Source organism: Mustela erminea, chromosome 8 (assembly GCF_009829155.1).
Source record: "Mustela erminea isolate mMusErm1 chromosome 8, mMusErm1.Pri, whole genome shotgun sequence".
Taxonomy (NCBI): Eukaryota; Metazoa; Chordata; class Mammalia; order Carnivora; family Mustelidae; genus Mustela; species Mustela erminea.
Genome location: NC_045621.1, coordinates 84,010,415 through 84,068,988, shown reverse-complemented (window position 1 = coordinate 84,068,988; position 58,574 = coordinate 84,010,415). Strand labels below are relative to the sequence as shown.

General features: G+C 33.5%; 1 long non-coding RNA gene across 1 annotated transcript; it reads left to right on the top strand.

The window, feature by feature from the left end:
* Positions 1-10,091: 10,091 nt before the first annotated feature.
* On the top strand, positions 10,092-43,113 carry LOC116597146. The gene is made up of 3 exons (XR_004288467.1): positions 10,092-10,173; positions 22,979-23,147; positions 42,806-43,113. It is a non-coding gene; the product is annotated as an uncharacterized LOC116597146 (long non-coding RNA).
* Positions 43,114-58,574: the final 15,461 nt, after the last annotated feature.

Sequence of the window (58,574 nt, the reverse complement as noted above, 5' to 3'; positions counted from 1 at the left end):
TAGGTTGAGGTCAGATAATTAAAGAATTATACCCTGTCAAAAAGAATTGATATGAATCATGGAAAGATTTTAACTAGGATAGATGGAAATCAAATTTGCATTTTAGAACCATAATTTTGATGGCAGTGTAAAGGATTAACCAAAGTAGAAAGAGGAAGATATTTTAGGAATCTCTTAGAATCATCCAGAGAAGAGTTGTAAAAAGCCTACAGTAAAATGAAAAGAACTGAGTTTAGTATTGATTATCAAATATGACAGAGCCTTTCTCCTTTCCCATTTTATACTCTCTCTCCTTCACATGCATGTTAGTGTGTATATGTATGTGTGTCTGTGTGTTTTGTTTTTGTTTTTAACTTTTATCTCCCCAAGCTTTACAAGGTTTGCAAATTGGCTTCTGGTGGCTATAATAACCCTAGACCTTTCTTGGATCCATGAAGGAAAAGACAAATCATCCCTTGATAATGCACTGGCTATGACACACGGTGAGAGACATCTATTTGTGAGTCTATCCAAGAGTTACCACACCAAAATGGGAATCCAGAACAAATGATCAAACCTTTTGACATAGTTTGATTTCTGAAATCTTTTACGTTAAATTTTTAAGACGACTTATAAATCCATTCTGTAACAGCAGTTTGGCTCTAGTCAAGTACACCCAAACTGAATTTCTGTTATTTCTACCATATGCGTTCTTGAATAGTCACAAAGTAAGAAGTTATACTTAATTATAAAATTGATCATAAGAAAAGTATTTTTAGAAAAAAATATTTTACATAAACTGGAGGTCATTTTCTGTATCATTTTCAACAAAATTTTTCATGCAAAACACATGCTCTTTTCATATTACATACTGAATTCCTGAAAAGTCAATTTAATGCAAAACACAGAAGTTGTTGAAAAAATTTGATGTACTTATCCCATGTAATATTAATTTCCACTATTGCTCTGTTTTAAAAGGTGCTTTAAAAATAAAGAAACAGGGGGCACCTGGGTGGCCATTTGGGTAAGCATCTGCCTTCTGTTTAGGTCATGATCGCAGGAGCCTGGGATCAAGCCCCACCATGAGCCCCACATCAGGCTCCCTGCTTAGTGGGTAATCTGCTTTTCTCTCTGCTCCTCCCCTGCTCATGTTCTCTCTCTCTCTCACTAATAAATAAATAAAATCTTTAAAAAAATCATTTAAGGTATTATTATTTTTTACCACAACAGAATATGCTTGAACAAGCAGTATGAAAACAAATGAGTCAAAGTGCCAAATGACAGTAATAACAACATCCACTGCATTAAATCTATAATGTGACTAAGGAAGTTTTGTGTAAGAGAGTGTTTAGAAAGAATGAAGGTCTATATTCTCTTACTATAAAAGAATAGGTGAACTTTATTCTGTACAGCCAAAATCAGTTCATATTGATTGAAAATGAGCTTTACCTTGCTGAATACATGAATGTTTCACACAAGGAACATACTATTTTTTAGCCCACCTATATAAAGAGTTTCCCACTCATTGAAAGAAACAAGCAAAATAGGAATATATTTTTATATGATTCCATAAAGAATGAGTCCTGGCTTTAGCCTGTCATGTATCCATTTCTGTACAAGATGCATAAAAACAGTAAGGATGGATTCTATACTAACTACGGGGTGCTTACTTTCCTTCAACGATAATTGTCTTAATGCCTGTTTTAATCAGTATTAACTACTAGCAATAACATGCTTTTAATTATGTTTTAAACGAGTCCTTTATTGGGCTGTTTGGGGAAGCAAATTAGTCAAAGGAGCTGTTAATCAAAAACGTGTTACTGGCACAAAATAAATGTTCATTTAAGGAGCCATTTGAAATAAACCTGGCTCATTGCCTCTGACAACCTGCAAGGACACCAGGGCCTCCCGAGGATACTCCTTCAGTACTTGCTTGGATACGCCTTGCTGCTCAGAAGTTATAAGGAGAAACATTAAGCAGTTTAGGTCATTCATCAGCTAACTTTTACTACTGTTCTCAAGAAAATGAGCCTCCTAGGAACTTCACAGCAGATCTATTCGTTCATTAGCTAAGTAATATTGAGAGAGATGCTCCTGTCATTGTGAATAGAGAAATCTATTGCACTGAATTTTTGTGGTATCCTTTTGTCTATGAGCTGTCTTTGCAAATTCCAAGGTATTTGGGCTGAAAAACTAGCATAATTATCTCTGAACATTTTTCGTATATATTCATTTCCTTTTATTGAACAATCTCTGGCCGGAATGTACCACTAGGCAAGATTATATATTTTATGTTATCTACAGCCTTAAGACTGGGCTTTCTCACTATTATCCTCTACTAACAACATGCAAATTGAAATACAACTTCGGAAAAGATCTCAGAGCAATTGTTTTGATGGTTTAACCTGTCAATTTTAAAATAACTTAAAACTATGTAATGTTAACTAGACTTATGGTGGTGATAATTTTATCCCATCATTTTGTCATAGACCTGAAACTAATATAATGTGATATGACAATTATGCCTCAATAAAAAAACTGTGTGAAAAATATGCTGTTTTAATGTTTAATGTATATTCACATTTTGACTAGTCTACTCCCTGTTAGGTTTTTTAAAATTCAAGTATAATTGACATACAATATCCTTCTAGTTTCAGGTGTACATAATGATATATATCACAGTGATATTTATCTATTATATATAATCAATAATCAATAATGTACACCATAATGATGATCTCATAGGGATTCAATATTTTCATACACTATGAAGTGATCCCCATGACAAGTCTAGTTAACATCTGTCACCATACAAAATTATTACAATATTATTGACTGTATTTCCTGCCCTAAACATTATATCCCCATGTCTTATTTATCTTATAATTGGAAGTTTATACTTCTTAACCCTACTTTCTGGTAGCCAACTGTCTGCTTCCTATGAGTCTGTTTCTGGTTTTTTTGTTTGTTTGTTTGGCTGGTTGGTTTTTCAATTCCACATATAAATAAAATCATATGGTATTTGTCTTTCTCTTTTTACTTCACTTAGCATAGGTCCATCCATGTCAAGATTTTATTCTTTTATATGGCTTAGTAATATCCCATTGTGTGTGTGTGTGTGTGTGTGTGTGTGTGTGTGTGTGTGTGTGTCTCCCATTCTTTTTATCTGTGGATGGACACACTTAGGTTGCTTCCATATGTTGTAAATACTGCTGCAATGAACTTAGAGGTGCATATATCTTTTCAAATTGGTGTTCTTATTTTCTTTGGATAAAAACACAGAAGGGGAATTGCTAGATCATATGGAAATTCTATTTTTAATTTTTGGAGGAATCTCCATATCTTTTTCCATACTCCCAACAGTGTACAAGGGATCTTTGTCTTTGATATTTTGATATTTTGATATTTTGTCTTTGATAATAGCCAATCTGACAGGTATAAAGTGATATCTCTTGGGGTTTTGATTTGCCTTACTCTGATGGTTAATGATGTTGAGCATTTTTTTTTGTGTGCCTGTTGGTCACCTGGATGTCTTATTTGTTTGCTGTTTGTTTTTTTGATATTAAATTCAGTTAAGTTCTTTATATTTTTTGGATGTTAATCTCTTATCTGATGTACAATTTGCAAACATCTTTTTCCATTCAATATATTGCCTTTTCATTTTGTTGATGGTTTCCTGCATTGTGCAAAAGCTTTTTAGTGTGATGTAATCCCATTTGTTTATTTTAGCTTTTGTTTCCTTGCCTGAGAAAACTGTCAAAAAATGTTGTTAAGACTAATGTCCATGTGCTTACTGCATATGTTTTCTTTTAGGAGTCCTATGTTTCAGGTCTTATATTTACGTTTTTAATTGATTTTGAGTTTATTTTTGTATGTGGTATAACGTGTTTGTATGTGGTTTAGTTTCAGGCCTTTGAATATAGCAGTCTAGTTTTCCCAACACCATTTATTAAAGAGACTGTCTTTTCCCCATTGGATATTCTTGCCTCCTCTGTTATGGACTAACTGACCATATATATGCGGGTTCGTTTCCAGGCTCTCTATTCAGTCCCATTGACCTATATATCTGTTTTCATGTCAGCACCATACTGTTTTGATTACTACAGCTCTGTAATACATTTTGAAATCAGGAAGCATGATACCTCCAGCTTTGTTCTTCTTTCTCAAGATTGCCTTGGCTATTTGAGGTCTTTTGTGCGTCCATACAAATTTTAGTATTCTTTGTTCCAGTATATAAAAAATGTCATTGATATTTTGATAGGGATTGTATTGAATCTATAGATTGCTTTGGGTAATATGAGTATTTTAGTAATATTAATTATTCCAAACCATGATCATGGATTATCTTTCCATTTATTTGTGCCATCTTCAATTTCATCATCTTCCAGCTTTCTGAGTACAGGTCTCTTACTTCCTTGGTTAAATTTATCTCTAGGTATTTTATTCTTTTCATGTAATTGTAAATGGGTTATTTTCTTAATTTTTTCCTGTTACTTCATCTTTAATATACAGAAACACAACTGATTTCTGCATGATAATTTTGCAATTTGCGACTCTACTGAATTCATTTATTAGTTCTAATAGTTTTTTTGGTGGAGACTTTAGGGCTTTCTAAATAGTTTCATATCATCTGCGAATAGTGGGTGTATTACCTCTTTCCTTCCTGTAAAGGAAATACAGAATACCTCTTTTCCTTTCCTTTCCTTTCTAGTATTTCATTTATAATTTGCCATTCTTTTCCATCCTTCATGTTTGAAGGTTAAGATAGTTAAAAATCGAATGTTCTTCAATGATTTTTTTTCTGTCATATCATAAGATATTTTTGGAAATTGCATTTTCAAAGTAGAGCCACTTTTTAAAAAGTCTATTTAGTGTGTGGCTACTAAGTTGATCTCTGTATGGCCAATCACTTCACTACTAGGTCTGGCAAGCAACAAACAAGGATCAATGTTTGCTGAATGTTTACTCAACACATACATATATAAAGCACTTTCTGTGTGTCAAAGATTGAATAAAGCTTTATAAAGTATACACAGAGGTGAAGATATGACAGTTCTCACTGAGCTGTATAGTCAGATACAGAGTTTAAACAGTTTCTTGCTTTCTTAACATAAAATCCAACATAGCATTAAGAAAGGTGAATAAGGGATGCCTAGATAGCTCAGTTGGTTAAGCATCTGCCTTCTGCTCTGGTCATGATCCCAGGGTCCTGGGACTGAGTCCCACATCAGGCTCCTTGCTCAGCGGGGAACCTGTTTTTCCCCCTACCTAAAGCACCCCCTGCTTCTGCTCTCTCTCTTTCTCAATCTGACAAATAAATAAATTTAAAAATTAAAAAAAAAAAAAAACTGAGTAAGACCATCTGAGGTTGTCACAACCTATAATATCTAATTACCACTTCCTGGATTTCCGAAAAGTATTGCCACATTCATAGATTTTCCACCATGGATTATTTTGTTGTTTAATTGTAATTTTGTGTTCTGGAGGTTTTGTTTTGTTTGTTGTTTTTCTCTCCTGATTTTTGGTCTTTGAGTATAAGGAGTCAAACAGGTGACTGTTCCCTTATACCTCCAGCTGTGGTCCATTTTATTGACTGGAAATGAAACCTTAGAAATCCTGTATGAGGAATCAAAGCTTGGTGGGTCTCCCAACCTGGGTCCCTATAAAAAAATGGAAAACATAAAAGCTAGTCTTATCCATTTCCTCATGAAGGAAGGTGGTAGAAACCTAAGGCAAAGAGACTTCCAGACTTTAAGATTAGTCTGATCAAAAGATGGAGCCTGAGATGCTTAAATCTCCAATGTGATTTCTCCAGTCAGATAGAAGGAAACAAACAAACAAACAAACAAAATCAAGAAAGTTACTCTGAAAAAATTAATAAAGGTAGTTAGGCCAAGACATCTTAGGGTCTTATTGGCCTGCTCCAGAAATAATAGGCATGACAGGGAGAAAGAATCACTAACACTATATTCAGAGTACAACATGGGTGTAAAGGATAAAGCTTTTCATATTGACAATCAGATACCAGAGGCTGCAATCTTGGTGAATGTGAACTGTGTGGGTGAGAGTCAGAGGTTGGTGGTGGGAAACTGCAAACCTGGGGGAGGTTTTGCTTCCTTGAGGTTAGAAGAAAAAGCTTTGAGATCTCCTGAATGGGTTTATTATTACTTTATACCCTGACTTTTCCCAGAAAAAATAATGACTCACATTAATTGAGCTTATGCTGTGTACCATTTGGTATAAATTGCTTTATACACATTACCTCATTTAATTTTCTTTCTAGGTAGCTTCTATTTTTGTCCTCAAATTTAAAATGATGGAACTGGTAATTTGAATGATTAAGTAATTTTTCAGCCACATCTCAGGGATAGGACTTTAACCTGAGTCTCAAACTAAGTCATAGCTTGAGAGAAGGGGGTATATATAGCTCAGTGGTAGAGCATTTGACTGCATAGCTTGAGAATAGTCAAGGAAAGCTGCCAGACTGATTTTAGATTATGATATGAATTAGAAATAAGATAATAATGTTAACCCTAGTGAGATATTGTGGTTGTTCTCATTGGAACACAGTGTATCTTTGAATAATACAGAAACTTCCACTGGATCACTTAACAGAATATCCTCAAAGTATTTGTGAGTTAGTTGAACAGACACACAAATGAATAAGTAATATAAACACCAACTAGGAGTCAAAATCTTTATTATGTAACATTCTGACTGCAATTAGTTATCATAAAAACCTTGATGGTACCAGTCTACTCCAGATTCTTATTATAAACCTCTTTTCTGCTGCCTTGGCCATACATTACTTTCTGATGCCTTACATCTATATACCATTTTTCCCATAAATCTCCAGTGATGCAAATTTTAACTATTCTTTGTTTGTTTTATTATTGGTATTATTGCTAAGGTGATTTATAAAAGATCACATAATTATTAAATATCAAAGACTAATTTTATGTCATTTTTAAAGTCAACTCTTTCCATTTAGATTTCATTTATTTAACACAGAGAGAGAACACAAAAGCAGGAGGAGTGGTAGGCAGAAGGAGAGGGAAAAGCAGGCTCTCTATTGAGCAGAGAGCCCAATGTGGGGCTGATGTGGGGTTTGGTCCCAAGACTCTGAGGATCCAGGACCCTGAACCAATGGCAAACGCTTAATCAACTGAGCCATCAAGCTGACCCAAAGCCTAATTTTACTTTAATGTTTCTTTTATTTATTTATTTATTTATTTATTTCTATTTCCAGCATGACAGTATTCATTATTTTTGCACCACACCCCGTGCTCCATGCAATCCGTGCCCTCTATAATACCCAAAGCCTAATTTTAAATGTAGACTTTCTTATTCAATTTTTTTAGGTTTTTGTTTTTGTTTTGTTTTGTTTTTGCACTAGTGAAGCCCTCTCTAATTATAGCTTTCAAATAATCTGAACATCCTAGAAAATAAATGAAGCAAAGTTTCTTTTTTTTCAATCTGCACTCTTATTAACTTGCCTAATGTGGCAATGTGAATTTGAGTGATTTAAAAGTCATTTCTGTATATAATGGACAAACAATATATAAAAGAATGATATAATTAATTTGTATCATAACAGTTACTTTTATAAAAATATCTTCCAATTTAAGTTTTATATCAATTTTTATCTTGCTCTCTATTGACTAGTCACTATCATAAGGAGGTACTCTTATCATAAGATTTTCCTAATAGTATAACTCATTTGAAATTTTTTTCCTAGAAGGCTATATTCAGAAATGAAAGGAGGGCAGAAACTCAAATCAGACAGGTGAGAAATATGAGGACATAATCATAAAAACCCTATTTAATTTTTCTCCTTGTTTTCATTGGTTCTAATTCTGACTTGACCATGCAGATTCCTGCTATTGTCCCTCTCTCACAGCTGTTAAAAGCAGTGGAGAGGTCTTTCCATTCCTTTTGCAGCAAACCATGTATGAGGACAGGTGGAATGGAAAGTTGAGTTATGTTGCTGGTACCTCGTAGCTGCTCAATTAATACTTGGTAATTGGCTCAATATGAAAGAGAGTTAAGAATGGGAGGTCTGGTATATTATGGGTGAATTGGGCAATACTTATTTTTATTGATCCCTACTAAATTCTATTACTATGCATCAAGTTGAAAAATGCATTTAATTATTAAATATTAGAAGTTTAATTTGTCATTAAGAATGACTCAATTTTGCCATGTATATAAACTCTTTAAAACACCTCTCAATTAAATATTTTACTAAAATTGAGAAGTACTGGTAGCTTCTTATTATGAATTATTTTTTTTTATTTTCATGAAAACTCACAAACACAGAAACTGAAATGTCATTTTGAATATTATCTTTTCTTTAATATATAAAAACTGATTACTTTTTGGAGGAATACTTACCTATATCAACAATAATGTTAGGGTTGCATTAGAAGTGGATCTTAGCATTGCGATGGAGAGTGGCCACTTCACTTTTCAAATTATCATTTTCCTCATTAAGTGTTGTATTAGTGTCTCTCCAATGATTGTCAGGTTGCATAAGCCACAGTAAGAGATTACTTCTGACTGTACTCCACAGCTAAAGGAATTTCCAGTTAATGATACAACCATGGTTTGCCAGTCAGACTTCTAGAACCGCAAAAATGAGATCTTTGCAACATAAAGTAATTACCGACCTTTCTGTTCATATCATCTGGCACATTTATTTCAATCAGCACTTAAGGTATCTTTCCTTTGGTTTTAAACTTCAATCAAACTCTCCCTTTCTTTATTTGAGGGTATAAACAGTTATCACTAGAGGAAGAAGATGAGAAAGCCACTGAGTACCCCCATCCTAAGAATGTCTCTAATTAGAACCACCCACTATCCATTTTCATAGCCAGGTTGAAACAAAGCCTTATTTGGGAGTTTTTAATATCAAAATAACTATAGTTTGTCATTGTTTTTAGCTTTTTAGTTTTTCAGTCAGCATTAGTTTTCAAAGTTAGATGTTTTGGCCCTTCCTCATTTTACTCAGAATGGAACCTGATGTTACAGAAATTTCTTTGTGAAAATCCTATATAGGAAAAAACTTTTAGGCTCAATACTTAATTTTTTAACCTTAAGGGTATTATTTGAATCATAGTTTTGAATTAGCATACATAGTTTTGATAGTAAACAATGAAATTTAACTCTCAGGTTTAGAGTAATTTAAGGAATTCTTAAGAGGGGGTAGATATTGCTTAGAAACAATGATAGATATTTGGGGATTGAAAAAAATCACGTTTTTAAATGTATAAAACACAGATATGCATACAGTGTGTAATATATAGCATATACATGGAAATGTCATATAAGGACATAAGGAATGCAATAATTAACACAAAGTGAGAAATACTGTGCTATTCTAATGCATTTGAAGTGCAAGGAAAAGTCAGCATAAGACAAATTTTATAGTAATGTATAGAACTATTCAATTTCCAGTTCCTGTATTTTATAAATGAAGATGGAACTTCCTTTATTTTAAACTTAAACTTCCTTTATTTTTTTTTTATTTATTTATTTCCAGCATAACAGTATTCATTATTTTTGCACCACACCCCGTGCTCCATGCAATCCGTGCCCTCTATAATACCCACCACCTGGTACCCCAACCTCCCACCCCCCGTCCCTTCAAAACCCTCAGATTGTTTTTCAGAGTCCATAGTCTCTCATGGTTCACCTCCCCTTCCAATTTCCCCCAACTCCCTTCTCCACTCTAAGTCCCCATGTCCTCCATGCTATTTGTTATGCTCCACAAATAAGTGAAACCATATGATAATTGACTCTCTCTGCTTGACTTATTTCACTCAGCATAATCTCTTCCAGTCCCGTCCATGTTGCTACAAAAGTTGGGTATTCATCCTTTCTGATGGAGGCATAATACTCTATCCCCAGGGGTACAGGTCTGTGAATCACCAGGTTTACACACTTCACAGCACTCACCAAAGTACATACCCTCCCCAATGTCCATAATCCCAGCCCCTTCTCCCAAACCCCCTCGCCCCAGCAACCCTCAGTTTGTTTTGTGAGATTAAAAGTCACTTATGGTTTGTCTCCCTCCCAATCCCAATATTTTAAACTACTCCTTGATGTTATGCTCCAAGAAGAGAAAGGAATCTGCCAGCTCTAAATTATCCATGAATATCTTCCTATTTCCTCCTATGGAACATGGAAATATAGGTGAGATATTTAGTCACTGTTAAATGTTTTGCTTCTATCTTAGATACCTTTCTTAAATTGAGATATAATTGACATATTGTGTAAGTTTAAAGTGTTAAATGTGTTAATTCGGTAATATTTATATTTTGCGATATGATTACCACCTTAGTGTTAGCCAACAGCTCTGTCATGTTACATAATTATTTCTTTTTTTTTTGTAGTGAGAACACTTAAGATCTAGTCTCTCACCAACTATAAAGCTTAAAATAGGTACTGTTGATTATAATCACTATGCTGTGCATTAGATCTCCATGATATATGTATCTACAAGTTGCAGGTTTGGACCCTTAAACATCTCCCCAGTCATCCCACCATCCAGCCTCTGGCAACCACCATTCTCTATTTTTAGAAGTTTAGCTTTTTTAGATTTGACATATTTAGTAATACCATACAGTATTTGTATTTCTCTGTTTCACTTGTCTCACTCAGCATAATGCTCTTACAGTTGACCCATGTTGTTACAAATGGCAGGATTTCCTTCTTTTTCATGGATGAATAATATGCCATCCCCATATATATGTGTGTGTGTGTGTGTCCCATATTCTTTATCTTTATCTTTATAAATTCACAGATACTTAATTTTTTTCCATATCTTGGCTATTGTGAATGATGCAATAAATATGGGAGTGCAGATATCTCTTTGATATCCTATTTTCATTTCTTTTGGCCATACTTAGAATTGGAATTGATGGATCACATTGTAGTTATATTTTCATTTAAGTTTTTTAATTTTTAAAAATTTGAGTATAACTGACACACTATGCTACATTAGTTTCAGGTATACAACATAGTGATTCAGCTTCTCTATACCTTATACTATGCTCACCACAAGTGTACCTACCATCTGTCACCATACAACACTATTACACTACCATTGACTATATTCCCTATACTGTGTCTTTTATTCCCACAACTTAGTCTTTCCATAATTGGAAGCCTGTATCTTCCATTCCCCTTCATCCATTTTGCCCATCCCTCCACCCCACCCCCTCTGAAAATCATCAGTTTGCTCTCTGTATTTCCAGGTCTGATTTTGCTTTTTATTTGTTTGTTTATTAATTTTTTTGACTTTTTGATTCCACCTATGAGTGAAATGATAATATCTAAAATATATTAAAAAATTACACAACTTAATGCCAAAAAAAAAAACCCAAACAAGTCAATAAAAAGTGACTCTTAATCTCACAAAACAAACTGAGGGTTGCTGGGGGGAGGGGGTTTGGGAGAAGGGGGTGGGATTATGGACACTGGGGAGGGTATGTGCTTTGGTGAGTGCTGTGAAGTGTGTAAACCTGGTGATTCACAGACCTGTACCCCTGAGGATAAAAACATATGTTTATAAAAAATAAAAAATTTAAAAAAAAATAGGCAGAGCACTTGAACAGATATTTTTCCAAAGAAGTCACACACATAGCCAACAGACACCAAAAAAGATGCTCAACATCACTAATCATCAGAGAAATACAAATCCAAACCACTATGTTATATCACCTCACACCTATCAGAATGGCTAGAATCAAAAAGACAAGAAATAATAAGTTCTGGTGAGGATGTGGAGGAATAGGCACCCTTGTGTACTTTTGGTTTACATAAACTCATGTAGCCACTGTGGAAAACAGTATAAAGACTCCTCAAAAAATTAAAAATAAAAATAAAGTGTGACCAAATATTTCTCCTATAGGGTATTTACAGAAAGAAGACAAAAACATTAATTTGAAAAGATAAATGCATACCTATTGCAACATTATGTATAATAGCCATGATATGGAAGTAACCTAAGTGTCTATCAATGGATAAATGGATAAGGAAGATGTGGCATGCACACACACACGTGTGTGTGTGATATGAAATATTATGTAGCCATAAAAAAGGATGAGATTATGCCCTTTGTGGAAACATGGGTGGGCCTGGAGGGTTATTATGCTAAGTGAAATAAATCAGCCTGTGGTAGTTCTATTTTTAATTTTTCTGAGGAATGACCATACTATTTTCCATAGTGGCTAACCCAATTTACATGCCCACCAATAGAACATGAGGGTGCCCTTTTCTCCACATTTTCACCAACATAGTATTCTTATCTCTTGTTTTCTTAATAATAGCCATTCTAACAGATGTGAAGTGATATTTCATTGGTTTGATTTGCAGTTTCCTGATGAATAGAGATGTTAAACATCTTTTCATGTACCTGCTATCCCTTTGGATGTCTTCTTTAGAAATCTAGAGAATCATAGAATCTAGAAATCATAACAAGAGAAATCATAGAAATCTATGTACTTGGTTCCTCTATCTTTTAATGATAACTTAGAGTTTACAGGAATTTTTCCATCACTACTTTTCTTTCTAGGTGGGTCACATATTGACCTTGAGTCAATACATAATGTAGTCAATACTACATAAATGCACATTTGGGTACTACTGTTCCTTAATCAAATGAGATCACTAGTTTAATATTTTTTTCAAGTGATGTGTTTACATCAGTGTAAATAATACCTTCCAATTTGTTGAAGGAATTAAGCAAGAGATCCTGATTTCCAGAGGACCTATCAACAGGACTAGGACAATCAGAGCCTCCTTACTCCCTCCTGTCCTTGAAATGCAGGTTCAACTCACTGTTTCCACACTAGAAGCCATTTCAAAGATGCAACCTTGAGACAGTAATGTGTTGTTGAGACTGCCTGCATTGTGTACATTGCTGAACCCTGTTAAGCCCTCTATATAGACTTTTAGGATTCTGGTTATTAGGTGCAAGATGTACTCATCTTGCAGCCACCCACGCAAGTCTCATATGCAAGTTCCCTTGTTTATTACACATACCATCTACCAATCTGGAGTGACTGCCCCTTCTTTGAATTTCTCCTCATACTCTTTGTACATGGGCCAGTTTCATATTTCACCTGGGGAGCTCCTCATCTTGCAAACCAATATAGTTTTTACTTAGACAACAGACCTATACTTATTTACAGAGAACAGCCAAGTATCAAAATATAAACATGGAAGTTAATCAGCAGTGGCATGTAGACCTGTTATTACTACTAATTCTATCTATTTATCTCACAATATTTAAGCTTCTATCACCTCTGAGAATAACCAGATCTCTGAGTAAAAAAACTGATTAAGGAAAAAAAAATCTACATATCACTTTGGAAAGATTACCAACAGTTATCCTAAGTCTAGGTATGAAGTAGTTTTGAATTCTAATCCAAAATAATAAAAAGCAAAATCAAAAATGTATTAACTTTTATATAAGAGAGAAGATACAAATAATAACACAAAATGTAATATAAAATCATATAATCTTTCACAATTTTTGTTGATGTTAAGGAATGAGTTATAGGAAAATACTTCAAACTTATCACATTGAAAACATTTACAATGTTTTCATAATAAAACAGTTTTAAGGAAATGCCACATTGGGTGGGGAATGATTCAGAATAAAAATAACATAATGCTTTTGTTCTATGTCCATGCTTAAGATATCTAAAAGTAGCATTGGTTGTGGATAAATTATCTTAACTCACAAAAATTTGAAAAGGACAGGTGAAAATTGCCACTAACACTGTACATGTAATGTATAATAACAATATTAATAGAATAATATTAAATATAGTAATTAAGACCAAAAATAATCAGAAGTTTTCATTAATTTGTTTCTACTTAATCTCAAAAAAAGGCAAAGAATAAAAATGAGAATTTTTTTAAGATTTATTAACATAGAAACTCAGTCTAGGATATACCATAGTTATAGATTAAGAAAGATCTCAGGGCACCTGGGTGGCTCAGCTGTTTAAGTGTCTGTCTTTGGCACAGGTCATGATCCCAGGGTCCTGGGATAGAGCCTCGGGTCTGGCTTCCTGCCCTTCTAGTGGGGTGTCTGCTTCTCCCTCTACTCCTCCCCATGTTAATGTCCTCTTTTTCTCTCTCTCAAATAAATAAATAATATCTTTAAAAAAAAGAGAATGGTTTCTAATCTCTTTTTTATCTTTTCTATATATAAGATAACACACACACTTATATGCTGTCATATGCTATATATATGTTAATTCTCTCTCTCACTCTCTCCATATATAGATATAGATAGATATAGATATAGATATAGATATAGATATAGATATATAACATGTATAAAGGCATACCTAATAGATACTATGAGCTTGGTTTCAGACCACTATAATAAAGCAAACATTACAATAAAATTAATTGAATGAATTTTTTATTCCCCAGTGCACATAAAACTTGTCAACACTGTACTATACTCTATTAAGTATGCAATAGCATTGTGCCTAAAAAACAATGAGCATACCTTATTAGAAAATACTTTATTGCTAAAAAATGCTAACCACCATCTGAGCTTTCAACAAGTCATAATCTTTGCTGGTGGAGGGTCTTAGCCCCAATGTTGAACACAGCTGACTATCTGGGTGGAGGTTGCTGAAGACGGGGGTGGCTTTGGCAATTTCTTTAAATAAGAAAATGAAGTCATCTATGTCAATTAACACTTCCTTTCATGAACAATATCTCTCTGTAGCATACATTCTGTTTGAGAGCTATTTACACACAGTAGAACTTCTTTCGAAATTGGAGTCACTGCTCTTAAATCCCGCTACTGCTTTACCAACTAAGTTTATATAATATTTTAAATCTTTTGCTGTCACTTCAATGATCTTCACATCTTCACCAGAAGGTTCCATCTCAAGAAACTACCTTCCTTGCTCATCCATAAGAAAAAACTTATTCACTCATTCAGGTTTTATCATCAGATTGCAGCCATGCAAATATAATAATGATGAAAAAGTACAAAGTATTACAAGAATTACCAAAATATGACAGAGATATGAACTGAGCAATTAGTGTTGGAAAATGGTGCTTATACTTGCTTGACATGAGCTTGCCACAAAACTTCAATTTGAAAAAAAAAAAAAGTGCAGTATCTGTGGAGTACAATAAAAGGAAGAGCAAAAAAATGATGTATGCCTATATATACTATACATATTCCATTTATATGTATACACAATATAGGATACAAAATTTGTATGCAATATATGTATTATATATACTGTATATTATAGACACACACACACACACACACACACACACGCATACACGGACTCCTAGAGTTGACATTACTAAATCAACACCAAAGTTACCCGTGAATACTTCCTTACATTCAAATTATTTTGGTGTTACACCAAAGTACTACTGTAATTAACATATTATTTTAAAAATAGGAACAATAAGTATAGCTGCACAATAAAAGAAAAATTAAGAAGAGACGATTAGGAGAAAGCAAACATTCAATTTCTTTTTTTTTTTAATTTAATTTTATTATTTTCGGCATTCCAAAATTCATTGTTTATGCACCACACCCAGTGCTTCATGTAATATGTGCCCTACATAATACCCACCACCAGGCTTACCCCACCCCTGACCCCCCAAACCCTCAATTTGTTTCTCAGAGTCCCTGTCTCTCATGTTTTGTCTCCCTCTCTGAATTCCCCCAACTCACTTCCCTCTCTATTTCCCAATGTCTTCCATGTTATTTATTATGCTCCACAAGTAAGTGAAACCATATAATTGACTCTCTCTGCTAAAATTCAATTTCTTAAAGACTAAAATGATCAAAGGTCAATGCATCTTTTAAAATATCAAATCTTATACATGAAACTCTGTTTAAAATCTAAAAATTAAAAATGTATAGTTCTTTCCTGAATTTTCTTTAAAAAATTCTAAAAAGTTGCATGTAAAATATTTTGTACATCTTATGTAACAAAACCTAAAAAGTATTCAAAACTGAGAGAAGGAAAGCCACTTAACAAAAGATCAAGAATTTATAAAACTAAGAACGTGAGGCTCAACTCACAACCTTGAGATCATGACCTGAGCCAAAATTAAGACTCAGACACTTAACCAACTGAGCCACCCGGGTGGCCCTATGTTATTATTTCAAAATTTTTATTCCTATGGAGACACATAATGAGCTGATTAATACTTCTTAGTCCCTGTTTATGGTCAATTATTTCCAGATAATTCAACTGTTAAAATGAAATTATGAGTAGGCTAAGTAGGAAACTGACTCACAATGCTATAGAACATAGCCATGTCATGTAAGAAGAAATGACAAGTTTACTCCAACTGAAGTAATATCGTATTGAATTATGTATTATTTAGTAAATTTTCTGTCTACAATACTGTTTTCACTTTGTGTTTTTTTTTTAAAGATTTTATTTATTTATTTGACAGAGAGAAATCACAAGTAGATGGAGGCAGGCAGAGAGAGAGAGAGGGAAGCAGGCCCCTGCTGAACAGAGAGCCCGATGCGGGACTCAATCCCAGGACCCTGAGATCATGACCTGAGCTGAAGGCAGCGGCTTAACCCACTGAGCCACCCAGGCGCCCCTTCACATATTCTAGGTCTTGTTATCATTTTATTGTCTTATGTAAATATCAGGATACTCAGTGATGCTTAACCAAATTACATAATTTTTTGATATAACTTTATCGTACTTTCCAAACTTAAATACTTTATAGAGTTCGTTCTGAGGAAAAACATACAAAAAAATCAATGGAAAACTGATTATTGTGGAGGTGTTACTTGTTTAATATACCTCACTTTGAATTGAACTGGAACTTTTTGTGTGACTAGCTTAACTTTTAAAGAAAAACAAGAGTATTAGGGACGGATGATGGGGTAGAAATTGGTTTCTGCAATATACTAAAATAAAAACCAAAGTTATTATTTTCATGCCTTTTTAATTTTTTTTCAAAAATTAAAAAAAATTGTATTTTCATTATGGTAATCTCCATTTTCATTTCTCTCTAGTTGTATTTCGATGCAGTTGAAAGCAACCCTAATATAAATATTTTGATCACATCATTCTTTCACATAATTATTTTGACCAGTTTCCTTATTTTAAGAATGAACGTCTGGCCTAAATAATCTCGTTACTTCCCTTAAGTCTGTATTGATGCAAGATAGCCTGGCACTGATGCAAGATAGTCTGTATTCTGTATTAAATATAAGATAGTCACCTGAAAATAGGCATTACTTTTCATCCCCACTACATATTGTTAAGGAGAATGGAAAATGTATCAAGTCCATTACACCAAGAAGGAATTGAACAGCTTAAACAAATCATTTGATGAATTTTTGAAAGACTTAGAACAGATAAGCATGTTAGTGTAGAATAAACCGGAGTTGAAAAAGCTGAAATCCACACAAGAGAAGGCTGCAGCCAAGATGAGAATCTGACAACTGTTAACAAAGAAATGTATGTTCAAGAGTGGTAGTGACTTTATCTTTTAAAATGGGAGACACTTGAACTTGTTTAATTATGGATGGGGAGGATCCAGCTGCAAGAGTATGCTTGAATAAACAGAATACAAATTGAAAAACCATTTACGGTCCATGTTAAGAAGTTTATGATGCCACTGATACATTCTGTTATACAAATTTCTCCACTTATGGTTAGACACTCAGAAATTGATGCAGAAAACGAAGATAGCAGGGATCATCCAGGTTTGAATTTTTGCTGAGTAAGTGTGATGAAAAGACAGAAGATGGAAGTTCCTTATTGGCAATGATGTTCTTAAAATGCTGGATGATTAGACTAAAGTGACAGAAAGATATGAAAAAAAGGGAGAAAAGAAAGGGTGTTGGATTTGGACAAAGCAAAAGAGTTAATAAACTGGAGGTTTTGAGTGTGTCATTGAAGCATATACTTGCACAGTAATTGAAAATGCAACTGAGAAGTCTCCATGACATAGTCAACCAAGTATGAAGGCAAATTAGTGAATTTCGGATTTGCAACAAGTTGGAAACTGTACCCTAGCATATCTTTGCTAAAAAACGTATTTGGTGTCCTCCAATAAATTAGCAAGGAATTTACGGAATTCAGTATCATAAGGATGTAGGAAAAAATTCTGAATTCACCCAGAAACATAAAAGAATTCCCAGCTTGACAATTTGGCCACAGGTCTAAAATGTAATCAATATAAAAGAGAATAGGAAGTCAGAGGTTTCTTTGTTGAATGTTTTCATAAAGAAAGAGAAAAGTTTTTTTTTTTTTTAAGTATGAGTAAGAATCTGGACATTCTTGGTTTTATAATGAGGAAGGCAAATTTCTTGTCTAAAATAATTACAAATACCAAGAAGCTGATTAAAATTGCAAGCAAAACAGAGTTTCCCAAGATGAATCAAATAAGAATAAGATGGAAATACAGCACATTTTAGATGTTTAATATATATGACTTGATTCTTCGCTGAATAATAGGTAAAACAATAATATAAATAAGGTATGCATTTTTTGAGGTCTATGAAGTTAAAGAATAACAAAACAACATATATGGTGTAAGATTTGATGGTGTAAAGTAGTATATATAATTGAAATGTGTCTGGTAAAGGAGAGTATGGGAGATAGATGAGATTGTAGTAAAAAAAATAAAATAGGTTTGATTTATGACTTAAAATATAGACATAGTTAGAAGAATTAAAAATTAGTACCATAAGTAACCAAACTTGAAGTAAGGAAGTAATCAAAGTAGGAAGTAATATATGTCATCTCACTTCCTCCTTTTCCATGTAGAAAATGTTTTAACATGATCCCCTAGGTTTTAGTGGTCAAAAAGTAATATATAGAATTATTTTTTGTAACTGACAGAGAAAGAACTAAAAACAATCACACAGGAAAGGAGACAAGGTGTGACAGTGAATCTTACTTTCAAATTACTATTTTTTTGTTTTTCAGGCATGTGTTCATAATCTATTTATTTATACTCAAATAAAAAAGACAGCATGCTCTTTTTTTCTGGTTCCTTGAAACATTTTCCACTCTATTTTAGTTTATTGCAACCTATTCCTCTCCCACAAATACCACCCTAAACTTAGAGGTGTAGAATGGAATGACTGAGTACTTCCTCAATGGTTTAAGTTGTACTAAAGCTCCACATTAAGGAATAATTGCTCATTTTGCTTGAGATACAATGCACGGGGTAAAACTGTGTTTCATAAATCCCTAAATAATGTCCTAACTGCTTTTGAGACTGGGTTCCATACAAGGTTCACTTGAAATATTATGATTAGCTCTGCTACTAACAGTTCCCCAATTCCATCCTTAGGGAGTTAGGAGACAGGATGTCTCCCAAGAAGGACCCTCTCTCATAACTGCATCAGTCAGTACTCTCCAGAGAAACAGAACCTGCATAGGATGCATGTGTATAGATAAATGTGTGTATGTGTGTGAAGAATGAGAGTGAGAGTGAGAGAGACAAACAGAGAAACAGAGATTGATTTACCTTAAGTAACTGGCTCATAGAATTGTGGAGGATGGCAAGTCCAAAATCTGCAGAGCAGGTGGTCAGGCTGAAGACCCATGCAACAGTTGATGTTGCTGCTTGAGTGGAAGGCAGCCTTGAGGCATAATTTTGTCTTTCCTGGGGGATTTGTTTTGTTTTGTTTTGTTTTTGTTTTTGATTTGTTTTGTTTCCTTAAGGTGTTCAACTAATTGGATAAGTCCCATCCACATTATGGGAGGTAATGTGCTTTCCTTGATGTCTATTGATTTAAATGCTAATCTCATCTAAAATATATTTTCACAGTGGCATCTAGTCTGGTGTTTGACCAGATATACCTGGGTATCATGGCTTAGCCAAGTGGACACATAAGTTAACCATGACAATGACAATTATTATATATGACTATTTAAATTTTCTAATTACCATTTAAGATATCTACCATAAAAAGCACAAACTAAAAGACTAATTATGACAAAAAGAGTACTGAATTTCAGCAATTATCACAGACAGCACTAAATTACACAAACATGCAACTGGAACAAATAAGTTTTGGATATCAAAAGAATATATATATTATATATGTATATATTTTTATATATAAGATATATATATCATATATAAAATATATATATGTGTGTGTGTGTGTGTGTGTGTGTGTGTATTTTCCTTATCCACAAAGATTATATTAACCTTACTTCTCAAGACTTCTGGATAACTCTGTAAAGTCTCTTTGAAAATGAGCAAAATGGGGTACCTGGCTGGCTCAGTAGGTTAAAGACTGCCTTCGCCTCAGGTCATGATCCCAGGGTCCTGGGATCGAGCCCGCATTGGGCTCTCTGCTTGACGGGAGATCTGCTTCCCCCTCTCTCTCTACTTGCCTCTCTGCTTACTTGTGATCTCTGTCTGTCATATAAATAAATAAAATCTTTTTTAAAAAAACATTAAAAAATTAAAAAAAAGAAAATGAGCAAAATGAACAAATGGAAATGTATCTCACTTTTTATTTCCTTCTGTAACTTTTATAAGGTTCGCAGGCTTGGTTTCTCAATCTCTGTTTCTTCTATCTTGTCTATAAAAATTAGCTAATAAAAATTTGGCCTTAGATCAGTTCTATCTTTTAACCTTATCTATTCCTATATAATGCCATTTTAAAGTGTATATACTTAAAACAAATGTAGTATAGTATAACTAACACACTTGCCTAACTTCCATTGTACAAATAAATTTTCACTGTAAAAATTTTACTTCTTAATGTGATATGAGCAAAACTACTCCAGCAATAAGTGACTATTATTTTTCATCCATTTGGTAGTAAATCTGACAAAAATTCCCACTGACCTGCCAGATTCGTTTTATGTGCTAACACTGAAGCAGAGTTTGCTTAGAGATTCTTATTTACTAACTCTCATTGCCAACTTCTGTTTACAGTTAAATAGATGCCATGTTCTGATTCTGGCTCAAGGGAATATAAGTTTTAGGGGAGTAAATGAAAAAAATATATGTGTATACAAGGTATGCACATTCTATGTCTGCATGTGTGGTGTGTGTGTATGAAATACATGTGTAACTATTCTTATAACTATTTATGTAGTCTCTCTAGCTTCTATAAGATGCATGTATTCTATTTGTGTGCACACATTTGTGGAAAAAAATCCACTGTTTCAAATAATCCAAGAAAATATTATATTAGTATATAAATCTCTGTATATACAGAGAAAAAATAGAATAGGCACTCCATCAGGTTTCTAATCTGCATATGATTTATAATATAGGACATAAACTTATTAAGTGAAACATTTATAAAAGGTGGAAGTCTGTAGAAAATACACAAGCTATCTTGCTGAAACCATTAATCTTTAAACCAAGGACTATAAAGCTTATGAAAGTTGCATGATTTGTTCATGATCATACATGGAGTCAGTGGCAGCATTGAAAGTAGTGGCCCACTTTCTTGAAGATTAGTTCAGATCCATATCCTTATTCTGCTGAAACTCAATTTTCAAATTATGCTTCATACTTGGGAGATTTCTTGTACAAAGAGATTTAGAATAACTCTAAAAGAACTTGGGGGGAAAAAGAAACTGTCTCCCTAAGAACAGATATAATTTTTGTTAGATTTTTAAGAATAAAGATTGATCTGATACATAAGATATAATTAATAAAAACCAGAGAAACCACATGAGACATATCAAATAGTAAATATCCAAGTGGAAATATTAAACCAAATCTTTGTTTGTGTTGTCTGTTCCATTGTTTTACAGAAACAGTAATGCCTGTTCTGATTCACAAAATGATATCACCCACTATCCTGAGTAATAGTTAACTCTTCCACAAGAAGATTTTTCTCTTTGGCAGAATTGCTAGCTTTTCTCTTTTCCATAATCACTAACATTTCTCTCAAACATGTGAGGAGGAAGGGTTTTTTAATCCAACTGAGTAAAAAAAAGGACATAACACCTATGATTATAAGACCAGGACAAACACTATTGGTGGAAGAATATATACCCAACCATGTTAGAATAGCTTTAAAATATAGTCTTTGAGGTACTATGAGACCATCTTAAATACAGTGCCAATTAAATCTTCGAATTAAGTATTGTAAACATTTATTCAACTACAATGCAGCTATGGAATGGAGTATAGTACTATATATTGTCTGTGTATATAAATAGAACATAAATGTACACATGTATATGTACCTCCTAATTGTTTCTCACTTTCTTTTCCTAATTCTTATTTGCTTGAAAATCTAGACTTCAGTTTTCAAGTACGTGAAGCAAAAGGGAAAGTCGGGAAAAATGTGTATTATTGGTAACAGTCAAAATCTCAGAAGTAGTTCACTCACCCATCCTTTGCATTATGTTTCTTGCTACCTCAAATCAGCTCTTAATGACTAGTTATGTTTAACTACACATCTTCTACTGCCTGCTGAAGCTTTAGTGAGTCATGAGTAATTAGTGCGTGTATTATCAAGCATGGATTGAATAGGAGACTAAAAGTTCTCAGCCATTTGTTAAGTTTAAGTTAGGGAAAAAATTATTCAAGCACTTTATAGAGGACATAACCATTCTGAATAACTCTAAAAGGTCATCATAAAAACAAACAACCCAATAAGTTTTTTTTTCCCCCCTGAACTATGAAAGAAGATATGTAATAGAAAATAATAAGAGATAACACATCTTGAGGGCCTAGAAGAAACAGCATTAGTCTAGAACTCCTAAAATTTCAGGAAGTGTTAAGAGAACCTGATTCCTTGGAGCAACCAACAATGGGATGTCAATGGACTTGGGACTGAACTGTGATTGTATCACCCCAAAGGTGGTCTTACTACTAACAATGTAATAAATGGACTAGAATTTTTATGTGACTATTTTGATAAATGTTTTATTTCTGGTTTTATGTGTGCATGTGTTTGTGTGTGAACTTAGTTTAGATAAATTTCACTAATAAGATCTGATTTGTAATCTTCATGGGTTAGTCTCATTTCCATGACTTTGCTACCTGGATTCTGAGGAGGATATATGAATATGAAAGCACTTACAAATTCTGGCTGACAGTTCAGCTAAAAGATCACTTCCACACCACTTCAAATTCAATAAGCCATGGATCCTCCTTTCAGCACTGGAAAATTCAGAGCTTGGCATATGGTAAGTGTTTAAAAACATAATTGTTTCAGAACATAAATAATTATTATTTTGCTAATGTTTTAAATTATCTTTCCTGTAAAATAATCCAAAACTGATTTCATTATTTAAAAACTATGTAACAACATCACAAAAATCTTTGGAAAATAAAATAATGAGAAAACCTTCATAATTTTGTTTAGAAAACAAAAGTAGTGCATTTTTATTATTTGAATGTCAGTATTTTTTCATATGACTCTTCCTACAGTGGGAGAGATAACACAGTAATACTTTCTATTTCCAGTTTCTCATTTTGTGTCTTCATTTTTAATACTATCATTTAAGTTTTGTATTATGCTCCACATGAATATTAACACTGTTTATTTTACCATTGCCAAGAATTTTGCTGTGGGTAGATACGTCCTTAGCTTTTAGTACCTTCTCTGGTTTTTCCCTTGGTTATATTTATAGAAATGGACTTATTAGATTACAATGTGTAAAAATTTACATGAATAATGACGAATAACAAAATTTTTTTAAAATGTTATGTATCATTCATCAGTGAAGCAAATGAAAATGAAAGTAAAACCCCAATTTCATAGCAACTTCACAAGGACTGAAAATTACTTAAATTTTCCTTACTAATGTAATTAGTATTAATTAAAAAAATGCACTTTGCTATTGCAGTTCTGTTTTTCCGGTTTACTATAGTAGAAAATAATTGTCATTATGAGTTATATTTGTCTATGGTAATTTATATGGGTAGGTGATATGTGTGTTTACCTGTGTGTATAACTATTATAATAGTTAATATTTATAGTTAAGATGTTTGCATGTATTACCTCACTTAATCTTTACAAAACCCTATGATGACAGCATTTTTTAAACTCATAGATAGAGACCCTTAGACTTAGGGATGTAAAGTCACATAGTTCGTACATGTTGCAGCTCAGGTAATTCAAAAATTATACAAGTATAGAGGATGGGATAGGAGTAAGGACACCTAAACTGAGTGAGACCAGTTGATTTCTCATGTAGTCCTAGATGTGTCCTGATGACTTTTACTATTTTCTTGCATTTGGCCTGTTTGTTAGTTTCATTGTTTTAAAATTCCTATATACTCTACAACCATTTCTTGAAACTGGCGTGTTATTTGATACTTTAAAGAAACCAACAGACAAATTTTCTTTACCCTCAGAACCAATACTGTAATAATCTATAGTACCTTCTAGGTGGCAGATACTTTAGGGTTAGTTAAAGGTCAATGTAGTTACTGATTTTCAGTTGAATAACTTCAGACCAAACAGGTCAAGTGATTGGCCCAAATCTCAGTAAGTGGCAGAGCTGTGACATTTTGTTACCCCGCATTTCCTTTAGTAGCTAGCTATTGATTCTTCTTTGTATGGAAATGTTTGCTTTGATGATGGCAAACGTAAAGTCAGAATACTTTCTCTATGATATGAATTGAATTTTATACACTTTTCTAAGAAACCTGCTAACTTCCCATTATTCTATGGCCTCACCTGTGAATTAAATCCTCATACAGAGGCAGAATGTGGGAATGTAACACATGCTGCCAAGGATACAATTAACCCCATTCCTATTTGTACTGTTTGTCACATGGTCACATTAAAAGACTTTATTGTTTTGCAGATAAAGATTGTTTGAGGCATCCGATGTTCATCTTGAATTATTCATGAAATATCATTATTTATTCATTAGTTCCTGAGCAATCTTGCTTAGCCCAAGTACCTATACTCTTTTGTTTCTTATATGATGTGTTAGGATATTAGCCTTATAGGAGATGTACTGTATTATAGGGGAGCATCTAAACATTTAACATGGCATGGACACTTAGAGACAGGACTCACTGGTAAGGAATATACAAAGGATGTAAGATATGGGATGCTAATCAGAAACAAAATCAAATCTTTTTCCACTAATGGGCAATTGTTCAAATGCTAGCATCTCACAATTAACAGTGCTTATTTAAAACCTAATATGAGATTCTCTGGAAGGGCTGCAGAAATGCAAAATATTAATTTTGGATAATGAGAGTATTCAAAAGCCTTAGCTTGGAACATATTAAAATGCTCTCAAATAATGTTTTACCAACCTGTTGACTTGAGAGTGACATAGGAACTTTTTGGGGAGAATATAAAGTAGGGTTTTAGGAAGGATGATATACCAAGAAACGTGCTATGTGAATGAGAAATTAAGCAGCAAGAAGGAAAAAGGTACAAACAGAAATATAGAAAAAATGAGGTGGAAGGAGGCTTACAAAAGTTTTTATGAGGTAGAAGATATCCCCATTTATGAGAATAGGAATGACATCGGATGACTCACACAAAACCAGGCAAATGTGAACACAGATGGAATAACCATATAGTATATCTTCCAAACCAGTCTCTTTTAAGAGTGAAAGGGAAAAAAAGGAAGGGAATGGAGGAGAGATACTCTGTTATTCTGAAATAACAGGCATAAACTAAAACTGTGTTGAGTACATCAAGACATGTCATTATACTAAGTATAGAGGACTTACATGAATCCTTACAATAAATACTCTTTTGTATTTATCATGTCACACTGGAATCTACTGAGTACTTTCAGGGTATCATACTTTAACAGAAATTAATGCTTAACAGACTGCATTTAAAGTGAAAAGTCTAGAAAAAAATATATGCAAAATGCCTGAAGAAACACAAAACATTTAGCCTGGGTAAATAAAGACGTGAAATAAATAATCTTGTTAGTAATTTTTCAATAGCTGAAGGCATTTATCAGATTATCTCTAGGATGAGATTTACTTGGGCTACCTGCATGGATATGACTGGAACCAATGTCTGGGTGATGAATGACATATTTCAGTAAACATAAAAAGAGCTTATGATGTCATGTCATGTTATAGGGAGTTTGAACTGACTCAGGTTGGAATCAGAGCTTGGCTGTTAATTATCTGGATGATCTTAGGGAAGTTACTATCTATGTCTCAGTTTTCTCATACTGGGGGAGTGATTGCTTTAAGTCTATGCATGTAGCCTTTCTCTCATATTCCCTACTTACTAACCATGTAGTGAAACTCTTTATATAAAAAAGAGACACAGGTAGAGCATTGGTTAACAAGATACCACTGGAGTATCTCTGTCTAATTATAGTTACCATCACACCTCCTTAGAGCTGGACACATTGCTTTTCCTTTAAGGTTTTAGCCCATATGTAGGTACATGGTCTTAGCTGATACAGGCTGGACATCTATTCAAAACTTGAGTAAGGGGTAGATGTTAAAATGAGTAAGAGGGAATAACATAAAACAAGGTAATCTTTTTTTTTTTTAAGATTTTATTTATTTATTTGACAGACACAGATCACAAGTAGGCAGAGAGGCAGGCAGAGAGAAAGAGGGGTAAGCAGGCTCCCTACCGAGCAGAGAGCGCAATGCAGGGCTCGATCCCAGGACCCTGAAATCATGACCTGAGCAGAAGGCAGAGGCTTTAACCCACTGAGCCACCCAGGTGCCCCGGTAATCTACTTTTTAGGAAATTGGATATAGCTTCAACTTGGAATCCTACAGTAAAAAATTCTCAGCCTTCCTTCATTGGACAAATGTTATCTTTAATGAGATTAGGTCAACATCTGGTAGTGTGCCTTTACCCTCTAGGCTCAAAGAGAGGGTCATTATTTCAATATATATTTTAAGGCAGAGTTTTACGAACTTTTTCAACTAATTTCCCTGATAGAGCAAGAAACTAATAGGGCTATGCGTATGTGTAAGCATGTGTGCACATGCAAAATTTGCAGAAGGATTATATGTAAGATTATCTGTGTTTGTGTGTGTTTATGCTTTATCAGGCTGAACTGGTCTATCAAAAGCATATTTCTCTGGAGTCTTAAAGTTTACTTTGAAATCCTTAAAAATACTGCATGTACTCTATATCTATCTTGTTTTCAAATAGATATAATTATATAAAGTAACGAGTATACAGGGGTACCAGGGTGGCTCAGTTGCCTAAGCATCTACCTTAGGCTCAGATCATGATCCCGGGGTCCTGGGATTGACCCCTGCATTGGGCTTCTTACTCAGTAGGGAGCCTGCTTCTCCCTCTCTGACTACTGCTCATGTGCTCTCTCTCTCTCTCTCTCACACACACAAATAAATAAATAAAATTAAAAAAAAATAATGAGTATACAAAAATTTGATGGTGCAGGAAAATGAGCAATTTTTCCCCCCAGGGAATCTCATCTAAGTTATAGTACTTACCATTTGCATAGTATCTGCTTAGTCAGTTGGGGCTGCTGTAACAGAACAGCACAGACAGAGTGGTGTATGAGTGACAGTTCACACAGTTCAGAAGACTGGAAAGTCCAAGATTATGGCACCATAATCTGGATGTAGTGTCCATTGAGAGTTCAAACCCTGGTTCATAAACAACTGACTTCTTACTGTGTTCCTTACATGGCAGAAGTAATGAGGGAGTTCTCTAAGCTCTCTTTTATAAGGGCTGAGCCCATTCTTGAAGACTTTACCCTCAGGAGATAATCACCTCCTAAACAGCCCATCTACAAAAAATTTTATATTCTAATCCTCTTGGCCAAGTAGTCTCAAAATTCTAGCCCTAAAAGTAAGTTTACCTTTCATTGCTGCCAATATATTCCAGCTAAATCTCTCAATTCTTAAAGAATAGTCTTTATGCTCCCTTATCATGCTCAGCACATCCTCAACCAAATTATGTTGGGATTTAATTCTACTTTTTGCCTGGCCACCATGAAAGCAGGCAAGAGCAGCTTCTGAGACAACTACCTTTCACCTGTGGAAGGGAGACTATTGCAGTTTCTTCTAGTACAGTGAAGCGCTAAGTCATACTAAGGAAGTGTGGACTATTTCTATAAGCCTTCAGGGTCTAGGAAAATTGCAAAGTCAACATCCTTAGGGACACAGAAACTTGTATCTCCACATATTTCAAGATATCAGATTTCCCTCACTCTTTATAAAACAGATCCCTTTTGCTGAGCTTTGTAGCCCTAACAATTAGGTCTTCAGTCTGCTGCTCATCTGTCTCAGCCTGTTCACTACAGGAGATAATGCTCTTTGTGACTCTTACATTAACTGCTGGTTAAAAACTCTCAATCTGTCATTATTCTCTTCAATACAATGTAGAGGTAACTAGCCAACTTCACTATCTTTGTAAGCATTGCTACTTCCATGCTTTTCACCTTTCTACTTTATACCTCTCATTGCATTCTTTTCATTGGGGCAATTTCCCCAAGTTACTGTTGATGAAAATTTCAACAATTGAGCCACCACAGTTTTCTAGGTAATATACATGCCTTACCTCTCAACCAAAATGTCATCTTGCCCTTCGAGCAGTGAATGAGTCATTCCCAAATCCCAATCTTGTAGCCTGTTTTCTCAGACTATCCCGGTAGCTGTGGCAGTTGTTAATCTAGGTCTTTCAAGAAGCAGACATCAAGATGAAATTATATATATATATATATACATATATATATATGAATTTCATTAGAGGAAATATCTGAGAAAAAACAAAGATGAAGTTAAAGATCTAGCACACCACAGTGCAATTCTTATCCTAAGTGAAGGAGAAAGGAAAGGAAGGTCAAATGGAATTATCAAATATGCCAGGAAGTTTAAGATTTAGCAAGACTTTCAGGAAGACTTTGAGCCAAAATGCACCACCAGAAAAAGTCTCCTATTTTCAAGATTGGTTCGGTTTTATCACTGGTCCTCATTGTGTTTAATTACTGGTCAGTAAGAACAGTGGCTGGTGTGAAGCTGGCCTTGTTGGAAATGAGGCAGTGGATTTAGAACATAGCACTTGAATAGACAATAATTCTCACTGGCAGTTGGTGGTCTGTAGGCAGTCTTACACTACCACACTATATAGGGTACCATAAATTCAAGTTTAGCAATTTATTTTTTTAATTGATCAGGTTAGATTTATTATAGAGGTATGAGAGTATTTCAACTCCAGATAACTTATAACATATCTAATTAATTTAGTAAATTAGAGAAATATATCAATTGTGCCAACATTTCTTAGTATAATATATACTATAAGAACAAAAAATGAATATACATGGAAAGTAATAATCTTATATGTAATTTTCATAGACAGTTAAGATTGTCTATATAGACTATATAGATTACTAGGCTAGTAGTTAGACTAGATTACTACTAAGAAAATTTCATTCCAATGACATTTACACAAAAATAGATCAAATAATCCTAAATTTTGTATGGTGCTTCAAAAACTTAGAGTAGAATAATCTAAAGAGAGAAGAAGAAAGCTGAGGGCATCACACTTTCTGATTTTTTTTTTTTTTAAGATTCTTTCAGTGGACCAAGCATGAAATAAGGCCCTAGTGGCAGTCAGAAATGATTTGTTATTCTATATTGTCCATATAATACTATATTTTAATAAAGAGCCTTAAACGACTTTAGCTAAAGGAGTGGGTATAAGGGGATTTCATGACCTGTGACAGAGCCAGGTGGGGCAATTATTTTAATTGAGCAGTTTGATGGCATCTCTCAGGTAACATCTTCAAGGTGGCTTTCTCTTCTACTTATTCCAGCATACATTCCCTGATTTTAAACTATATTATGAAGTTATGGTAATCCAAAGGATATGGTATTATATTAAAAAAAAAGACACATAGATCAATGGAACATAACAGAGAGCCAAGAAATAAACCTATACATATATGGTCAATTTATTTATGACAATGGGTCCAAGAATATTCAATAGGGAATAGAAAGTCTTTTCAGTAAATGATATGGGTTAAACGGGACAGCCACATGCAAAAGAATGAAACTAGACTACCTTCTTACCCCATACAAAAAATTTATTCAAAATGAATTAAAGACTTGAATGTAAGACCTAAAACCAAGAAGATATCATAGACGGTAAGCTCCTTGACACCAGTCTTGATGATAATTTTTTTGGATTTGACTCTAAGAGCAAAGCCAAGAAAAGCAAAAATAAGCAAGTGGGACTACATTAAACTAAAAAGCTTCTACACAGAAAAGTAAATCACTAACAAAATGAAAAGGCAAACTGCACAATGAGTGAAAATATTTGCAAATCATATATGTGATGATGAGTTAATATACTAAATATATAAAGAACTCGTCCAACTCAATAGCCAAATAAAAACACAAACAAACAAAAAATTCTGTTTAAAAAATAGGCGGAGAGTCTGAATAGACATTTTTCCAAAGAAGACATGCAGATGGCCAACATGATCTTAGGGTACTGTGATTGAGCCCCACATCAGTCTCCCTGCTCAGTGGGGAGCCTGCTTTTCATTTTCCTACTACTGTTCCCCCTACTTGTTCTCTCTCACTCTCTCTGTCAAATAAATAAATTAAATCCTTAAAAAAAAAAAAACAAGAAAAAATTTATTTTGTAAATTTTTATGATGACAGATGTTAACTAGACTTATTGTGGTTATCATTCTGTGATATATACAAATATCAAATCATGTTATAAACCTAAAACTAATATAATATTATATGCCAGTTAAAGCTTAAGAAAAAAAAAAGGGAAGAAAATTTAGCAATTTTTTATTAGGTCTACAATAAAAAATTCAACTTGTTCCCTTAGACACAAAACAATTAGAAATTATAATTTTAATGCATGTAAGATTTCCAAAGTAATTGAAAATATAAATAGGAAATAAATACTAAAAAAAAACTTTCATAATGAAAATTCTACTTTTATTGAAAGATAAGAAGACCTTAAATAAGTAGGAAAGAGAAACCGTGTTCACTAATAGGAATACTTCATATTATTATATTTCTCAAATTAATCTCAAAATTAAATGTATATGCAATCAAAATTACAACAGAAATTTATGAACATAGGAAAGCTAATTTTACACTTTATATAAAAATAGAGTTATGAATTAATGAATCTAATTTTAAGGAAAAATAAAAGTAAAGAGAATTGCTCTATTATGTTATCAAATATAAATCTATAATGGGAAGAGAATGTGAAATTAAGCTGTGATACATAAATGGTACAATGATTCAGAACCAAAAGCACACATATATAGAAACTAAAAATTAGAGATCTTCCACTTCTGAGTAAGAAATAGTAACAGGAAACGGATTTATCCTCTGTTCCTAACACAACTGTAACACTGAAAAATATGTAAGAAAACCATTTTCAGACATTAGGTAATGCAGGACAGTGATCCCCAAGAAGGGAAAATGAGAAAGGTTGAGCCCTTTGATTGCTCAAACTCAATGCCTTAAGAAAATATCACAGAGGCAGCAGGAAAAAGAAGATCCTGGTGGAGACTAGTAGTCTCTTTAACTTGAAATAAATAAATAAATAAATTTGTTAGTCCTAAGGGGATGAAACAGCCTGAACTGATAAGTCACAAGACCAGAGAGAAGAGAGCTATTCAAAGATAGAGTTCTATAGGACTACAGGAGATGACTCTTAAATTTTCATCTGAGTACTGATAAAAATTTCTGATCAGAAATTTCCTAATGCCCCAGAAATATCCATCTAAAAAGACTGGAGGAAACAATCCTTGAAGCTAACCCTGAACCAACACCAGTTTGCCTTCCATCAGCTAAAATGAGAAAAGCCTTGGAATTCATGAATACCCAGGTAGTATACATAAGGATATGCCTTATTAATAAGTTAAGTTTAGCTCTAAACTAAATGCTGTCCTGATCATGATTCTAACAACAAACTTAAATACAAACCTTGAAAGGGGCAACCCGTTTCATGTAACTTAACTGCATGCCAAGATAATGTTACAGAATATTTATATAAATTAAAATATACCCAGAACCAATAAGGTAAAATTCACAGTGCCTGATATCAAATAAAAATTTTCCAGATATGGAAAGAAACAGAAAAATATGACCCATAATAAAGATAATAGCTATTCAACAGAAATTATTAATTAGTAGCAAGGACATCAAAACAAATTATATGACTTACAGATTCCAAATGCTCAAAAGTGTGTAAACCTGGTGATTCACAGACCTGTACCCCTGGGGATAAAAATATATGTTTATAAAAAATAAAAAATTTAAAAAAAAAAATAAATAAAAAAAAAAATAAAAAAAAAAAGGTAAAGATTGATTATGTTAAATGTGACATGAAATATGGAAAATCAAATGGCTACAGTCGAAAAGTAAACTGAGATGAAAAATACACAGGATAAAATTAACAACAGACTGATTTGCAATAGAAAAATTAGGAAACGTGAAGACACTGCAATGGAAAGTTTTCAAAATGAAACATAAGAGAGACTGAAAATAAATGCAGAGACATTAGTGAGCTGTGGAACAACCTCAAGCAGCCTGTTATACATGTAACTGGCTTCACTGAGAATAAGAAAAAAACTGGGGAACAGAAAAAAAAATTGAAGCAGTTGTCTGGGGCAGAGTGGGAAGGAAGGTTTAGAAGGAGAAATTACAGAGGGCCACGAAAAATTTGGGAGACCAGTTTTATCTTTGATTGCAGTGCTGATTTTATGAGTGCACATATATGTAAAAACTTAATTTATACCATTTAAGCTAAATGTATTTTGTTACATTTAGTTAATACAATTCAACTGAATACAACTGAAAACTTAGTGGAGAATAAATGGTCTAATATTTTGGAACACCTTGTAAGAAAAAATAAGGATTTACTCACTACTTTAGTTAACATTAAAAATAAATACTGGGCATATTTAATATCTAAGACTGAAAAGCAAAATTGAAAACATCAAGAAGAAAATATCTTTAGAGAAACAAAATAGAGATTAATATTTTTAATAAAGCTTAGACAGTGAAAACCAGAAGAGTAAAAGATTTTTACACTGATTTAAATGAAACTGAAATATTCCATGCAAAGACTTCAAAAAAGGTAGAAAAATAGGCTGCAAAAACCTCTCAACAATGCAGAGGATTAATGTAGAGAATATAGAGACAACTTCTTTCCCAATCATAAGACAAAGAGAAATTGTACTTACTAGATAAAAAATGAGTAAAATATTAAAGTACTTGATTCATGGTAGAAGAAATTAAATGTCCAATAAGTATAGGGAAGATTCTCAACCTCACTAGTAATCAAGGAGCTGTTAAGTTAAAATGACAGTGAGATTCCAGCTCTATTTCAATACATTGACAAAATGTTAAAAATCCTGATGTTATATATTATAAAAAGAATTTGGGAAAACTATAAATGATATTACATTGCTAATAGGAGTGTAAATTGATTAAACACTTTGCAAGACAATTTTTTGATATCTACTAAAGTAAAAAAATCATAATACATATATTTTAACTTGAACTTCCACATCTAGTTCTATAACACAGTGAAAATTTCATGCATAATTTACTGGAAGACACTTATTAAGAATGCTTACTTCAGTAATGTTTATAATAGAGAAAAAAAACTTCAATGTCTATCAGCAATAATGGATTTTAAAATTGAATGTATACAATGAAATATCCTATAATGGATAAAAAAGTAAAGTAAAACAACACAGAACTCTTTACAAGACATAAGTTCTTGTAAAGTAACAAAAGTATATACAGCCACAATAATAAATAAAAAATACTTTACACTTTCCCTTTATTTTCTGAAAAATAGTTTTCCAACATATGGGATTTTTATTTTATTTTGTAAAAATTTATTTATTTGAGTGATAGTCAAGACTCAGACATTTAACTGAACTGAGCCACCCAGGCAGGCATCCCTGAGATATAGGATTTTAAATGGACCTTTTGTTTGTTTGATTGTTTGTTTGTTTCATTTTGGTACTTTAAATATCAGTTTGTTGTCTTTGGGTTTGCACAGTTTTTGAGGACGTGTTATCTGTATTTCTTATTTTCATTTTTTTCTCTGACCACTAGAAAGATTTTCCTTTTATCTTTTTTTAAAGCAATCTGAAAATTTGAATATTATGTGTATGATTGTGTATGTGTGCCTTCCTGTTTATCCTGCTTGGGTTTCCCTGAGATTCTTGGTTTTGTGGTTTAATATCTTTCATCATTGTTAGAAATTTCTTAGCTATTATCCCTTAAACCTTTTTTCTTCCATATTCTCTTCTTTTTTTGTGAGAAAATCACTCTAATTACATGTGTGAGACAATTTGATATTTTATTTCAAATTGTGTACTCTTTTGTTTGTTTGTTTTTCATCTCACCATAGCTTTTGGATACTGTTTCTCCATTTCTTTGTGATTAAGTTTTGGTAATTTTATTGGTTAACTTCCAATTCTGATGACTTTCCTCAGCTGTTTTGAGGGCAAGCTTTTTGAAGGTAATTTTTTTTTCCACTGCTGTTACCTTTTCCTTTCATTTCTTTAATTTTCATTTAACTCTTCTATTTTTCTTCTCTCTGTTAAAATTATCCATTTATTCCTGCATGATAGCCATCTTTTCTACCCACCCCTTTAACATGTTAATCCTGATTATTTTAAAGTTCATTCTGATAATTGAAATATCTGGATCATTATCTTTGACTTTTAATAATTTTCTTTAGAGTGGGTGATCCTTTTTTGTCTTGTAATTTTTCATCTAGTGTGGATCATAATTTATAAAACTGCAGAGACTGAAGAAAATAGTATTTATGCCTGCAAATGAACATAGATTTCTTTTAGGCTGGTAGTACAAGGTTTTAGCTGTTTTGTTTGTCTGACTGTCTATCTATTTTGCCATGACTACTTCCAGGACACAAAAGCCTTCAAATTTCTTTAGTGATGAGGCTCTATTGGCTGAACTCAGAGTCAGAAGGATTTTTCATAGTTCTTGCTCCATCCTGAGCTTCTGTTTTTATTTACATGCTTGTGTCACAGATGTGGTCTCTCCACTCTTGCTTTTTCTTTGTGATACTAGATAATTGCTCAGTTGATGGTGAGGAACAGGGATTTTATCTGTTGCCCTGGTTCAAGCTCAGTCCAGGCAGGCCTGTGTTCTTATCCCTCAAAAGGGTGGCTTTATATTTTGAAATATATGATATAACACTACATGATATTTATTGACACATACATATATTTTAAAGTGCATAACCATATGTGAGATGGATTAATACTAAATACATGATTGTGGTGTTGCAGAAAGAGGGTGAAGAATAAATTTTAAACAAGGGACACAGAAATATCAATAGTATATATAATATATTATTGCCTAAGGTTGTTAGATATTATGAAAACATTATTATATTATTATAATTTTATGTTTACTTATGTGAACATTATGCAAACATAATTTATATTTAATAAGATAAAAATCCCTTTTTTAGCTTGAAATTTTATTCTGGTTAGCTTTTTCTTTTCTTTTTTTTTTTTTTCCATTTTGCAATGACAGCCATCCATTATGCACAGATCCAATACTTCTTTGATTCTTTGATGCAATACTTCTTTGCAAAGACCACTCAGATTTTTGAAATGTGGCAATTAATAAAATATAAATAAAACATATCTTAACCATCTGCAAATAAAGCATACAACTTCTACTTCTCTACAAATACTTATGACTGTGTTAAACTGACTTCCATTGAGAGTCATAATCTGCACCAAGAAAAAAAAAGGAAGAAAGAAATTATAACTAGTTGAAAAGACCATTTGGAATACCAAAAAAAAAAAAAAAAAAAAATCCAGAGACCCTTATACAGCTGAAGAAGAATTACTTTTTTTAAAAATTTTTTTTTAAAGATTTTATTTATTTGAGAGAGATCACAAGTAGGCAGAGAGGCAGAAGCAGGCTCCCTGTTGAGCAGAGAGCCCAATGTGGGGCTTGAGGGAGCCCGATGTGGGGCTTCATCCCAGGACCCTGAGATCATGAGATCATGACCTGAGCCAGAGGCAGAGGCTTAACCCACTGAGCCACCCAGGCGCCCCAAGAAGAATGACTTTTAAAGTTAGCCTTAGCAATCTCACATTGCCACTTGCTGGTTCCATAAACTTGGGCAAGTGAAATAACTCAACATTTTCTTTCCTCAAATGTAATATGAAGATAGTATACCTACCTTGAAATAGGTATTAAATAAGGATGACACTGTGCTTAATTTTTTACTTTGCATAGGAAAAAATAAGTCCTCAACCAGTTCTGTGATTTTAAAAAGATCACTTCCCTTTTATGTGTCTAAGTTTCCTTCTTTACAACTAACCATAATATTTTCCACCTACTTATACAATACAATGGGTATAAAACAAGATAACATAAAACCTGCTCAAATAGCTATGTTTTTATGTGAAGTTAAGTCATTAGAGTGAATGGGTATTTACTTTCTTTCAGACAAATGAGTACTAGAATGGAAAAGTACTATATTGAGAGAGATTACCATTCTTGGTAATCTAACCATTCTTAGAGACCTACCATTCTTCAATAGTGAGGTAAGCGCATAGCTACATGTATCAGCTCCAAAAAAACAGAGCTGTGGATAAAATAAATAAATAAATAAATAAGCAAACAAACACAAACAAGACACAGTAAAATAACAGAAATAGCCATTTTGTTGCTTTTCTGGCCTTTATTTTTAAAAACATGCTTTTATTTTTTGTGAACAGAATTCACATCTTTTTCAGTTGAGTGGCAATAAAATGTGTAAACAGATCCATAATAACTAACAATCATGTGCATGGAACTGTGAAGTATAAGAAGGACTTCAATGCAAACTTTTACATTTTTAAGCATCTGGAAAATTTTTTATTGCATGGACTCAGATATGATTTATCTGAGTCCATACATAAAATTTAGAACATAGACATAATTTAGAAGCAATATAAATACATATTTTCTAAACTTTAATCAAGGAATAAATTAATACTTAATAATAATGTATGATAGTTTTCCCACCTGGCAATCATTTCCATTATATTTAATCCCAACAGTACTTAAAGCCTATCCCACAAGACCTTTTTTCTTTTTTCCACTTAAAAAACTAAACTCATTCTTACAAATCCAAATTAGTATGTTTATAGAGTTTACGTATTTTGTTTGCCTTGCTTTGATGTTTGGCAGTTGTCCAATAGTAGCTATTCTAACTAATCTCAATTCCATTCCACCCAAGATCATTAATGGTGGTGCCGAAAGAGTTTCATGAGGCACACAGAAAGAACTGTTTTCATTTTCTTAAAATTAAAAAAAAAAAAAAGACATTTGCGATTTCACAAGACGATAGTATTGGTCATAACATGAGCTCATAGTTTCTCTTAAATGCAAACAATACATGTAATGACTGACTTGGATACCATTTTTTAAAGAAGAGATAACATTTGATTGAACATTAGATCACATTTCAAACCACTCTGACTTATCCCACTGCAGAAATAACCTGACTCTTGAGGGGAAGAATTTAGTTTAATTATCTACCACTTATGTCAGGGGAAAATTATTATGAAAAATTCGAACCTCTTTCTAAAGTTCACCATGAGGCTACAGTTGTAACAGGAAGAAAGCATTAGTGACTTGAAGCTCAACTTACTTAGTTTTCACTTTTGTGGGAATATGTGCTGAAAGTTGAGACATTTGTTAACCTTTCAACAAAATAACTGAGGTGCTGGCTTTTTGACCCTATTTGGGTACCCAGAGATGGAAAGAAGAAAAATGATTTCAAATCAGAGTCCCAACATGTGAGTGTATTTTTCGCCTTTCCCTTTTTGGTTAGTGACCCTCAGGCATCAAAAGCATATGGTATCTTGGCCTCTTCTCTTCACAGCATGAAAGTCAGTAAAGCTTTCAACAATCTTCTGTCCTTAATAGCTTTCTTTTCTGTACACACACACACACACACACACACACACACACACACACACACATATATATATATATATTTTCCCAAGCCCCAAAGCAGCCATTAAAAGTCACCATCATCTATCCAGTTATAGCAGCAGCCCAGAAAAAGAGCTGAAAAGAACTGTTGGTTGTTGGCATGGAGCCAGGAATTCAAGCTTAATTTTCTGTGTTTATTTCTTGAATTGAAGAGAATATGTGCCCAAATAATTGCAGCTTAAGAGGCCCTCCCAAGCCATCACATAAAAATATAAGGAGAGAAAGAAATACACGTGAAATGAACTAAGAACTTGATTTTCAGAATTTAAAGATCTGTCAACAAAGAAGATGAAATCTCAAAGCTTTTGTCCAAGATGAGTGAATCTTTCAAATTAAATTTTCATAGTGTTGCAGAATATATCTATTCCTGCTAAAGATATACCAGCTGCTGGTTAAGCATGATACCTTAAACTCTGTAACTTGAAGTTGGCTAAACAGCAGCTCTTCTAAATCAGATGAATACCTACTAATCTAAACTACCATCCCTCAGGAATAAAATGAAATGTGAGGGCTACGTTTGACAAAATGGGCCCTTAAATATTCTTCAGATCCCCTACAAATCTGTACTTCTGAGGAAAATCTGGCTGTATTTCCTGTCAAACTTTTGTTTGTTTTTTAGGTGCTGAAATTTATATTCCCTCAAAATATGCTTCTTTTGGACTCACCTATCTCTGAAGTCTGTTTCTTCTACAGCATCATATGCCAGGCATGATCTTACTATATTTTGTTTTCTCTGTGTATGTATATACATGTGTGTATGTGTTAGTTTGAAATCTCCTCAGAAGCTTCTGAGTATAATCTAAAATCAACTTACATACAAGAGGGCAAGGTGACCAAGGAAAGAAGCAGACCACTCCAGATTGATAGGTGGAAGACTCAGAAGCAAGAGAACTTACTGGTCCTGAAGCTTTCTCTGGGTGACCACAAGACAAGTAGACTTCTACACCTGCCAGTAGACTCTTAGTTCATATAGAGGACTTAACTGGGATCAGTTATGTACCCAATCCAGATAGCCCCAATACCACATTTTTATGTCAAGGCTATATTATTGAAGCAACTTCTAGGAAGAGGGAAGACAAGGGAGCACATATTTCAAGGACAAGGGAAGGCGAGAGGAGCCTCTAATTGCCAGAGTCCAGCTTGTGTGTCAACTTGTGGCCATGTCTCCATGATGACCTCTTCCGTGGTATGCCTGTTTTATTGGCCTTTCTACTACCGAAGTCAGACGCCTTATCCATTAGGCCACGCGGTCCCCTACGTTGGCCTTTCTACTACCAAAGCAAATATGACACTGTCTGGAGCATGGGATAGGAGAAATAAGGTACTTCAAAACTTTGCATGTATAGTTATTTTCCATGTTTTAAAAAACAATGTGATCACATTACTTGCTGTAAGAAAAATAAATTAATTCTAAATAGTTATTTTTATACTGTGGACCAGTTCCTTGCCATGTGATTAGTACTAGTATATAAGGGAAGATCTCAGATTGCCCAATCCTTTGAGAAATATCACTACCCATTTCTGCCAGTATATACCAGTATCTAGTCTGATTGTCAGTGCCTTTTTCATACTGATTGTTTAATACTGTGATCAGTCTCTTAGAAATACTCATACCTCTCTAATGTTCTTAATTCCTGGGCAAATACTACTCTTTTGTTCCAAACTCCTCAGCCCATTTGACTCTAGATTGACTTAGCATCAAATATATTTGCTGAATGCTATAAAATGGAAGTTTTACTTAATATTTCATCTATATAGTGAGATTCAGGGACAATTAGTAAATATCACAAAGGAGAAAACCAAAAAAGATTAAAAAAATTATCAAGTAGACCAATTTTAAATTTATCCCCCAAATAGGTCCAAAATTCTATACTCCAGGGAATATAATTTCATTACATCAAATTATTCAGGTGCAGCTACTCATCTCACCCGACATGAGATTTGGATCACATGAAAGAATGCTCACTTAATGGAGATCTGGCCTCTTGTTTCTAAGCTATAACCCTAAAAAACTTCGCACTGCAAGATTTTCATGCTCTTGGACATATGCTTTATTTTTGTGTGATATCAGGGCTTGAGCTATATCCAGGCTGATATAAACCACATTTTTAAAAGAAGAAGAAAAATTTACATGCAGTGGAGCGTTTTTTTCTCAATTACTTTATCATCATTAAATGTATATTTTAACACACTATGAAGTTTAATATTCAAATATTCAAAACATTTCTTAATTGAAATATTTCATTAATTGAAAATACCTCACTATTTGAAATAACCTAAATTTACAGAATATTTTCACATATTGACTCTGTCACAATAATAAAAGAGGAGCAAGAAATGAATTTGATGAACATAAATTCATGCATACAAAATGATACTTATAAAGCTTATTTTTCCTTAGAAATTGTGGCTAAAAAGTAAACCTTTCTCCTATATTTACAAAACCATATACAGGAGTCTAAAACCAAAATAAAACAAGAAAACAAAAAACAAATAAAAAAGAGAAACAGACCCATAAATATAGAAAATACACTAATGGTTGCCAGAGGAGTAGAGTGGAGGAGATGGGTGAAATGGGTGAAAGGGAGTGGGGGCTTTCAGTTACGGAAAGAATAATTCATGGAATTAAAACCTAGAGCATAGGGGTTACAGTTAGTGGTACTGTAAAAGCATTATATGGTGAAGGATGATAGTGACACTTGCAGTGAGCACAGAATAATGCGTGAACTTGTTGCATCACTGTGTTGCACACCTAAACATAATATAACATTGTATGTCAACTATACTTCAATAAAAATAATTAGTTAGCTAATTTAAAAATAAAAATTAAAAAACAATTGAAGTTGGAGGTGCCTCCATCAAATTATGATTGAAATTGTTAATATTTAGGAGTTCACTGGCCTGCTGCCTAAAATGTATTTTCTTACTACCATTAACTTATTTACCATGTAGAATAAACATCAGAGAATAATTTTTAAACCATCTGTACCCCACTATTCATAGCAGCAATGACCACAGTTACCAAACTGTGGAAAGAGCCAAGATGATCTTCAACAGACGAATTGATAGGGAAGATATGGTCCTTATATATAATTGAGTATTATGCCTCCATCAGAAAGGATGAATACCCAACTTTGTATCAACATGGACAGGACTACAGGAGATTATGCTGAGTGAAATAAGTCAAGCAAAGAGAGTCAATTATCATATGGTTTCATAGTTTCACTTACTTGTGAAACACAGAGGACATTGGGTGAGGGAGAGGAGAACTGACTTGGAGGAAACTGGAAGGGAGATGAACCATGAGAGACTGTGGACTCTGAGAAATAAACTGAGGGTTTTGGAGAAGAGGGGTACAGGGGGTTGGGAGGTCCTGGTGGTGGGTATTAAGGAGGGCACATTTGCATAGAGCACTGGGTATGGTGCATAAACAATGATTCTTGGAACACTGGGAAAAAATAAAATAAAATGACCAAAAAAAAAAAAAAGCCATTACACACACAAAGAAACACAAATCCATCATAGGAAATTACCAAATTTAACCATTGTTTACAAAGATCTCATTTAAAAAAAAAGTAACGATTGTCAATAATGAAATAAACCCAGATTACCATGTAGAGACAAACCTACTAAGACCAAGAAACATCTCATCAAATTCTGAGTTCATGTTTTCTTCAGATGTTGTAAGACTTCTCCAATCTGTCTGTTCCATTGTTTTCCATAAAGTTAGATGATTAAAAAAAAAAAAAAGGCAACCAAATTCTAGGGGTTTGTTTGTTTGTTTGTTTGTTCGTTTTACATGACATATTTTAAGCACATGTCTTGACGGTAATGAGCTTGAGGTAAGGTGGAAAGAAATTAGAACAATTCCCTAGAACCAACATTTCTTGTATTCCAACCCCAATTAAAAATTAATTCCCTAACTAGGGAATTAGAGTTCAAATCGTGGGTTAGAAGTTTATAAAACAAAGTTCAGGGGAAGACTGGAAGGCAGTCAAAAGAAAAATGAAGAGGAGAAGGTGAAATAGAAAAGTCTGAAAGAAAAAGATATTCCAAAATATATTGCACATAATTGCACACACTTAGAACTAGACTAAAATCTTTCAAAAAGAAAGGAAAACGAGGTCATTCCCCATTGTCCTCTATGGCAAGCGTTATTGATAGATGTTGCTTAGATGAATATCGTAAGCTATATTTTTATTCCAGTGTCCTCTCATGTTTACATGAACTGTCACCTTTTCCTAGTAACATTTTTTGAAGTACTTATACCACTTCAATCAACTCGGGGGTGAACTGACCATTTTTTTTTTGGTTTCAAAGAGGACAGGATGAAAACAAAATTTAATGTTCTTTTCATAGAAAACCACACAGGAGTTTGGAAAATGTAAACTAATAAGCTATATTTTTTTAATTTTTAAATAAAGTATCAGCACAACTCCCTGATTTTTAACTAAAAATATTTTCATTGATTGTTCTACTGAGTTGATGATGCTGGCTCCTCCTCTTTCCTCTATCCTAACGTTGGATCTTGACTACCTAAAGAGGAACAAAAACAGTGCCTTGAGTACTGAAGTAGGCCTTGTGTTAAATTTCATCAGTTCCAACTTGTGTACAAATCAAGTCAAAGGAAATTAATTATATGTGAGGAATGGCTCTAAATCCTTGTGACTGATTTTGAATAATAATTCAGATTTAATATATCTAGATCAGTATTATTCTCTTAAAAGGTGTGGTTATACTTTTTTTTTTCCAGTTATCTTTCTATTGTTTAAATATCTCAATACCTTCTTAAGGAACTGGGATAGAGTTAATCTCAAAAACTACAAGCCAAGTCAGTTGTGAAAATAAGCATTATTTTTATTTCTTTTTTGTTTTTCAGATAAAGATACTGAAACTGCATGAGGATTAAAAGCTGTATTTCTGCACCTTATAAAGCTGAGTAGCACTGGGGGCAAAACTGAGCTGTGTGACAAACACAGACAGAGCAAGAGAAAAAGTGATAAAGGAGAGCGGAAGAGATTCACAAAATTATAAACACTTCATGTAACTGATGATAGTACTATATTATTACCTTATGATCATACTTAATCAAGAATCAACTTGGCAAAAATCATATATTTTTTACTGTATCTAAAAATTAAATGTAACTTAAAATCTCCATGAAGTAAAATAACAACCTGGTTAATGTTTCCCTCCTTATACTGTATATCATTTGTTTAAAATTCAGGCTGATATTTTTTATTCAAGAATATAATTAATGGGGGTGCCTGGGTGGCTCAGTGGGTTAAAGCCTCTGCCTTCAGCTCAGGTCATGATCCCAGGGTCCTGGGATCGAGCCCCGCATCGGGCTCTCTGCTCCGCAGAGAGCCTGCTTTCTCTTCTCTCTCTGCCTGCTTCTCTGCCTACTTGTGATCTCTGTTTGTTAAATAAATAAATAAAATCTTAAAAAAAAAAAGAATATAATTAATATAATTAAAGAATATAATTAATGTAATTTTTAAGCAGGATTATTAGCCTAACTTCCGTGGGCATTTTTCAGTATCATTCCTGCCCACTGTTAACCAGAGACCATTAAGGAAACAATCCCGAGTGTATCCTTTGAGTTTCTGACTTAAGCAAAAAATGATAATGCAATTTCCAAATCATCCCTGCCTCTCTTATCCCTCTGTCTTAAAAAACAATACTTGCTGGAATTATATTCATGTATTTTAAGGAAACTTAGGTACTAAGATAGCTGTTTGCTTACTCTAACAGATTGGTTTACTGTCTTCAAATTTTCTGAGTGTGCCTCAATGAATTCTGACCTGAAATGAATTAAACTTCAACAGATAGAATAATGTGTTCTCAGCAAATGAAATAATTCTGTAAATTTCAAGATGGTACTGCATATAATGAATTACCTTATGTTGTGTTAAAGCAATCAGTGAAACTGCTATAAAGACCTTCATCTAGGTATCTAGCCAGACTTCATAAGAATTTTTTAAGTGCAAATCTAGGAAGGTTTCAGCTCTAGGACACCAAGTCATGCAGAAAGAACCTGGACATCAGCAAACCCAAAAGAACCCACAAGACATCCAGAAATCTAAGGGTCACCAGTTTCTAAGTCTTTATGATCAACAAATGTTATGAGAATGTTTTAATTATGTAGAATTTTTAGAAATTTTATTTTTGGAAATTTCACACAATATAACATGCAAACCACAGACAGAAGGATAAAACTTGCCTTAAATACTCTTTTCACTGTTAGAGATTTGAAATTTATTACTTATGAAAGCAGTGATAGTCATCCATGCCCATAAGCTCATTGATTATTACCATGGCTATTGCAAGCTATTTTCCACCAGAACAGAAAATGGCTTCCCTTTCCTCAGTTCTTCAAATAAGCAGAAATCTGTTTTTTGTAAGACAGAAAAATTAAATATGTGACAGATATTAAGGAGGTATCTCAGATTCAGTGACCCAATATAAAAATAGTTATTTACAGACACGGGCAAGTGTGGCCTACAACCCATTTCCTTGTGATTTGGAGGGTGGCAGCCTCTTGCATTCATCTAAGTTCCAGAGAAGGTTGGCCTCTGTTTACCTTAGTCTCTGCTTCGAAGAAGTATCCACTACTTAGAAGGATCCAAATGTACAGGACCTATATTTATTTCAGATGTGCAGAGAGGTGGGGAATTACAAAATTTGTCCCAGATTGCTCAAAAGCAACTGAGTTTTCCAGACATTTAAACTCCGTGTTTAACTCTATATAGCTGGACTATCTTTAGCTACCTGAGTGTATTAGCCTGTTAATAACGTTAAGCTCTTGGATTTTGTCTTTTGGCTGTTCAAGTTTAAAGCTTATTTGGTCAATAAAATGGTATTCAGATCCATTACAAGGATTATAATAATGATTTAACATAACATCCTTCATAGTTAGAAGTTAAATTTTATCTTAAAGTAAACTAAATTAGAAAAAAAAATACTTACTGCCAGAATAAGTGAAGTATCTCAATAATTGTTAAGTATTTTTCTAAGGATATATTTTAAAAAAGTTATAATTTGGCATTCTGCAAATAATAATAAACTGGAGAAGAGCCATATGAAAAATATAGTGTAAGGTATTTCTCTGTTTACTTAATTATCTAAATATCTATAATTGTTTTGGAAATGTCAGATTAACTAGAGATCTACAGATTAAAATAAATATGTGTACCACTTTAAAGTAAAGAAAGAAGTAGTTTGGCTTGTCTCTTTTTCAGTAATGTATTTTGAATACCAGCCTATACCTCATGATCATTATCATTCATCCACATTTCAATACTCTGACTGATTTCAGATTCTCAATTTTGCCAAATAAATTTATAAAAATTTAAAAAAGGAAATAAGAGGACATGAATTTACATTGAATAGATAAGAATTCTATTTAGCTAGTACATCCGTGGAAATTCACATTAATTTGGAGAGAAATCCATTTGTGACCTATGTTGCCAGGGGTTTTAAAACTTAAGTTTGAAGATGAAGTAAGGATTAGAAAAGACCTCATATTTTAAACTAAGTGAATGACATGTGTCCTAGTTCAAGGCTACTATTAATTTCATTGCTCCTAACAGATCCAGAAGGAAACTATGATCTAAAGGAATGTATAAAAAACATTCATCTCCAATACAAATGCAAATAAGTAAGCTGAATAATAAGTGTAAGGAAAGCTCATACTACCTACAAATACCACTGAAACTCCAGTTAATCAAGGTATCAAAGTAATTAAAACATTTATACCAGTTTTATTGAAAATAAATCAGTTTGTCATGTACTTAACTGTATGAATGACTTTCTCATAGAGTTTTGGGGTTTTTTTTTGCTTTTTTTTTTTTTTTCCCCTTAGTCTTCTGTAGTTTTTTTATAGAGTATCTCCTGCCCTCTTTAGTCCAGATTTTATAACTACATTTAGGAAGGATATCTAACCTACAGCATTAATTTTTACTTCAGCTTCTCCTATTGCTCAGTGAAAATAGGTCATTATTAGCCATTTCTGGCAGAAACAGTTGACAGGAAACAGGACAGGAAATGATATAATGATTCCAGAATTGTAGATTTCCCCTATGCCCCGCTGTTTGGGGAATGACCTTACAGTTAACCAGGAAATTGGGAGGTGGTACTGAACCTCAAACACTCATACTATTGAACTCCTTTTTTGTCCCTTGTTCCTCTTCACTTAAAGAAATAGATTAAAATTCAAGGCCCCACAGAGGTAAAGATAAATCTAACAAAATATCTGTCTGTTTAATCATATATGTTTCTAAATTTCTGAGCAGACTATTCAAAGCACACATTCATATCCAGTTTGCTAACACAAGCAAAGCATATAAACCACCTGAATATTAAAACAGCAAACTTCTAAATGCTTCAATATTTATGGATTTTAACTATTTTCTCATGAAAATTCAACTTTGCTGCTATTTATTATTAAATACATGGTTTTTTATTTACAGTTAAATCACTATGTTTTAAAACTGCTTTTTATATGTGTTTTTATATGCCACATAATGATAAATTACATTAATATGTGGTCCATTCCTCATTTTTTTCTCTAAAATAGACGGTATCTCCTGGATGAAATATACCCAATAAAAATGACATAACTTCAACTCACACAAACACATAGGCACAAAGATACATAGCATAAAATGTAAACTCCTCCATTTAATATTGTATGCAAATATAGTGTCAGTAAATTCCATTTATACTTTTTGTGTTCTTTAAGGTTACTCTATATCTTTAAAAACAGATATCCAGTTTAGGACCTCACCTGAGACAATTAATTTCTCCATAAACGAAAAGTGCGGAATCCAATACACAGGTCTGATGCTCACAATGCGACCTAAATCCTTTTTGTTACTCCAGTGTGATATCAAGCCCATTAATATTTTAAAACACTTAACTATTTTATTTACATTCCTTGAGTCATTAACTTCAACCTGTTTTACATTTATGTCACTGGAGGATCGAGAATAACAAAGCTGTACAAATTTAACAATTAGGCTTACTATGTAATTGCTTAGAATAAACATACTGATTAGTCAAATCACTATTAAATTTTAATCAATGTGAGTGGGTGTTTCTATTTTTGATTGGGGATTCCACATGGATTTTCTAAGCAAGTCCTTTTTTGTACATGATGTTGATATGTTTTTTCTCTTCATAGTAATGTCTAATGGATTGTATCTCAATCTTACATAATGCACTGTTAGTGAAGAGTCAGATATTTTTCTTTAATATGAGCTTTAGCTTAATGATTTTTAATGACATATTTTTCTTTTCTAAATTTGTTTTCTCTTGGTGTTTAAACAAAGGTATGTATAGATATTAAAATGTGGCAGTCTGTTTTAATGGTATTTTCAAAATATAGAATTTCATTTTATGCAAACATTTTGTGTTAGTTTAGGTAAAAACATGACATTTTTTTAAAGGAGCAATGCTAATTATCTGAAAAATAAGCATTTATTTTTGAAAAAAGAAAGTATGCTCTGATTTCACCCACACAAAATATATCTGAAGAGATAATATCTAACAACTCCTAAAATTTAAAAAGCAACTGATTATTTTTCCAGAAATTTTAATTTCATTAAATAGACATACGACTGTAGTTTGTTTTTTTTGTGGGGAGGGGAATAGCTTGACAATCTTCCTATCAGAAACAATCAATTAACATAAAATAATATTTTCTGTGTTTAATATTCTGCAGATATCATTTTCTTACATTTCTCTAACAAATGTTTATGAATTCTTCGGGTGTGTTGAGATGAGTACCTCATTTCCTATATATTCTCTTATGTCCTCATTGTGAGAACATTCTCTCTGTAGTGAAATGTTCAGAACTACTCAATCTCATTTAGCATTCTCTGCTAATCAACGCAATCTACCAGAGAACAGGTAGAATGGCTTTTAGAGTAACAGGCTCTATTACAAATACAATCAATTCTGTAAAACAAGATTTTTTCAGAAATGCATTCGGTTAAAAACTGAAATATAAGAATAAATATACAAACATTGCATTTATGAAAATGAATAAAATGTTTCCTCTGAATCACAGGAATCATTTTTTTCTAAATACGGTCTTTGTATTTTCCTTGTCTTTTATAACACAGCCACTTTTGAATATGGCATTACTTTGAAACTTACCAGAATAAACTAGTGAAATGACATTCTCTTCCTTTGTTGTTCAATGTATAGTTTATGTTCCACAGTTTCCATTTAGACTATTTTTCTTTTTTTTAGACTATTTTTCTTAATTGAATAATTACTCTGCTTTTTGAAAAGTTACAGCTGTAATATGCAACTGTGTAAATCTTTAGATAACTAAATATAGTTCCACTGTAATTTACCATTTCTAAGAAACATTTACATGGGAACATTAGAAATCTCTCTCTCTCCCTCTCTCTCTCTTTTAATATAATGATGACAAAGTTGTGAAATTGTATTACTTACCAAAATTAAGGACAAGTTTAAATGTGCTGTTTGCTTTTTGTTTGGATCATTAAATGGTTAATCCTAACAAGCATGGGGGGGGGAGGAAAAGAAATTAACTAAAGTAAGGCCCTTGTGATACAATGACACTTGGTCTATGCTCTTACAGAGAAAAAGCATGATGATAAAACAGCACAAAGTGGAGTGTTATGAATTTTATTAATGACTAGGAGACAGTGTGCAAAACATCAAAGGTCTGTGGAAAAGATTAATGACCCCGTGTGAGACTGTTTAATTACCTCCAGCTAATTAGATTCTTGACCAAATTTTTAATATCTGCATTCCTTCTACTGCCTAATTGAGATTCCACATTATTTATCAATCTTTCAAAAAGCCCTTAGTGGGCTGCTTTTTTAGTTTTTCCCTTTGCACTTTGACTCCATTTATGGTCAATTATTAAATAAATAGCAAAGTAACTATTCCCCACAAATTGTATATGCAGAACACTTTATGCCTGTTTATTTTGACTAGGAGACTATCATTGGCATCTTTTATACATAATGAAGCGCTCCAACTAATAAACTGACTAACTCCACTGTAAACAAGGTGGATAATATTTTTGTTATCTGCACTGTCTGTGCTCAGAACTTCTCATGTGGTTTCTGTAAATTAGCCTTTGCGATAGACAGTTAATCCTTATATCAGTTTACCTTGGTGGGGGCTCAGAGACTCATGGAATGTCATCATACAAAGTAGAAAGAACAAGTCAATCAATTCTTCCCCCACCTTTTTTGGTAAATTTTTATTGCCTTTCAGTGTTCAGAACACCCTAATTACACAACAATTTGCATTAACAAATACTAAGCAGTTACTTCTGAAATCCTGGAAACTCAAATGTAATTTGTTAGCTATACATACAATGCAATATATATTTTGTTTTCTATATATTTATGTCATTTCTGAAGAAAAAACTTTCGATAGAACACCACAATGGAATAAAAAGGTACTGTTATGGAATACCTAAAAATCATCTAGAAAATACTAATGACAGAGATTGTCCTTGACACACATTGAGCAAAACAGGAAGTCCAGACTCCTCAGGGACCAGCTGCGTTATCTTTATCCAGACAACTCCTTTTTCTTTAATCATGAATAAAATCTTAGCTTTTAAATCCAAGTATTTCAAATAGGATAAATTCAATAGCATGATAGGTCAAATATTACTCTATGTTTCGTGTATTTACAGAACCAATGAAAGGAAAATAAAAACTATTGTAATGCAAACACATTGATAAAGTTAATCCATGTCAAACTGTGAATCTAATAATATTATACTATAGGGATTCTATGTGTATTTCATCTCTGATTATAAAACCTGGAAAACATATACTGGGCTTTACTATGTACATAAATCCTCTATTATTAATAATCATTATCTTCTGTATGTTTCTTAGTATTGGGCTTATGTTCAAGAGAAAAAAGAATATAAAAACAATCATAGATTCATCCACATTTATAAAAAGGACAGGGTAACTTATTAGTTTTTTCACAGGAGTTGTAACTCCTCCATCAAACATGTGAGGATGACCAGAAGAGTCACTCACCACTTCTTTTCCTCACCTTCTGTATTTGATACAGTCCATTGTGCTCAATGTTCCATTTATTCATATTGTTGATCATTTTTAAAATGAGAAGAAAAGGGGTGCTTTGGTGGCTCGGTCAGTTAAGCATCTGACTCTTGATTTCGGGTCAGGTAATGATCTCAGGGTCCTTGAGATCAAGGCCCCATGCCCTGGGCTTGGAGCCTGATCAAGATTCTCTCTCTTCTTCTGCCATTCCCTACCCTCCACATGCTCGCGCTCTCTCTCTCCCTCTCTTTCATAAATAAATAAATAAAATGAAGGAGGAAAATGACCAGACGGTTTCTAATGTAACTGCCAGTTCTAAAGTCCTATGATTCCAAAAGATTCTCACATCTCTACAACTCAGATACTTCCTTCAAGTGTCCTAGCAGGTTTTGTATCAATGGCTCGACTTAAAAATCCACTAATAACATCATGTTAGTCCTGCCTTATACTCATGACAAAGATTCATATTTAGGTTAGATCAAAATAAAAAATAATAATGAAAGGAGAACCAGCTCTTTATGAAATTTTATGGAGATGAAAACAAAATTAAGGAGCCTGCCATGCTCCTCTAGGAGATAGATCCCAGAAACAGTGATGACATTGGGAAAGTCCAAGAACAGACTACATGACCTAAATGTCCTGAGGCACCTTCAGCACCTGAAGAGCTGTAAGATCTGAGATCGCATGTAGACCAATGAGTGAACAGTCAGCAAGCCAGTAATTTATATCAGTTAAGTCTCTGAATCCCAGTATACCTTCATCCTGAAATCACAAGCAGGGGGAGGGGTAAAGAGAGAGGGACAGAAGACTCCCTGCTCACCCAGAAGCCCCACAGGGGCTAGATTCCAGGATCCTGAGATCATGACCTGAGTTAAAGGCAGACACTTAACTGACCAAGCCACCCAGGCACCCCTAGGTTCTTATTAAAATCAAAGCAAAGCCACTTGGCCAGCAACAAATTTCAGATAATTTTGACATGACAACAAAGATAAGGCTCCTTTCCTCAATCCTACATTCTTGTGGGGGAAAAAAAAAAAAAAAAAAAAAAAAAAAAACCTGTGGAGGACTTCATGACTAAATCAGATCCCCTAAGCCAACTTCCAGATCATTATGGGACTCTCTTTCACAGCATCTCCCTAGGTGTTCCTTTCAGAGCATCACTGCCCAAGAGTTAGGCCACTTAAAGCTGTATTTTCATACATTGTAAGTTGTAATTCTGCCATTTGTGCTTATTTATTGTGCAGTAATTATTTATGCACTCTAAATTTCTCCATATAATTGTCATAATTATAAGTTCTTATAATTATGTTCTCAAAACCTGAAGGACTAATCTGGGAATAATTTCTCACCATTAGCTTTCTAGCAGCCATGCTTTTGCTCCATATTAAACCACTTAGTAGTTTATAGGAAACATCAATAGATTTTGGTGAGAATTAGATTGAAACTCTTAGCAAGATCTGTGTTCTACCACTGAGTATAAATTACAAAAGGTAAACATCAATCAAATCACCTAAATATGAAATTTCAGGGAAAAAATACTCCCATACATTGTTGCTAAAATTATATATTGAGCAGTTATTTAATATATAATAAGAACTTGAAAATGTCCATGTCCTTTGGCCCAGTATTTCCCACTGAAAAATTCAATGCAAAGAAGAGAGAGGAGAAGAAGAGTACTAGAAAAAGAAGAAAGAGGAGGAGGAAGGGGAAGACAAGGCAAAGGAGAAAGAGGGAGAGGAGGAAAAGGGAGAAGGCAGAGGAAAAAGAGATATTTCAAATGATGTCAAAATCATAAAAATGTTCTTTTCCATTTTTTAAACATTTACTTTAAATAGTGTAATGGGGTATTATAAAGTTAAAAGAAAGTGCCATGAAAATGTTACATAATAATAAGAAATTATTCTAGTTATCATGATAAATAAATAAAAAAAAAGCATGCAATCCTATATGTAAACATGATTCTATATGTTAAAAATCCAAATAGAATAGGAGTTCCTGGCTGTCTCAGTTGATAGAGTGACTCTTGACCTCAGGGTTGTGTGTTGAAATCCCACATTGGGTGTAGAGGTTACACAAAAATAAAATCTTTAAAAAATACAAATAGAGGGTGCCTGGGTGGCTCAGTGGGTTAAGCCTCTGCCTTCGACTCAGGTTATGATCCTAGGGTCCTGGGACTGAGACCCTCATCAGGCTTTCTGCTCAGCAGGGAGCCTACTTCCCTCTCTCTCTGTCTGCCTCTCTGTGTACTTGTGATCTCTTTCTCTGTCAAATAAATAAATAAAATCTTTTAAAAAAACACAAATAGAATGTACTCAACTACAAGTCCATATAACCTATTTATTTTGAGGGGGAAGAAAGGTTTCAAAGTGCTTACTTACATAAAATAGACCTACTTCTTTAAAAATACTTAAATGCAACTTATTAAATATTTAAATGTAACTTATCTAACAACTTGTTACATACTTTTAATCCATGGGAAAAACTTACAGGACTATACAAGCTATTTATTATTCTGGAATTGAAATATTTAGAAATACTTATTTTTTCAGCATAAGTTTTTATAATGTTTGAACTGTTTATAATAAATATCTATTTATTACCATAAAATATATATTTATGGATAGAAAAGTTAAGCTGGGAAAGATGGAACAATAAAATGTTACAGAGGATTGTTTGTCTAACATAACCATATATTTAAATTACATATTCATTGATACTTAAAATATAACATTAAAATAAAGATTTTTTTTCTGAGAATGTTATATATAAATTTTAAAGATTTCATATTGGTAAGTTTTGCATTACTAAAACACTAGTCAATCAAATCTGGAAGGATGTGCTTATGGATATATAGAGTAGTCAGACAAGTATAGATTTTTTTCAAGACTTGCTGGAAGTGACAGAACACTGAATGTAAATTACTCCTAAAATATGAAGTGTTCTATTAATTTTAAGTTACTCTAGATCATGCCTGTTCAAGATATCAATTTTTACTATATTTTCCCTTAAAAATATATAAAACACTAAAATGAACCTTTGCAACAAAGCACATACTGGTTTAGATCCCTAATGTTGTTGACATTACTATTTAAAAGACTCAGAGGAAGATAACATGTGTGCAAGAGAGTGTGTAATGTGCCAGGTTTTCACTGGTTGTTATATTCCATGAAACAAATCTTCAATTCTATAAATAGAAAGAACACAAAACCTTAATCAATAAACTTGCTAAAATGCACGTCAGTTATTTTATACTATATGCTCTCCGGTTCGGATAATTGTTGTTACCTGTAGTCTAAACCGTTAACCTCTCAACCTTAGAAAATTGAGATTTCCTAGCAAAAAACCACACTACCAAAAGGAAGCCACAATTCCAACAGGAGAGAAAGAGCAGTTTGTTAATCAAGAGTCTGCACCACACTGCATTTGAGAGTTCATGAAAAATTGTGTTGGCGTTTTGTATTTTCTTTCAAAAACAGCTTCTTATAAGCTCCTAAATGGGCTCTCCTTATCCCCAGCCATGAAAAACAGCAGCACTTCCAACTTTTCACCTTTCAACCAATGTGTCCCTGAAGTATTCAAGTACTAATGAAAGAGATTCTTGACAATGTCACTATGGACCACCCCAGAAGTGGAGTCCTGCCAATGTAAACCATTATTACAGTACTGACTGCTCATCTCTTGCTGTGAGGTCATTCAGAAACTTCCCCTGCTTCCCTATTGCTCACACTGTCTCTGAAGAGTGACATCCTCCCTTGAACCACAGACATTGAGGCGAAGCCCCCTGCTACTGATTCCCATCCAGATCACTATGGAAAACATCCACACTTTGATGCTACTGAATGGACTTTCTTTCTTTCGGGGGAGAATCAAAGAACATTCAAAGAAAAACAACTTGGTAATGACAAAGAAATGCCCACAGAATGATGCAGTCTTTGCTTTGGAATTTTCCTCACATCCCGAGCTTGTAACAAGCAATGAAGTTTCTTGAGCATAATTATTTAATAATAAAAGCACCAAATAATATAAGAGCTATGTTTTTGCCAGAATCACATTTAACTTCTGGGAATGAAAATGATTTGGATACAAATTTAGTCGACAGTGACTGACATGGGAGGATTTAAATAATATGGATTATGGGAATGAGGACTATTAGTCTCTATTAAATAACTATGACCTGTCACACACAATTTGTGTGAGGCACAGAGAAAGTTTAGGTTGCTATATTTTGAGAACCTGCAATGCAAAGATAGGGAGCCTGGATAAGCATTCCATATTGCTAAGAAACAATTTACCCAATAATTTTCCCCTACAACAACTACCAAATATCAGGTATGTTTACATAAACGTCCAGACCATGCCAGGTTGCCATTATGGAGTCAGAAAACAATGTACTCTCAGTCTTTAATCAAAGTGCCTTCCCTCTCTGCCTGATTAGAGACCTTCCTACTCCCATCTTACACCTTTGCCTTTTAGTTTCCTGTCCTTATTAATTGACAGTACAACCCCACAGAAGAAAGGCTGTCTGTGTCACTCATCTGCTAAGAGATCAATTCAATTTAGGTTCAGCAGTTCTGTATATTCCATCTAAAGAGGCTAACCATTATGGCCTTGGATGGAATGATTCACTAAAGGGTATATTCTAAGGAGAATAAAAATATTTTGTCCTTGATCTCATGGAAATAACCACTACATAGAAAAATGCAAAGTATAAGGAGATAAATAAAATGCAAAGGGGAGAGCATTGACACCAATAATGAATAATGTTTTCTGTCTTTAATTGGAGAAGAATTCAACAAGGAAGATGATGCATAAAAAGAGTTTTAATAGATGAGTTTTTCTTTTCTTTTCTTTTCTTTTTTAGGTAGGAGATTTCTAATGAAGAAACTAGAAGGTGTGTACTTCAATGTGGAAGGATGCCCCGCAGCACATTCTAATGTACAAAAAATATGGAGAAAACCGCCTAGCAGGCCCTGGATACAGTGATGTGCAGGTAAACGTTTAACAATCAGATCTTTGGCAACAAACAAAAATCATTATATCAGTGAGTACAGAGTTGGAAAGAGATACCATTTGCTGTTATGAGCCAGTGAAGTCCAGCTCCAGCACAGCAGCGGAGCAGGACAATATGGTAGGTGCCCGATCCCCTTATAAAAGATAGAAATATAACTGAACGTTCATGAAAATACTTAATTTCACCAAGTAGTAATTCTAAATTTTTAAGGGGTTTTTTTGTTTGTTTATTTGTTTTGTTTTGTTCTTTTGCAGGAGGCAGTTTCTCATAAGCATCAAATGTGTTTTGTCAGTCCCAGTGTTTAAAAAATATTTCTAGGGAGAGAAAGGGTAGGGACAGGGTGGTTAGGTTATGGACAATGGGGAGGGTATGTGCTATGGTGAGTGCTGTGAAGTGTATAAGCCTGACAATTCACAGACCTGTACCCCTGGGGCAAGTAATACATTGTATGTTAATAAAAATAATTAATAAAAAATATTTCTACTTTGCTCTGGACTGAAGAAAAGAAAATCAAGCTTGTTAAAAATATTATGTTAAGTAGGAGTTACTAGGACCCTCACTTCAGGTCAAAAGCATTACAATCCATGATTATAAGGCAGAAGTTTCTGACAACTATTGCAAGGCCAAAGCCTTATTTCCAGACTTAGAACTATGATTCAAATAGGAAAGGTGTCCTAAATATTAATTCCCTGATAAGGAGACTTCCAATGTCTGGGGAGAAATATCATAAATAAGTAACTAATTTTTCTGACATAAGCTCCAAAATATTGGTTGGCTTTTTCATGTTTGAAAGAAGCAAAAGCAACAACAGGAATTCTGCCATTATTTTATGAATAGAAATAAAAAAGCTACTGAAAAATGATGACTTATTTAAATAAATTGCTCATCTCATTCATGCAGCAGCCCCAAGCAAAATATTTATAATATCTAGTGGTCATATAAATTAATATAATAGTGCCAAGCAATATAGCTGAAACAAAATAGTGTACCAGGGGCTCTGGTGAACTGGAGAAAGAGTGCTACCACTCACACGTTGCATGGAATATAGGCCCCTTTAAGAAAAACTGGGATTTCATTTAAAATTTTCTGATTCCTAAAGGTTGGCAAGTATTTCATATTTTAAACACACTGTGTGGGCCAAACAAAACATGTCAGTGGGCAGGATTTTGCCTGTTAGCCACCAGCTCGAGACCTTTGCTTTCATTCATTCTAAACAGTGCAATGTGGTTTGTATTATGTGGTATTGGCAGGCGGGTAGTATGTGGGGCTAACGTGCCTGGATTTATTTTACTTATTAATTACTTTATATCCTGCCTTGTTCCCAGATGTATTCAAGATAGCTATTAAAAAAAATCATACAATGATATGATAGAGTAATTGAGGTGAAGAGAGAAAGGACTAAAATATAAGAAGAGTCCTGGGGAGAGGTAATATAAAGAAACAAAGTAAATAAAGAGCAAAACTATTTAAGATGAGATAAGAGTGCTTCATTGATCTTCATAGCAGCCAAAGCGAAGAGTAGGAAAAAAAAAAATCTAAGAAAAAAATAAGCCAAATTTATTTACATCACGTGTGAAGTAAGGTATGCAAGACCACCAAAAGAAATGTAGTTTTACAAAAGACTGAAGTCAGGAAATATTTCTGCCAGAAGTCTTTATATTTTCTAGCAAGGGAAGAACTTTTCTCCTCACACAAATTGTCTGGCCACCTCATCTCCAGTAATTAATGGCAGTGAAATCACAATCGATGCATAAAACACAGCATTAACACACTATTTTTAGGGGTCTTTGTCAAAGAATACTACCCCTTCCTTCCTGCCCATACAGATATGCAAACAAAGGAAACTATCCCGGCCCCCACCAAAGGATTCATCCATCTTTAGTATCAGTAAACACTGTGGCCAACTTTAGTTAAAGCCAGGACAGTTCTCAAAATTAAATTCCATTTAACATTTATTAAACATCCACAATATGTCAAATACAGTGTTATATACTTGGTTATTCACAAAGATATATAGAAAAGAAAAAAAAAAGTTACCTACTCTTAATAAACTTCCCTTCTAGAAAAGGAAACAAACAGGTTTTGAAACAATTATAAGATGGTATGCTAACTCACATTAAAAGAATGTATAGAAAGCCCAGATGTAACAGAAAGGAGCATGATTATTTCTCTTGGACGTATGAGAAAATGCTCCCAAGATTATTTTAAATGATTTTAAGTATGCAGATGTCTTTGGGAAGGGTAAAAGACCATCTTCAGAAATGCAAAAATAGTTTAACTCTAACCCAGAAAGACCTTTCCACCAGTCTCACTCAGAGATGTTTATACCATTGGCATCATCTCATTCTCAATTATATTCTCATCACTGCATTTAAACAATACATCCTGGTCCCTTCTCTGCATTACTCTGATTGTCTCCACATGACTCATCCCTACCACCCCACATTAAAGAATTCTATGTATTCCTACAAAAACACTAATTTGGGGGCACCTGGTTGGCTCAGTGGGTTAAAGCCTCTGCCTTCGGCTCAGGTCATGATCTCAGGGTTCTGGGATCGAGTCCCATGTCGGGTTCTCTGCTCAGCAGGGAGCCTGCTTCCCTCTCTCTCTGCCTGCCTCTCTGCCTACTTGTGATCTCACTCTGTGTCAAATAAATAAATAAAATCTTTAAAAATAGAAAAAAAAAGAATTTGAAAAGATATATGCACCCCTATGTTTATTGTGACATTATTTATAATTGCCAAATTATGAAAACAGCCTAAGTGTCTGTCCATAGAAGAATGGATAAAGAAGATACATGCAATGGAATATTATTCAGCCATAAAAAAGAATGAAGAAATCTTGCCATTTGTAATGACATGCATAGATCTAAAGAGTATAAGGCTAAGCAAAATAAGTGAGTCAGAGAAAGACAAATGCCATATGATTTCACTCATATGTGAAATTTAATTTAACAAATTAATGAACAAAGAAAAAAAGAGACAAACCAAAAAACCAACTCTTACATATAAAGAAAAAAACAGATGGTTACCAGACGAGAGGTAGGTGGGGGATGGGTGAAATAGGTAAAGAGGATTAAGAGTATACTTATCATCTGGAGAACTCAGAAACATATAAAATATATAAAATCACTATATTGTTATACCTAAAACTGATATAACACTGTATAGTATCGATACTGGAATTAAAATTTAAAAAAAAATTCTATTCATTTCAACTGATTATCATCCCTCTGGCATACATACTGTTCCAAGAAAACTAGTATTCTCTATGTTGGCTTCCATATCCTATCCCTTGTGGCTTCAAGTTACACAGCATATGTAGCAGCAATATTCTAATACCTTGGAAACTCAGACCAGTCATAACTAACAATTCACTAATGATCAGATTTGGGGTCAGATTTTCTTGCTGTTTTGAGCAGATTTGCTGACTTTCTTTTGTTCTCTTCTTATATCTTTAGTTTGAGGCATTCCCCCCTCCCCTTACCAATTATACCATCTCTTCTTTATGGCTACACAAACTCTTTCTCATACCCTCTTTAAAAGCCTGTAACACTGGGGGGC